This window comes from Gigantopelta aegis, chromosome 9 (genome assembly GCF_016097555.1).
Source record: "Gigantopelta aegis isolate Gae_Host chromosome 9, Gae_host_genome, whole genome shotgun sequence".
Taxonomy (NCBI): Eukaryota; Metazoa; Mollusca; class Gastropoda; order Neomphalida; family Peltospiridae; genus Gigantopelta; species Gigantopelta aegis.
In genome coordinates this window covers 25,765,882-25,837,970 of record NC_054707.1, presented here as the reverse complement: position 1 = coordinate 25,837,970, position 72,089 = coordinate 25,765,882, and the positions used below count along the sequence as shown (strand labels likewise).

The window sequence follows — 72,089 nt, the reverse complement described above, 5'->3', positions numbered from 1 at the left end:
CAGTGGTGTCGTTAAACAAAACACATTTTAATTAGGTAAATGACGTTCCATTTGTACTTCTTTTTACAATAAACTGAAATATTCATATTTATGTACTTATACCTCTTTATACATGTATATACTCTTCAAAAACAGTAGGGGAACCTGAAATATTAATGTTAATACCAACTATTAGACCGAACATACATTTTGGCCACAGACATCCTAGCAAAGAACGTTCAGGTCTATTTATCAACACACCGAAACACATTCCATAGTTGCCCCGTACACGTGCCTTGGGTGTCATTCTCGATTTTGACAATTTCCAGGAAGGTCGATTAACCACTGTGGAACATTATTTCCGTCAATCTTTTTCATTCTGTTGTTCATACAGATGCTATTGTTTTGTTTTTAGTCATTTTTAGTGTTTGAATTTGCGATTTACTGATAAAAAAAACGTCAACTTTTCACTTCTGACCCCAATCATCCTTCAAGATTTTTGGTGGTCATAAAACCTCCTGTAATGCTGAACTACCCGTTGTAATGTTTGCCCAATTATTATACTTTTAATACATAAACTATTCAGTGGATTTTTATTTATTTAAAAAACATTAAAACTTATGTAGTTTTTGCACGTTTCGGGTTCCATTTAGGTTGTTTCTATATTTTCTGCCAACAGATCCAGTGTCTTCTCAGAAACATCAAAAATACTATTGAGAGCGAAATGGGATACTTCTAGAGAGAATGTCTTAGATGGATCGTCAGAATGCTAAGAAAAGTACATGACCATCAATAAATGACCAACAAAGAACTATCTGAAAGCAGCACCAATAATGTTACCATGGAATAAACCTGGCTAATGCATGGACTAGCCAGACTATATTTAGTGAGGTATAACAATGTGAGGGAAGAAGACTGGTAATAACCTAACAAGGACATGGTCATTAAGTATTAAGCATATCGTCTCATCAGTTTGATTTATTTATGAAAATACCTAGTAGGTGTAAAATGTATATTTCTAAATGCTTCATATGGATTATTATGCCAGGAGTATCCTATGTTTTTAGGTCAGTGCCCACAGTTTAAAAACCCAACTGGCAACTTCCCCTCTAATCCAGAACTAACGTAACGTTTTGCCGTGGGATTATACTACATTTAAAATGGTTGGTTCATCAGCATATCAGCGTATTATGAGGCTCTTTGACATTTACTTCGTTATGCAAATGGTTTTGGGATACAATTGTCTGTATTAAGATTTAAAAAAGGATTAATTTTTAGCCAAAATGCAAAATACTACGGCTTTTAATATGCTAGTCGTGAAGCATTGTTCGAAAAAAATAAAACCCTAGTACTGATGGCAGAAATGAGGGCACTTTATTGCATAAACTGTCAGATTTTTAACCCATTATGTTCTGTCAATAATAACTCATAAACACGTGGGTTAAAGCAATAATGAATTCAGGATCGTTAATTTAAACATAGAGCAAACGTATGGTAGAATCATTAGATGAACCCATCCATAGTACATGTATTTGAAGGAAAGGTAATGTTTAGCGACACCTCGGTACAATTAGAACTACTTATATTAGATGTTAAAGGGACATAGCCTAGTTTTTAAACACTAACACATATGTTTGACTATTATAACCGTTTTTGATAACTTAAATCATACTTTACTTAGATTTGATTGTTTAGATTATCAATTCCGTACATTCGAAGTGTTATTGGTGATCCTGGTGTTTTTAATATCACAAAATGCATTTCTCATATTTTTAAAAATGCACGTGCGTCTGAGAAGTAACACTTATGGAGTCAAGTTTTAGTCTATTTTTAGAGGGTATTTCACCATTTCAAAGTCACAGACTCATGTTTCACTCTATTGTAACTTTATCCAAATGTGTTATAGGTTTGTAGATTAACTAAACTTAGTGTTAATTTTCACGGCTTGAAACTGGGGTATGTCCTTTAAGCGTGTAACTAAAATGCTTTCTTTGCAAAGTAAAGGAATAAATCCGCATCAGGTACATCAGTTTATTGTTATCAATTCGAATCTAAGGATCAAACGTTTGTTTATATGCATTTTACCCCATGGACTTAGCACATGGTCTCTAATATACCAATTGTAGAGCATTGGTTTTGAGAAAGCATGCCTGGTCTGTTTGGCACATCACCATGGAGTTGGAAGGACGAGGGTTTATTTAAGATTCCTTTGGTTTTGTAATAATTAAACACGTTCTAATGCTGATTCACAGCAGTTTCACCTGACTAGCAGGTTGAGCAAAAATGGTTTTGCTTCATTTGAGAATAAATATTTGTGCAAACTTTAACGTTTTAAAAGCCTTATTAGTGTAGTCTTTTATTTAAAATATGGGTACGTTTTGCTTGTTGGTTTCGGGAGAACAAAACCGAATTCCTCTTGTATTGGATGTTGTGGTCTTATTATTGCTAGTTTACGGAGTGTTCACTAGTTAAATATTAGTACTAAACAATTATTAAGTCAATTATAATGTCCTACGTGCGTACCTCTGAACAAAAACCTGCATTTTGAAAAGTGAACTAGGGACATGTTTCTGTTTAACACACACCAAAAAAAAAGACAATAACACCACTGCTACAATCAAAATTTTATCCCTGAAATATTTTCAAATGTAAATTCGTAGGTCTTTCTGTAGGAGGTTTGGGTGTTTTTGTACACTTTTGTTTTAGTCTAGCTTGCATGTATAGACCGATGTGAAAGCTCAAAAGAAGGGGAAGGCTTGTATCCAATACAGTACAAAAGTTTGATTCGGTTTAAAAATCAATAATGAGACTTAAGGTGTGTTTTAATATTTCAAATAAATATTGTGTTTGAAATATGTCAAATTTGTAGCTTAGTGCAATCAATTTAATATAAATATTAATAAATATCAATGCAATCACAAAATAAGATATTCATTATGTAGTTAAATTCCAATTTTAGTTTAATAACAGAAATAATGTTTCAATGATTAGAGTGTGGATTTTTATCTTATGACTATATAGTTAATTGAAGTATTAGTAACTAGTGAACGAGATGTATTATCAGTAAAAACCGATAGAAAGCTGCCTCTCCATGGTAGGGCCCAACGTGGAGCGCCAGCTGTATAACGGCATTTAGGTATAATGATAATTCCAAGGGTTACTTTACATTCATTTTCAAAATATCTTTCCTTTGGCAAACACTCATAAAATATCTTATTTAGTCATTACATCATATTTAATTATACTTATTAAATAGACAGTACGGAATTACGAATTTGACATACCCAAAACAAAAATAATTTTATGTAATAATCACTAGGTGATATGAATTATTAAATGTAGATATCATATTTTTTTAGCAGATCAGAAATCAATGAAATCACATTAGAAAAGAGAGAACATGTGTTAATTAAAGGTGACAGGAAACCATTAAAGTAAAGATCGGATGGACTAACATAGAAAAAACTATCAGGATCTTATTAAATATGCATTCTTTATGAAACTTGCATTCTTGATTAGTTTGTACCTACAACAAGCTAGTTTGAACCTTAATTGAATGTAAGCACGTTAAACCATATTGTCATACACTGGTATACACTGACAACCGCAGTGTATCCAAACGTAATATACCGCAGTGTATCCAAACGTTATATACGGTCATACGCTAGCTGGTATACACTGACAACTGCAGTGTATCCAAATGTGATATACAGTCATACGCTAGCTGGTATACACTGACAACCGCAGTGCATCCAAACGCGATATACGGTCATACGCTAGCTGGTATACACTGACAACCGCAGTGCATCCAAACGCGATATACGGTCATACGCTAGCTGGTATACACTGAAAACCGCAGTGCATCCAAACGCGATATACAGTCATACGCTTGCTTGTATACACTGACAACCGCAGTGTAATATCGAAACGCGATATACGCGGTCATACGCCAGCTGGTATACACTGACAACCGCAGTGTAATATCGAAACGCGATATACGCGGCCATACGCCAGCTGGTATACACTGACAACTGCAGTGTAATATCCAAACGCGATATACGGTTATATACTAGCTGGTATACGCTGACAACCGCAGTGTATCCAAACGCGGTATACTATCATACTCTAGCTGGTATACGCTAACAAGCACAGTGTATTCAAACACGATATAGTCGTACGCTAGCTGGTATACGCTGCCATCCGCAGTGTATCGAAACGGGATATACGGTCATATGCTAGCTGGTATACACTGACAACCGCAGTGTATCCAAACGCGATATACGGTCATACGCTAGCTGGTATACACTGACAACCGCAGTGTATCCAAACGTAATATACTGTTATATGCTAGCTGGTATACACTGACAACCTCAGTGTATCTAAACGCGATATATGGTCATACACTAGCTGGTATACGCTAACAACCGCAGTGTAATATCCAAACGTGATATACGGTCATACGCTAGCTGGTATACGCTGACAACCGCAGTGCAATATCCAAACGCGATATACGGTCATACGCTAGTTGGTATATGCTAACAACTGCAGTGTAATATCCAAACGCGATATACGGTCATACACTAGCTGGTATACGCTGACAACCGCAGTGTATCCAAACGCGATATAGGGTCATACGCTAGCTGGTATACGCTGACAACCACAGTGCATCCAAACGCGATATAGGGTCATACGCTAGCTGGTATACGCTGACAACCACAGTGCATCCAAACGCGAAATACGGTCATACACTAGCTGGTATACGCTGGCAACTGCAGTGTATCCAAACGTGATATACGGTCGTATACTAGCTGGTATATGCTGACAACCGCAGTGTATCCAAACGCGATATACGGTCATACGCTAGCTGGTATACACTGACAACCGCAGTGTATCTAAACGCGATAATACGGTCATACGCTACCTGGTATACGCTGACAACCGCAGTGTATCCAAACGCAATATACCGCAGTGCATCCACACGTTATATACTGTCATACACTGGTATACACTGACAACCGAAGTGTATCCAAACGCGATATACGGTCATACACTGGTATACACTGACAACCGCAGTGCATCCAAACGTGATATACGGTCATACGCTAGCTGGTATACACTGACAACCGCAGTGCATCCAAACGCGATATACAGTCATACGCTAGCTGGTATACACTGACAGCCGCAGTGTATCCAAACGCGATATTAGGTCATACGCTAGCTGATCTACACTGACAACCGCAGTGTATCCAAGCACGATATACAGTCATACGCTAGTTGGTATACACTGACAACCGCAGTGCATCCAAATGCGATATATACAGTCATACGCTTGCTGGTACACACTGACAACCGCACTGTATCCAAATGCGATATAGGTTCATACGCTAGCTGGTATATGCTTACAACCGCAGTGTAATATCTAAACGCGATATACAGTCATACACTAGCTGGTATACGCTGACAACCGCAGTGTATCCAAACGCGATGTAGGGTCGTACGCTAGCTGGTATACGCTGACAACCCGCAGTGCATCCAAACGTAATATACAGTCGTACGCTAGCTGGTATACGCTGACAACCGCAGTGTATCCAAACACGATATAGGGTCATATGCTAGTTAGTATACTCTGACAACCGCAGTGTATCTAAACGCGATATACGGTCATACGCTAGCTGGTATATGCTGAGAACCGCAGTGTATCCAAACGCAATATACGGTCATACGCTAGCTGGTATACGCTGACAACCGCAGTGTATCTAAACGCAATATACGGTCATACACTGGTATATACTGACCACGTCAATGTATACTACTCAAAAGAATTTAATGGTCAGACGATATTTTCGACATTATTTTCTGAATGTCAATTATATTAGCTAGACCATAATGTCACGCATGGTATTGTTCCATTTTGACGAAAGTGGGTCTAAGCAACCCATAAATAAATTAAAATCCACTGTCATTGACACTGTCGACTAGTTCTAATGGTGAAAACATGCTTACATTTGCACGTAAATTAGGGCGAAAGCGAAAGGTCTGCTAAGTGCCCATAACTTGCTTTTTCACAAAGCGCTTCATTTGCACGCTTTGCATGTGTATTCCATGTTCCCAATGCTGAATTTCCGTATAATTGGAGCTTGCGTTCGTGTACGGTGCACACTCCAAATTCGACAATGGTACGACGTCAACTGACTATCGAAGATCGAGGTAGGACTATTGCTTGGCTTCAGGATGGCATTACGCAAAGAAATGTTGCTCTGAGACTTGGTGTCAGTCAGAGTGTCGTTGGCCGACTGTGGCAACGGTACCAAGCAACGAATTCTGTTCGAAATCGTCCACGTTCGGGAAGACCCCGAAGCACTACAAATAGAGAGGACCGCTACATCACCAATATGGCTCTACGTCAACGCACAACCACTGCACGCCGATTACGTGACAATCTGCGGACTGCGACTGGAACTCGAGTGTCTGATCAAACCATATGCAATCGTCTGAGAGCCAATAATCTACGCTGCCGTCGCCAGGCTGTTCGACCACCACTCCTACCACGTCACAGAACGGCCAGACGTCACTGATACACACTTCATCTGCGGTGGCAACGTGTTCAGTGGGGTCGAGTGATGTTCACTGATGAGTCCAGGTTTAGTCTCCAGTTCAACGACGGTCGGGTTCGTGTCTACAGACGTCATGGGGAGCGCTTCGCTGACGTTAACGTTAGACAACGTCACCGGTTCGGTGGTGGCAGCGTCATGGTGTGGGGCGGCATCTCTTTCCACCACAGGACCCCCCTCTATGTGGTGGATGGCAATCTGAATGGAATTCGCTATCTGAATGAGATTATCCGGCCGTTGGTTCTCCCAGGCCTTCAGCAGATTGGCGGCGGGGCAGTTCTGCAGGATGAGAATGCCAGACCCCACCGCGCCAGGGTGGTAACGGACTTTCTCAGACAACAAGGTATCGCCAGGATGGATTGGCCAGCATATTCGCCTGACTTGGCCCCAACAGAGAACGCCTGGGACGAATTAGGAAGGAGAGTTCGGGATAACCATGCCCCCCCGGCAACCTTCATGATCTGGGTCAACTTCTTATGGCAGAGTGGCAGGCCATTCCCCAAGAGTTCTTCAGACGTCTGATCAACAGCATGAGGCAACGATGTGTCGAGTGTATTCGCGCCAGGGGTGGATTCACTCACTATTAAACGAATGTTTTAATGTGTAAAATCCATGTTTGACAACCTTCAACTTTGACAGCATGTCATGTGACTTTCTTGTATACAGTGACGTTTATTTGTGGTTTTTTGTAAATATGGAACAATAAATTAAATTTTTGGTGTAGTTTACATCATCAATCTAATACACTCTGAAACTTATTTGGTTATAAATTTTTGACCCTTAAATTCTTTTGAGTAGTATATTTAAACGTAATATACTCTGTTAAAAAAGAAACGCATAGGTGATAGGGGAAGAAGATATGTGTTTGATTTTACAAAATATCGTTTTTTGTACGATGTTGCTGAATTACCATGTTTGTTAATGTTCCTGGAATGGCACAGCATGCCCAAATGGACCGTAAAACAAATTTAACGCTCGTTGTGGCACGTTGTGCAATAATTGCAGGAAATCGGCTTGAAATTGTCAGATTTTGGCGAATGCACGTGAAACTCGGGGAAAAGATTGGGGTAGTGATGGGTATTTAAAGCTGCAATGCTTGTAATGATGCTCATTCCCATTTCGATGGAGACGAGTTACAAGATGCCAAGATTAAACCTGCCGAATCGAAACATTGCAGTAGGCCGCCTCCAGTTAGATGAATCGCAGTCAGCAGTCGCACGCCACACGAACATCCGGGTTCTGCACTAGCGTCACAGAACTGCCACAGCAACGACACTGCTGGACGCATACCTGGTTTGAGAAGGGTGTCTGCACAAACCATTCGGAACCGACTTCGAGAAGCTGGTTTACGGGCTAGGAGACCATATCTTGGCCCCGTCCTGCGACGTCAACATCGACATTTACGTGTTCGCTGGTGCACGAATGTACAGGGGTGGAACTTGGGAAACACACGGCGAGTATGGTTCCGCGACGCGTCACGTTTCCTTCTACAGCGACGTGATAGATGACAACGTGTTTACAGACGCCGCAATGAACGTTTTGCCAATAACTGCGTCGCCCAAGTTGACAGATTCGGTGGAGGGAGTGTCATGATGTGGGGAACCATCTCATACATCGGCAGAAGTGAACTTGTGTTCGTACAAGGCAACCTGACAGCTGTACGCTACAGGGATGAAATTCTTCGCCGTCATATGCTTTCCATTTTGGATCGACAGAGAGAACTCTTTCAGCAGGATAATGCGAGGACGTATACGGCACGTGTAACAATGGATTTCCTACAGAATGAGGACATTAATGTGCTGCCATGGCCATCAAGATCACCAGATCTCAACCCCATTGAACATCTATGGGACGAACTGGACAGACGTGTACGCCAGCGTGACCCGGATCCTCAGACGCTTCCGCAACTGTCACATGCACTGCAGGAAGAATGGGCTAGGATTCTACGTTCCCGGTCTCATTCAGTCTATGCCAAGGAGATGTCGCGTAGTGATTGCTGCTGGTGGTGGCCACACAAGGTACTGATTTCAGCACCCTCATGCGACACTGTTTGGTGGCGAAAACGCCTCCACTGCCGTCAGTCCATAGCAAGAACATTGTCACATACTCATGTCAAATTTGACTGTGATACAATCATAAATAACGAAATTATGCCACTTTGTATCAAAGAGATAATTCCATGAATATTTCGCCTATGCGTTTCTTTTTTGACAGTATATATTTAAAAACACAAAATGTCATTTGGCATGACTGTCAATTGATAGTAATGAATGGGGAGTGTATATTATATGTATAATAATGAATGGGGAGTGCAGATTATATGTATGGTAATAAACGGAGAGTGTATATGGTGTATAAAAATGAATGGGGAGTTAGATTTTATGTATAATAATGAATGGAAAGTATAGTATGTATAGCATTAAATGGAGAGAGTAGATTTTGCGTATAATAAGGAATGGGGCGTGTGTAGATTAGGTGTATAATAAGGAATGTTGAAGGTAGGTTATATGTATAATAATCCATGTGTATATTATTGTCTAATACGTCGATATCCACATATGTTACTAACATGCACCAAAATTAAGTTACCTTTATTTGATTTTTAACGGAAAATCGTTTGCAAGGTCGTCTAAAATTCGCTTTTCTTCCATTGTCTTTTAGATCGTCCATCTAACTTCCTTTAGTTAAAACATCGTCGTGTATTAACATTTATTGACGGCTGTATTTCTAAACGTAAAATTCTTGTTCCAGCTATCAGTGGGGCAGTAATTTAATTTAATTATTTACTAGTACTTTAACCATTTATTTTTATAATATACTTTATTTCTACAAATATAATACAAACTTTGTTTCTCCGTCTGGCATGTACATTAACATTATTATTATTAATTGTTGTTGTTATAGATGTTGTATATATGCTTGTTTTTTTTATCTTTTTGCTGACACAAGCTTGTTTGGTAATTTGCAATAAATTGAATTGAATTGAATTGAATTGAATTGTCGTTAAACAAACAATGGTTGTTCATGTCGAACCTTTAAGCATACACGGTGGCACTTGACTGAGGTGGGGTGGGTCTGGTGTAATTATTTTGTGATTATACAATATGAACCTGTTTAAGACCAAGCTTTGCAATGTTATTTCCACATAATTTCTGTCATATTAATCGGAAGTAAGGGAAGCCAGTGATGGGTGAAGAGATTCTGGGATCCGTCCGATCACCACATATGATGAGTTATTAGTTTTATTCTGCAAATTTGCAAGGGCGGATCCCGAAACGTTTTAGCCTCTTTGGGTCCGCCCCTGATTCATATACCCAACACCCTCGTTTAGATTCGCCACTGAGATTTATACCAACTTTTTCAAAGTGCACTGGCTATTCAAACGTCAAAAACACTAAAAATATATAATTATGTGACTGCTTAAAAAATATTATACCCTACGTGTAATGGGGGAGTGTTTATTCTACGTATAATGTTGACTGGTGAGTGCAAATCCAGGGGAGTGCAAATTATATGTGACACCTGCATCACCTGTAGCCACATTCTGGGACACTATTACAAATATGTGGTAATTAATATTACCGGGACTGCAAAACAATCGCACCAAAATCCCGTGCAATATGTGCACTCTATTACATGTCATGTCATGTCATAGGGTTTTACGTGCACATTCAGAACAAGCTGTTGTAGCGCACGCCTGTCGTGGGCACAAGAGCCGGCCTTGGCCGGCTCCTCCGTCCATGACTGGAAAGGTGGGGGGAGGGGAGAGGAGGGACCGCCTGCACTGGCAGGTGCAAGGGAGCACCAGCAGCCCGATCAAATCGGTAGCAGGCGGGTGGGGGTGGTGGTAGTGCTATGGAATTTGAATGGAGCAGTTAAATGCCAAAGAGAAAAGGGTGCGCAATTTTGATTAAGGGAATTTGGCGCAATTTTGAACGGTCGGTCGAAAGGTAAATGGCCGAGCTAATATAGGTTCTGATATTAGTGAATCGAGAGTAGCTCGTTAATTTTAGACCTTTACGATGCTGTGGTGTCTTCCTAGGTTGCCCATAGGGCCCTGACTCTATTACACTTAAGCTCCAAACAAACCCAGTCGATCAGATGATGTTTTCAGCTGTGTGTGTGTGTGTGTGTGTTTTATGTTTTTTTTGGTTGTTTTTTGGTTGTTGTTGTGTTGTTTTTTTTTTTGTTTTTTTTTGTTGTTGTTGTTTTTTTTTTTTTTTTTTTTTTGGGGGGGGGGGGTGTTGTTCCTTTTTAATAGGGGGAGGGATATAGCCCAGTAGTAAAGTTGTCGTCTGATGCGCGGTTGGTCTGAGATCGATACCCGTCGGTGGCTCATTTGGGCTATTTCGCGTTCCAGGCAGTGCATCACGACTGGTATATCAAAGGCCGTGGTATGTGCTATCATGTCTGTGTCTGCTTGTACAAAGGTCAATCAGATGACAAGCTGGATTTTCTTAAAATACTATATACTATATATACTTTATTAGTCGTAAACGTACAGTTCATTGGCATTACAAACATTAAAATATAATACATAAATCATTAAAAGGGGAAAACAATTTGCATTGTATGGAAAGTGATGAAAATATTCAATATAAAATGTAATGATAATTATCAATATAATAAAGAGAATATATATACTCCACTTACATATTACCATGTCTCTGCGTGGTTGTAAATATTTACAGAGTCATATCCTGATCAAAATATGTATCACGGTCATAGCCTGATCAAAATCCTAGGGGGGGGGGGGGGGGGCACTACTTCTTTTATAAACAAATGAAACACTATACAAATTAAGCCCTGAGATGTGTATGCTATTTTTTGGAGTAAAAAAAAAAGAAGAAAAAAATGTGAGATTTACTGCCCTGCCCCCCCCACCCCACCCCACCCCCACACCCCGGAGGGTACGGCACTGGTTATTAGTTGCATTCGTATTACAAAGTTTACATACTTTATCCTTTCTCTCAGTATAGTTATAAATTCTAGTTTCTATTGCAAGACTATGCGCAGATAGTTTGACTTACATAATACTTGTTTATATTTTGAGGAAATTGCTTTTTGTGGGGTGGGGGAGGGTGTGTGGTGGTGGTGGTATGGAATTTTGAATGGAGCAATTAATTAAGGACTTTTTACATGGGCCTTTGTGTGCCTTTCTGAGATGAATGGTGAACAAATTATTTCTGTTGCAATTTGTTGTGGGTTATTTCATAAATTGACTGGACTATAAAAAGTAAGATAATATACCGGTATGCTAATTTCTGGCTTACTGGGATAGATATTAACTTGTACAGAACATTGTGACACGCGCCTGTTTTGTCATTTCGCAAAAATTCAGCAGACCGATATGTTCGTTTTTATTCCGTTCTAATACCGTGTTCGAGTGTGCTCGTAATTGCCGTTTTGACAACTTCCGACTTGATAATAGCGTCCAAAAAAGTCCGGAGCTCGCATTCCGACTTGTAAAGTCAGTAAAAAGCTAATTGTGACATCTTCATCTTTTGAATTAAAAAAAAAAAAAAAAAAATAATAATAATAATAATAAAAAAAGGAAGACGAAATCATTCTCTGAACTTCATTTTGAAGGTAAAAAAAACCCCCCAAAACCCCCAGACGAGTAGTAGAAATTACTTTATGTAGGCATATTACGTAACCACCGGCGAATTCTGTGGGATGGAGCAAAATGCCTACGCACGTTAGATATAATAGGCATCACATTTTTATTAATTAAATGTACAAATATACACTTGTTGATATTACGCAATAAAGTGCATTAAATATCGTTGAATGTGATAACCAGTCCAAAAAGCCTTGCCTAATCGTCCCTTTAACGAAGGTTTAAATTAGCGCTCATGTGACGGAAGTAAGTACTTGGGTCACATGCGTACACTGACCAATGACTTTGCTAAAAAGTTCTATCATGGCGGTCATAGAAATCACTGGTTTCCTGTCACCTGTAAACTTTTTCTGACAGGACAACTAGCTCCTTGTGAAAATAAATTAACAGTGGGAGTTATTATGAAGTTGGGTACGCTAGTAGTTCAACAGTTAGACGAAGAGGTATGTGCATTTAAACGCATAACTAATTTGAAAAATAAACATTTACACGTCCACACTTGTCCCATTGATATTTATGTCCTATGTATTATCGGTATAACATTATATCGGATTGCTACATGATATAAATGCTTCAGAACGTTGGTTATGTGTATATCTTGGATAGTATCAACATCATATGTAACTGACATTACAACAGACGACCGAACATGTCATTCAAGACTGCATAAACCTACTGCAGCTGAGGGAGGCTACCTGGACAACTCAACTGCAACTGTTACTCTCCAGAAGAAGCTGTACGGCACAAGAAATGATTTACAGAGAACAGTATCGTTCATAGTCACTGCTGGCCTTGTATAAATAGCAAGTGAAGGAAAAGAAGAAGACTGACATTACAACATTATAATTTTATAATTCGAAGCTACAGTGGTACAAGAGTTCTTGTTTCAGATTGGCTACTAAATTTGGCACATTTAGTGGTCATTACCCACATAATGATAATGGAATATAAGTTCAGAAAAAATATGCACGTTTGTGCTGTTATTATCATTTACATATATATTTGAATGTAGCTACTATCAGAATGAGAAATACTAATATGTTCTGTTCTGTAAAAACTTTTTTGTTTTATTATTTGTAATTGCTATACAATGGATATAATTATATATATATATATGTAGAACTTTTGACATGTACATCCAGAACAACTTTTTGAAAATAAATGATTTCAATACATTTATTATAATACAACTTTAAAAAATATATCAAGTATATATATAATCAAACAATCCAAAATATAGATTCACACGCATTATTCGGAAAAATATCCGCCCGGTCCCCCCTTCCCCTAACCCTAACCCTAACCTTAACTCCAACCCTAACCCCAACCCTAGCCCTAACCCCAGCCATAACCCCAACCCTAACCTTAACCCTAACCCTAACCCTAACCCTCAACCCTAACCCTAACCCTCAACCCTAACTAAAAATAATAATGGAGGGGACCGGGCGGATATTATACCCATTATTCATACACATTATTCATACATTGTTCAGTAGTTTATACATTTAACTTAAACACTGTCTTCGCCATCTACAGCTTCAGGCATAGAAGGTGCGTACATGTTCCACACACATCTTATGACAAATAAAATAATAATTGGGATATAAGCTGCAGCATGTTAATACCTACTAAAAATATTTCTTTTTGAATTTGTAATGTATTAAAATGGCCTGCTAATATGAATTGTTTGCTTTTTACACTTAAACACATGCAAGAGCACACACACACACACACACACACGTATTTTAGCATACAAGTGATCACCTAAATGTAGGTTAGGTGTAGCTCATATAGACCATGTGTATGTTTGAAACAACAATCACTGTATTATGTGGTGGAGTGGTGTTAAACAAACATTCCTTTTGAAGATATGTGTATGTATAACGTAATTTAAAAAACAACAACATTTTCCTCTTTACTTAATTGGGGGACACTTTTGTTGACTAGAATAGATTCCTTAAATTTAGTTTAGGTTGATTACTTTTTATGCAAATGATTGAAATAAATTTAATTCCACGTACTGTAACTGCAGAATGTAAAATATTCTTTATGTATACACATACATGTAGATTTGATCTTATTTGCATTTTTATCATTAACCAAACAGAGGTATTAGTGGTACATGTATGATTATTGTAATTAAAAGTAATAAAAGCAGCATTTTTAAATTGGTTTATTTGGAAATTTGTTAAATACAATTTCACTTTATGATTTATGATTGGTTTTACAGGCTCCACTGGTCCAGGCATGTTTCCATGGAGACCCTGATGAAGTCCGTGCCCTGTTGTATAAGAAAGAAGATGTGAACTATCAGGTATCTAGAATTTGTGTATTTAAAGTCCACGTATGCCTGTGTATCCTGCATGGGTATTGCTATCTGGATTAACACTAATAATTGATTCAGCTTGCATACAATATGATGAAATATATTAAGCACAGTAAAGTTTCTCAAATGTCATGCTATCTCGAAGAAAGAAGTAAGGTACCGAACATTTCTCTGTATAAATATGAAAGCATTTGTATACTTTGTAACTCTATGTTTGTAAAGTTGAAGCATATTTTACAATAAAAAACATAATTTACACATTCAATAAATTAATTTTGAGAAGCAATAGACAACTTGGACATATTATAATTTTATTATTTTTATCTTTAATCATTAAATACACATTACAGTGTTCTCCCTAGGTGAAAATTAAAGGAGAGTGGCCGCGTGGCACCACACCGTTAAAAAACTACAAAAAGTAAAAAAAAACCGAATGAAAAGCAAAAAAGAAAAGGTAAAAGCTTGCTGCTTGGTTACCATATATCATTGTGTGTTGGTTGGTCGACTTTGTGGAAAGACATACTCCTTATTTTTCCTCTCAGTATTTGGTACAAAAACGTTGATACGAAATATAAGCGGACTCATGTTGTCTGTCTGACATTCATGGTCAATTCCAGATTTTGCTGAACCGATCAGTTTTAATATTATTATTTTAATAAAGTTTTCAAGATAATAAAAATCTAATTAAATCTGCAACTGAGGGCAAAATATCAAATGGTATTTAGTGGAAACAAAAGACGGAATGACAGGTCTGATCACGTGACAAATTTGGCGCCAAATAAGTGTTTTTTCAATTGGAGATTGCCAAATCGATAACAAATAAAATGTTTTAATTGCTCAAATATAACTTTTATTGTGTGTATCAAACATACAAATGGATACAGGTATTGGACAAAATAGAGGCTTTTTAAAAATATTGTTGAGTTACCTTATGGTAACTGTCATAAGCTACTGAAGTTTTTCGTTAGGTGATTTTGTTTGTACACACAACGCGGCTTGTTTCCTTTGATGTCCAGTGTGCAGACTGATGATTTTTTTTATATGAAAAAAACTGTGCAGTTGGAAATAGCGGAGATAGGTGCGGGATAAGAAAGAGAAGCGCAAAAAAATAAACGAGGGCGGCAAAATGCAAGCAGCAAGAACACTGCACATTATCTAACAATATATGCAATGCATTGGTTCATTTAATTCAGTAATTCACTTATTGGTTGCTATAACTGGTATCGCCAAGTATTAAATATATTTTATATATTAAATATATTATATATATTTTAATTGGCTTAAAAGTCATGGTCTCCGAAATTGCAGCTCTTGTCAGAACACCATATTAGGTTTGGTTACAATGATCAATAGATGAGTAACTGGAGGGACGAAGATAATATAGTATTTAATCTTGTTAGCTTGAATGTAGAATGATCCAGAATACTACCGGGACAACACTTGAACCAAGGCCAGGGAGATCTTTCATGTGGATAAATTTCACAGGCAAAAATTCTAAAGTAAAAATATTGTTAAGAAACTGGCTTTAAAATATAACATTGACTAATATTGTGGAAGAGAACCTGGATAGACTGAATACATAAATTAGTAACTGTTGTTTTAATAGTTTATTCTTGAATTAACCACCTGTGCTAAATTGCATACAAAAAGTCATTGAATATTAATTTTGATTTGAATGAGTTTTATAACATATATATATCTAATTAAGAATGATTACAATAATTTAGTCAAAATTTACCAGTGCTTCTAGGTTATGGTAGTTCCATGGCTAGTGATATTCAATGTTGGCTTAGTAAATAACTACTATTGCCATGCCCGATGGCTAGTGAAAAAAATTGGTCAAATGTTGCAGTTTAGTCTATTTTGTAAATATGAATATCCTGCATCCACCCCCACCCCCCAATGTTAGTGTTTTTAAGCTCGATCTCCTTCTTTAGGTGACATATCTGATTATTACTATTGTTTAGTAAAATTGTATCAACTTAAAGTTGGGCTAGTGAATATTTAATCACTGATCCCATGGCTAGTGGATTTTATTAAAATTGTAGAAGCCCTTTTTACTATTCGGTGTTTTATCCATATTCATTCGAATATATCTTGTAAAAAGTATCACAAAATTTTTACTTGCCTGTGATATCAATATTTTTGAACAGCTCTTACGTTTACACTGTGTTTTCAATTAACTTTTGAATTTTTATATTGATATTGATCGTTACTTCAATAGCACCCAATAGCTGATGTATTTTTTATGCTGGTGTGTTGTTAAATTATTCATCATCATTCATTCATTCATTCATTCATTCATTCATTCATTCATTCATTCATTCCCTACTCAGTTGTAACCTTTCCATCCTGAGCTAGACTTTCTGCCAGAAAATATTTTGAGGGTACATAATAAAAACAAAACAGATTGTAAGTGCACCTACTAGGTGGTTATAGGTCTGAAATCTTTTAAAACTGGGCAGTGCATTCACATACATTGACAGATTTTAAAGAGCAATTCTTTAGCTACAATTTATCTAAAAATTAAATAAATGTATCCCATTAATTTCCAAGAATTTACGGAACATAACTGTACCTTTTGAACCTTCTGTCAGAAACCGTGTATGCTTTGTGACTAATATACTATGAAACTGTATGTGCTGTCCTGTCTGTGGTAAAGTGCTTATTACTCAGAATGAGACAATGTGGTGGTTGTGGTTTCTTAACTCATTCTTCAGACAAAGTTTTTAAAATACCATCCATGATTGTCATGTCTGTTTCTTAGATATTATCTTTTCTGTGATTACAGGCCTGTGGATATAATTTGGTTTACTTATTTCTTTCAGGACATAGAAAAGAGGAGCCCACTACATGCAGCGGCGTATTGTGGAGAAGCTGAAATCGCCGACTTGTTAATTCTTAGTGGCGCTCGAGTTAACACAAAAGATAACAAATGGTTAACTCCCCTTCACCGAGCCTGTTGTGCAAAAAGTGATGTACGAATGTTTTTTGATATTAATTTTCCTAAATTAATTTAAAATGAAATTTAAAACTTTCTTCCTCTTTAAATTGAAATATCCAGAGGTGAAAAGTTTCCAGATTTTTTTTGCGCAGTTCCAGATTTTAGTGCTTCTCCGAAACTGTTTCTTTTAGTACCCTACTTTACTGAGCTCTTCAAAGGTTTCCACATTGTTGTCTCACCTTTACATAGTAAATAGGCAAGTTAATATCCATAACATAAAATAAAATAAATATTTTTAAAAAGAACATGTTGAGGAGGGGGTGGGGAAATGGGTGGAACTCTTGCCTATTTGTTTATTATAATTGGATTTGGCATATGAGCCTGGTAAACTACAATAGTGACATTTCTACTTGGGTTTTGTTTGTTTGTGTAAATAAAGTTGTTATACCTTGTACAACAATTGACAGCATTAAACAAATGCATGCTATGTCACATGTAAAGTTGTACATAATATTTGTTTGCATGTGAATAGTAACTTCCCCCTCAAATTTTTTTTTTTTTTTTTAAATTAAACAAATAATAATAGAAAACAGAAAACAACAACTGTATCAGCAAAAATTTTTATTACAGTTTAAGTCTCATACAAATTGGTAATAAAGTGACAATATGTACTATTTCATCATATACATGTAGTGGGGGCCAGCTGACTTGGGGCAAACTGGCATGGGGACAAAATGGCTGGTACCAACATTAAAAGACTGTTTATTGTTTTGTATTACCCTTGTACAATATTACACATATTAAGAGTAACAACTCTTGGGATGCCAATGTAAAGAAAAAAATAGCTGCATGTTTTGTGTTTACAGTCTTTATAGTTTAACTTGAATAAAATAACCTCAGTAAGTATATTAATGTCATGGATGGATCACACAATACTTGTAGTGAAATGTAGGACACAAAAGAAAATTGAAAGAAGTGACTTGTAGATTAGTTTCTTTTGTTTTCATATGATTGACATCTTTGACTTTTATTTAAAAAAATTAATTTTATTACTTGCCGTCAGGCTCACCCAAAGTCTTATAATCACTGGCCTTTGGCATTGGGCCTGGTAACCACGGGCATCGGGCTATTGTATTCCAAAAGGCCTGGAGTTAGACATACTGTATATCGCTATATATTAGCGAACTTTTCAAGTCTCTAAATGCCATCACAAGAAAAGGGTTCTGCTAGTAGACAGTCATAAGTAAATACAATGAAACATCGGTGTGTATGGAAATGCAATACTAACGAAAACTTGTAGGTCATTCTAGGTTTCAAAAATTTACCGTTGCATTATTTAACCAATATTTTTTAACAGCCTCTATCGAATCCCATGGATATCAATGTACATTTATTTGTTTGATACATACAATAAAAGTTATATTTTATTTGAGAAATGAAAACAAATGTATTTTATTTTTATCTTGTTGACCATTTCTGGCTCCAGACTCTTGTTAGTAGCAGTAGTATTTGGCACCAAATTTGTCCCATGATTAGAACGGTCATCAAGTCTTTTTATGACCGCTGATATTTAGTCCTCAGGTGCAAATTTAATTGGTCAAAACTAATGATTTTTACTTAATGTCATTGTTTATAATTTTAAAAATGTCATTGGCTTAGGACATCCATATCAGAAAAAAATAGCATTAAGAGTTGTGCACATATAAACTTTACATTACTTGGGTGTATTACAAACTTCTTCATTGCATTTCTTGAACAGGAAACGGTTGAAACACTTCTCCGCCATCAAGCTGACGTGAATGCTCGGGACAAAAACTGGCAAACACCGCTGCATGTGGCTGCAGCCAACAATGCAGTGCTGTGTGCCGATTACATCATTCCACTGCTGACCAACGTGAACGTGTCAGACCGAGCGGGGAGAACAAGTCTTCACCATGCAGCCTTTAACGGACACAAGGAGGTAGGGACATATAATGTGGCAAACAGGCCCCAAGCTTATAAACATTAAAGTCTGGACTTTATTAAAGTCTAGACTTTAAATTTTATAAGCACAGGCCCAGGTGAAAATAACAATACTAACATTAAATGATTAATTAAACACATACATTTATATAGAGATAATACGAGCTTGTGTGTTGTACTGATTTTAGGATTTTTGTGTTGCGCGAGCTACAGCGAGGTTAATACATAAACCCTGACACAAGTTTTGTAAAATCAGTACGATACACATTCAAGTTTTTTTTATTATCCATATTATAGTAATTTTTTGATGAATAACAAGTGCTGCCTCAAAATGTTTCAACCACAAAAAACTAGAAGGAGACGACATAATGACGTCATATTTCACATGCACAGTCTGAGCTAGGACTGGGGAAGCAAAGTTACAAATTATATCATTACACTTGTTATGACACGTGTACTTTGTATGATTTTTAATAACTTGGTTATGTTGAATCATATGGATAATATAAAGTGTTATTTGTGTTTGCGTCTATTCACAGTCACAAAGCATTTCCATGATCAACAAACTCTAGTTTGAACCCGTGAAAATGGACACTAAGTGGTTAATATGCAAACCTGTAATACATTTGTATAAAGTTACAAAAGAGTGAAACCGTAATATGCAGGGATGTGAGAGCTACGCGGAAATGCATAACGGCGCTTTTCCATTTCGTTTAAAAAAACCCCAAAAACCGATGTGCCTTTTGGCTGACGGAGACTGCCGTGCACAAGAGTTAGATCGAAAGTAATATCGCACGATCGCAAGTAGTATTCGCGTATAGTACATTCCCTTGGCTGGATTTCGTCTGCTTCGCTGCGATTGGCCAGTTTTGTTCAATCAAGGATATGCTATTTGAAAGCTTTTGTTCGACTTGGGAACAAAGTAAGCTTTTTCGTTCCAGCCCCTCTCACATCCCTGAATATAAATATATGAAAACCAGTTAATATGACAAATGCATTTCGTAGTGTTTGAAACACCAGAATAACAAGAAACACTTTGGATGTATGGAAAGGAATAATCCTATAAAATCTAACTAATGTCTGATTTCACTTATGAAAAATGGCTCTATTACTATTATAGTGTTTAAAAACTAGGGTCTGTCACGTTAATGCCTACCTGTGGGATGGTGCATATAAGAGGTCCCTTGCAGCTAATGGAAAAATGGAGAGCGTTTCCTCTAAGACTATATGTCAGATTTACCCAATGTTACTATACACGCATGTCAGAATTGCCCAATGTTACTATACATGCATGTCAGAATTGTCAATGTTACTATACATGCATGTCAGAATTGCCCAATGTTACTATACATACATGTCAGATTTACCCAATGTTACTATACATGCATGTCAGAATTACCCAATGTTACTATACACGCATGTCAGAATTACCCAATGTTACTATACATGCATGTCAGAATTACCCAATGTTACTATACATGCATGTCAGAATTACCCAATGTTACTATACATGCATGTCAGAATTACCCAATGTTACTATACATGCATGTCAGAATTGCCTAATGTTACTATACATGCATGTCAGAATTGCCCAATGTTACTATACATGCATGTCAGAATTGTCAATGTTACTATACATGCATGTCAGAATTACCCAATGTTACTATACATGCATGTCAGAATTGTCAATGTACGCCAGTTAAACAAAACAAACTTTAACTTTAGTGCCAGTCTGTGCTTTCAAAATTAAATTTAAAACATACTGATAAAAATATTCATCGGAAAAAACTATATTTTTGATGTACACTTTTTGTAGGTGTGGCATTCATTATCAATAAGCTTACAAAGATTCAGGAATGGCAATTATTATGTTTTTGCATGATCAAAACTCAGCCCAAATTCATCCATAAAAATAAATAAAACATACCTGTGAGAAATCTTTCATTAATATGACGTGTTTATAATGTATATTTACCTTTAATAATATTGATTAAATACCCCTCTTGTGAACTCTGATTGGTGCATAAAATTACAGTGATGTGTCTTGATTTGCATACATGTATATACCAGCACTTTACATTGCAACTGATTTCGTTGCAAATGCAACCATTGTTTTTGTTTGGCAACTAAAACATTTCATACAGTCGTTCCATGGTGATTGAACCAAAGTTGATATAAACGATCTGAGTCAACTTTTAACAAGTAAATATTATCAGAGTAAAAGATGTATAATTTGTTACACATTTTGTCATTGTGCACAGTGCACCTTATTAAACACTTACATTGTAGTTTAAAAGGAAAGTAATAATAACAAAACATTACGATTGTATTGGCAACATGTAATGAAAGATGATCATGTGATTTACATAGATTGGGATCTTGGTTGTCATGAGGGTTTTTTAATGTAGCACGTAAACACATCAGTATAAAGTTGGAAACCAGTTAACCATCAGAGAATCCTGAATATATCAGAAGATTCTCAAATGAATAGGTTTTTTCTTTTTCCTGGAAAGTGCTCAGTTCTATTTTTTTTTTTAGCTCCACTATTATTATGATTGTCAGTGGAGCTTTTAATACCAATTTTTCAAAAATATATTTGGGTATGTCACTTTTTTTTTAAAAAGGTTGAATTGTATTAAGTGATGATTTTTATACAAAATTATTTTCTATCACCTCAATGTTGGTTGCTGTAGATAGATTTCCCATTTCCTGGGTTTATCTGTTTTTCTTTTCTTTTTTGAAGGTTGTACAGCTCCTTTTGGACAAAGGTGCGACAATCAATGCATTTGACAAGAAGGAGCGTCGAGCAATCCACTGGGCTGCATACATGGGCCATGTGGATGTGGTTCGTATACTGCTCGACCATGGGGCCGAGCTCAACTGCAGAGATAAGAAGGTCAGTTGTATTGTGAATCAAGGGACTATCACAATGTGTGGGGTTGTTTTTAGATAGGCAACCATATTGGCAAATTTGATTTGTTTATTTAGTCACTGGTTGGGATGGGAAAAAACTATGAACTATGGGTGTACCAAGGTTTCAGTCCTACGACCAAAAAACTTCAGGCAAGGGCTCTACTGAATAAGCTAAATCACTGCCCTTATTAATTAATGATGTCACATCATAATAAATTTTGTAGTAACAGCTGTTTTGCTTGTACTTAAGCTGTTATTTTGATAATTCTAAGACAATAATTGTTAAAAAAGAAAGCCTGGTCTTTGTAATTGGGGATTATTTTTCTGTTGAAATAAGCAAAAAGTAAATTATATGAAAAAACAAGTCATATAGTGAGCTGGGCTATACCAAGTTCTCCAACTTTTATGCGACCAGGTTGGCGGAGTGAACGAAGTCCATGAGGGTGGGTGGGGGGGAGCTTGAGAGGGTTTCGCCCCCTCTTGCACCGGAAAATTTTGTAAATCTTAAGTCACAAAAGGTGCTTTTTTTCTGGCATTTAATAGTTGATTTAAATAAAGTTAACCATAATCTATCTCATGATCTGCCGCACCGGCACCGGTCACGCTGAAGTAGTAGGGCCTAGATGATCATAGGCCTAAATGTGTGCGGCCAGTGGGCTAATCTCACCCGAAAAACTTTGAAAATAAAAGCTCATATAGATGCGATTTCCTGGCATCTGGGGATAGTATTTTGCCGTCTTTCATTGCATAAAATATTATTATCGATTTATGGTTTTCAACATGCCAACAGCCAGCAATAGACAATTCCCCTGCATGAAATTTGCCTGGACTCTTGTCAATTACTCGCAAGGACTAAGATTTACTAAAAATCATAATATGCAAATTGCCAATGATGAAGTGACGGGCGGCTGTGTGTCAAAAATTACCGCTCGCTGATTGGATTAGAGGAACCAAGCTGTTGAGAGGCAATCTACGTTGCACCGTTGAGATTGTGCCGCTTGTATTAGTGTTTCCGTGATGTAAGTGCATCTATCGGCCGACGTCAACATAAAAGAAATGAGGATGAATGTCATTTTTTATGTACATGTATGTATGTATGTATGTATGCCCACAAATGACTGTCAGGTCAGATGTCGGGAATTAACGTGCTTATATCAATTTAATGTTCAAGCATGCTCGTTGCGAGCACGATTTCTGACTAGGGCCAGAAACTGTGCTCACAACAAGAGGGGTGGGGAGAGTGTTAGTAAAAAAAAAAATATAATAATAACGTTTATACATTTGATTAGATAAAAATACTAATTAATGGTTAAATAAACTTTATTTACAAGGAAGTTAAAAAGTGTTTATACAAAGGGTTAAAAAGGGTTTCTACAAATGATTAGGTAAAAAGTAGAATATTGACAATAAAATATGTCTGGTTAATCTGGTATTTATGTCGGAGGAGAGTAGACGGGAAGGTCTGCCCCATTTTAATTCATTTCCCTAGGCCGTCCCGTCCACCACCTCCACCATAATGGAAATGTTAAGAATTGGAAAGTGGAGATTGATGAATGATATCTCCATATTAACCATAACATGAACCCGCATAAAACTATGTGATTGGTGCTGTGACTTAACTTAAGTCAAAAGAGCTACCTAACTTTTAACATCCATTTAAAACAATGAGAAGGATAAAAAAAGTAAATAATAAAATAACAATAAAACATGTCATAGTAGTAGATTAAAAGGTGTTAATGTAAGTAGAAAGGGAAAAGGTGGATTATATTTTAGTGTCCAGTCGTATAATATGTACATGCCCACAATTCACCATTATATGGAACTTATTTTTAAATTCAGTGTGGCCCCGCCTCCATTGATAACCGCATCAGATTGGATGCAGCGAGAAAGGTCGGCAGGTCAGTGGCCATGCGCCAAAATGCTCATGCTGCACGTGGTACTTTGTGGGCTGGGCTTTATTAAACTAGACCTACGTCAAATTTCACATGAAGGGTAGAACCATCACAGAAATCGGTTAAATCGGCGATTAATATTTGTTATAAAATCAATAAATTACGTTTGGTATCGAATTCGAAATAAAAATATTTTAAATAGGGCCTAGGCTACATACCTTCATCACAGCCTTTATAATCTATCCAGGGGTACTTCTTACTGTAGCCATCTGAAAATGTTGTCCGATGTTTGCGGACTGTGGGGTCTTCGACGAAGGTCATTTAGTGCCGGTATTAGGGAGGGGCCTTGAAGCCTTATCATTGGTACATGTAGGCCTACGGATAAATCCGAAAGCGGGCAAATCTTTCTTCCCTGCCATGATTAAATATTACGTTGGTATAAACGATAAGGACGCAATGCGCTAGCCTGTGCAGGATTTTATAGGGAGTGGTCGTGACGTCATATCGCGGTAAACTGCATGCTGACGAAACAAACCAGGGATCATATAGGCCTTGGAGTAATTAGAGGAGGGTGCACGACGCTAATCGCAGTACAAACAGTACACTACAAGCATTCAAACATGAAGCCCAAGCTTTCCTCAGTAGGTCCTTTGGTTTTTTCAATAGGTCCTTTAATGTCTAACTTCATGCAATAAATTTTCTAACGTTATTTAGGGGATAACCCTACTGTGTTTTCCGATTTGCGGACGTATATCGGTGGTTTTACTGTCGCAAATTTAGTTTTATTGGCGACGCGTTAGCAAATCGGAAAACACAGTACGGTTATCCCTATTCTAATTAAACTGTTTGCTGGTTGATTTTAAATAGGAAATTGTCACACTTGTAGTAAGAATATGCCTATAAACGTCACCAGCTGGTGACGTCATTAGGTAGCCCATTAACAGACGATGGGTGGTCGGACAGTTAGTGGCTCGAACATAGATGTGTAATTTTACATATTTAATCTGCTCTCATGATTAGATAACGACTAATAAAGAATAATATGTTAATTTCTGACATAAAAACTTCTCAGTATTTAACGACTTCTGTACGTAATATGAACGCTACAGAAATTGTCTTTATGACGTCATTACAAAACAACCCTGTTCCTCGCTTAACCTATGACGTATTTCTGCCAGAAAATTTGCGACCGGTATATCGGTGATTTTACCACCTGAAATCTTTAGCAGGGATCCAATCAGATTCGTTCTTACAAATGTGTTGAATTAGAATATTAGTATTATATACTACAAGTCCAAGTACAGGCTAAATATAGTGATAGGTGAATAGAACTGACGGAAGTTTTTTTCGTCATAGCGGATTGATTTTCGACTTGGCAGCATTTTTTTATCAGCTTGGCGGACCCGTCTGCGAAAATCGCCAGCTTGGCGGCGCAAATTCTCATCTTGGCGGGTGTACAAGCCGCTTACTGGGGTTGGAGAACACTGCAAGTAAGATGTCTTTAGTGTTGATCTAATGATTCTGTTATTTGACTACAGATGTACACACCGCTTCATGCAGCAGGCGCCTCTGGACAGATCAGTGTTGTCAATCTGCTGTTGGAGCTGGGAGGGGAGGTCGATGCTGTAAATATCTTTGGTAATACGTGTCTACACGTGTCGTGTCTGAATGGGCAGGATGTTGTGGTGGCCAGGTTGCTCAAGTACGGTGCTTCTGTGAATGCTGTCAATCAGAAAGGAATGGTAAGAGATGGCAGTGGAACACAATGTCTTCGTCTCAAGTGGCACACTTGAAACATTCTTAGAATGATAAAGAGAAAAAAAATCATGACTTCATTACATCGTATCTAATAATTTTTATTTTCAATGGAAATAATCCCATTCATGTAGTTACATTTACATTTTACCCTTGTTTGACACCCAATAGCCGATGTGTATTTTTGTGCTAGGGTATCGTAAAAGATTCAGTCAGTCAGTCAGTCAGTCATGCTTACATCATTATAAATGGTAGTCAGACCAGACTACTATCCCTAGGGGAATATGCCATTGTATGAGGTAAGATTAAGTAGTCTTAAAAGAGAAAACACTCTGAAGTTTTGTCCAATCTATATCTAATTTAATTCAATAATTTGTGTGTTTCTTCAAACTCCTGACAGGCATATCATGTATTTGGTGCTCTTGTTAGATCTGCTATGACATTTGTGCATTACATGATTTTGTTCAATGGCTCCAAAGACTGAATAGTGTGTTTTGTTCAGCAAGTCTTTGGGTCTGGACAGTATGATTTCATGAAGGTTGCCAACCCCCACCCATTTGGTGCCATTAAGAGCAAATGTTTTGATTTCATGCAAATTAAAGATTATGAACCAAGACTGGATTTATTTTTCACTATAATGCAACACATTGAGAAGTTGAGTCCAATATTACTTTGACTTTGTATGTACACACACACACGGTATAGTGCTAAACTATTTCCTTGCTGAGTAATAGAATATCCTCTGATGTATTTGTTGTTCAGTTCAAGCCTTTGTTGGAGATAAGGGCAGGATGTAGCCCAGTGGTAAAGCGGTTGGTCTAGCATCGATCACTGTCAGTGGGCCCATTGGGCTATTTCTCATTCCAGCCAGTGCGCTACAACTGGTATATCAAAGGCTGTAGTATGTGTTCTCCTGTCTGTGGGATGGTGCATATAAAAGATCCCTTGCTACTAATGAAAAAATGTAGCAGATTTCCTCTCTAAGGCTATATGTCAGAATTACCAAATGTTTGACATCCAGTTGCTGATGATTAAGAAATCAATCTAGTGGTATCGTTAAACAAAACAAACTTTATTTTAGTTGGAGGATTTTTTTAAAAACTTTCAACAGTGTCCATCAACTTCGTTTTTTACTTTCTGTATTAATAATATTGATATTCGGGTTTGTTTGACAAAGATTTCCTTTTCTCTTCTTGAGATCTGTTTTATTTTCACTAGGAAAACAACCTTTTTTCTTTTAGTCTGTTTTTAATGTCCATCTAAATGTTGCTGTCCTTGTCTTCACTGCATAACATTAATATTTGTTTTAATATAGACTCCACTTCACTATGCAGCAGCCTCAACTCATGGTGGAATTTGCCTCGAGATATTGATGTCAGGGGGAGCCAACCCAAGAGCACAAGTAAGATTTCTGGAAAAGCTTGTTTGTTTGTGTCTTTAAAATAAGGCTTTTTGTGGGGTAATTTATGATTGAAAACATTGAGTTCATTATTATCCTATCATAATGAACAGGTCAAGAACAGAATGCCTTAATTTGACAGTTACATGATTATATATACTGAACAAAATAAGAAACTTCCGCTAACTTTGCTTGAACATAACTTGATGAAAACAAACCGGGGGAATAATTGTTATATATGTGTTTAAAGAGTGTTCCATGATGCATCGTTTGGTGCAAAAATCATGGCCATAGGTTAACAGAAACTGGGAGAAATTTTGACCAAGTGTGGTAGGGGTTAAAAATAAAAACACCCACTTAATAACTGGTATGACCACCTTTGAATTGACCACTGCAGTGCATCGCAGGCACATAGAATTGACTAAAGTGTTAATTTCTGCCTGTGGAATATTGTTCCATTCCTGAATGAGCGCTTGACGAAGTTCGTTGACGTTGGCGGGTGGGTTGGGACGACGCCTCAATCGTCTGTCCAGACTATCCCAGGCATGCTCGATGGGGTTGAGATCAGGACTTTTAGTGGGCCAGTCTTCAATGAAATCAATGTTATTTGTCCTAAGAAAATTTACAGTGTCTCTAGCTGTATGAGAGGTGGCATTATCATGCTGAAAAATCGAGATGTTGGCGTTGTTATGGAACAGAGGAATGACGTGATGAGCGAGAATGTCATCGCGGTAACGTTGAGCATTTAAATTGCCATCAATGACGACTAGTGGTGAACGATAACCTTGGGCAATGGCTGCCCAGACCATGACAGAACCCCCACCCCCGAAACGATCTCGTTCAAGAACACAACAGTCAGCATAGCGTTCATTTCTCCAACAGTAGACGCGCACCCCGCCATCACCACGTTGTAAAGAAAATCGGGATTCATCCGAAAAAAGAACGGTATTCCAGCATCGCCGTATCCAACGAGTGTGTACACGTGCCCAGTTAAGACGATTTAGACGATGACTTTGCGTTAAAACGCATCCGACGTAAGGACGTCGTGCATGTAAACCGTTCTCCCGCAGACGATTACGAACAGTTTGCCCACTGATTCGGTTATTGTGAAGCCCAGGTGTGTTAGCAGCAGTGGCAGTGGCAGTTTGGAATCGATTGCGCAAATGCGTGTTCATTATATAGCAGTCTTGACCATGTGTTGTAATAAGCGGACGTCCACGAGCTGGCAAGTCGTTGGTGCTTCCTGTCGTTCGAAATCTTACGCGAAGATTTCGTATCGCTCGACTAGAACTCCCAACATGCCTTGCAACGTCTTCTGTCGACATGCCAGCATCAAGTATGCCAATCGCCCGTTCGCGTAAATTATTGGGTATTCTTGGCATACTAAAAATGCTACAATGTAAAAAACTTTAATTTTTTTACAAATTTTGAAGCATTTTCGTTCACTTGACAACAATGTCAGTAAGACAAGTAAAACAAATTGACCGAATACTACACGGGACATGTCGAACCATGCATGCATGTGCAAATTGAATTTCACGTTGTCGACGATTAACAGTGCAAAAATAATCGATAAAATTCATGAATCCTGATAATACTGCTCAAGGCTAATACTACCTATATAATTTCATTACACAATGAATTCTTTAACACAACAAATACTATATGTACAAATTGGAAGTTTCTTTTTTTGTTCAGTATATTAACCTTCTGACTACTGGATTAATTTTTGACAAAAACATATTTGAGAGGGTACAAATTTATTGTTTTTACTGACATATTTACACTTAAAGTTTTTAGAATACATAACATAATGTTCATATGTGAATCGGTGAGTATTATTTTCATGGGTTTTTCTAATTTTTATGTTTTAGATCAGTTAATGTTGATTAAAATTAGGCCAAAAATAAATAAAGTTGTGTTTACTTACAAACATTTATGGCCAGATGTCCAGGATTTATGTCCATTATTCCCAATAACTGTGTTTCACTGACCAGAATGTTTTTTGGAAAAGAACTATGATTCATGTCCCAATATTTTGTTTTTGGTAAAATGGTCAAAGTTATTATCAAATTAATAACTATTAACTATCAATTCCTGAAAATGACCCTACATTCCACCATTGTTGTCAAGCAAAAACACTTACCGAAAACCCCCACTTTTTCAACTCAAAATTTCCTGGTATTTCTCATGAAAACCCCCCAAAAAACTGAAGTGGCCATTATCATGATTAGTCTTGATCAGTATTGTTCTATTATTATTTCCAGTCAGTGCCATGTGTAAAACAGCAGGAAATATGTGTGAGTCCATGTACTGTATGCGGTATACAGTGTGTCGGCTTGCATGACATTGGGCGAGATGTCTCGTCTGCACTAGTCAGAAGGTTAAAGTAACCTCAGCCCTCTATGTTAACATTTCTGTGTAGGAGCCAGACGGTGCCTACTTCTATTTTTTAGGTGCAAATTTTTTATTTAGGAGCCATGTTATTTGACTTGTTGGCCTCCCCAAAGAAAACCCCCCAATAACCCTACTGAATATGAAATTGTATAAAAGATATGGGGCATGTAACTTTGATATTTCACACCCATTATTCTATGAATATTTGCCACCGTTGGTGAAAATTTTATGCCCACAGGTCAAATATTATTAAAATAGCCAAAGACTCAACATTGTAAGTAAAAACAAAAGTGACTCCAAAAGCTAAGTGAAACTTTATCTACCTTAAAGTTTGTATATGGCACAGCAGTATTCAGAGAGTGTCACTTTGTGTGTATGTGCATGTGTTGGTGTGTGTGTGTGTGTGCATGTGTCTGTATCTGTGTGTGTTGTCTCTGTATCTGTGTGTGTTGTCTCTGTATCTGTGTGTGTTGTCTCTGTATCTGTGTGTGTTGTCTCTGTGTGTGTGTGTGTGTGTAAACAAATGGCCATGTTTAGCAGTGGTATAGAGACAATTTCGCCAGAATCGTCCCCTAGTGTGATCCTTGCTGATCTGTTTATATCAACTTTGGATCGATCAACAGGCCAGACAAAAAACATAGTCGCATATGCAACCAAATTGGTGGTAACATAGAGGGCTGAACCTATATGATATGTATTGAATGACATAATATTACTGAATGATGGTTTCAGCTTTCCATTTATCTATTCGGTGAACTTTCTTGTTTGGACCTTGTTTTCTAGGTAGTTTGATGGAGAATCGTACAGTGTATGTCATCAGTGTTTTATAGTGAAAATTGATGTACTGACCATGGCACAAACATTATAAAATTTGAACTCTTTGACTTTTGAAAGATAAAATGTGATAACTTTTTAAAAATAATATTTGACTCACTTTGTACACCATTTGTACACCATTTTAACAAGATGTAATACCAAATAATGGATGACATAAACACCCAGCAATGAAAATACTTACAATTAATTTAGTTTCAAAGATACAACTTTCTTTTTTTTTTTTAATTGTGATGTTCATATTGAAAACTAAACAGAAATATTGGTAGCTTTATTTTTAGCTTTGACAATGCTGCTGGGTTTTTTTTTTTTTTAAATGGTTCGCTTTAATCCAATCCTAGAGGTTTTGTTATGAGTGTAAGTTGGATAGAAACACTTTTTGGAACAAAACTCTAAACATTTTTCAAAAATTAAAAATGTCATACCTGTATGTAGCTAACATATTTCATATGTGATTTAGACATGTAATGATACAGAAGAGTAAGGCTTGCTTTTTTAAGTTTGTTCACTTTGTTTTTGTGGTTTTTGCTCTATTGTTCGTACAGAATGAATTTAAAAAATGTGTTTGTTTCCTTGGCCCCAGGATGGTTCTGTTATGAATATGAATACCGAAGGAACAGTTAAACACTGTAGGTGGACATTTGCATGTTTGCTTGTTTTGTAGAAAGTAATGGCTGAATGCATTTTCTTAGCAGCTTGTGATGTTTGCCAAAATAATACACTGATCCAGTGAGAAAGTTGCCCAGGAAAACATTTCAGACATAGTGTATTAAAATAATAAAAACCTGCAATTTTGTTTTACGGCTAGTGGCATGCATATATAATTTAATATCTTCAAATACATGGACTACTGTTATATGTAAGTAACTATTGTCAAAAGATAATTGCATGAAATATATTACTTTTCTAACTGCTCCAGCCAGCTTTGCATGTCTAAGTTTAAATTGTTGAAATAATATTTTGTAAGTTTAATTAGTGTGCTAAATGAAAAACATATAAGTATAATTAATTTATACTTGTACAGCCAAGGCTTTTCTCTCATCTGAGCATTGTTAATGATTATACAGAAAACACAATATTTATGTGAAGGTTTCTACACATACTTGTGTATAGCATAGCTTCTGAAATACACATCATTTACACTAATATACATCTCAGATTTATAATGGAAGGCAAGTGTAGTGGACTAATGAGATCCCATTTCAGTCATATTTAAAAGACCATGCCATATTGTTAGGGTTTGAGCTAGTGCTGCATAAGAGTATTGGGTATCCTAGGCAAATGTTCAGACTTGTGTCCCCGAGACAAATGTTCAGACTTGTGTCCCCTTGGCAAATGTTCAGACTTGTGTCCCTTAGACAAATGTTCAGACTTGTGTCCCCTTGGCAAATGTTCAGACTTGTGTCCCCTTGGCAAATGTTCAGACTTGTGTCCCCTTGGCAAATGTTCAGACTTGTGTCCCCTTGGCAAATGTTCAGACTTGTGTCCCCGAGACAAATGTTCAGACTTGTGTCCCCTTGGCAAATGTTCAGACTTGTGTCCCCGAGACAAATGTTCAGACTTGTGTCCCCGAGACAAATGTTCAGACTTGTGTCCCCTTGGCAAATGTTCAGACTTGTGTCCCCTTGGCAAATGTTCAGACTTGTGTCCCCGAGACAAATGTTCAGACTTGTGTCCCCTTGGCAAATGTTCAGACTTGTGTCCCTTAGACAAATGTTCAGACTTGTGTTCCCTAGTAACTTTTGTGGAACTAACATGGCCAAGTGTGAAATTGATGTCTTTATTACACTGACATACATGTAGTATTATAAGTGGGCATCGACAGTATGATCAGCAGCAACAGTGCTGGATGGAATTCAGTTTCAGTCACTTGAATCCTCAGCCAAATAAATGTAGTTATTTCCAGTTTAATTTTTTTTTTCTGTATGCTTTGTTGCTTTTGTTTTCTCTTTAAATTATATTTTATTTCTCTTGTTTCACCCAATTTAAATTAGTATCACTATAAAGTGAACAACAATTGTAATAAAAAAGCAGACTCAACATGTTTTGATTTAACTGGATGCTCTTTGAGTGAAGTTTGTAGTACAGCAGTTTTGTGCCTATTGGTTGATGGATTAGTTGAAATTCTGGCGGAATAGTACATTTTAGTTGATACTGGTCCGGCGGACTGGTAAGACATTTTTCATTTCTGCACCCCAGAATTAATGTGTGCTGCATGCAGTTTTTGTCTCAATTTCAGAGCGAGGATGGTCGTACGCCGTTACACTTGACAGCCCTGCATGGTAGATTTACTCGGGCTCAGACTCTCTTAGAGCATGGTGAGGTTGTCAGCTATCTTAGTGTACTTGTCAGCTATCTTAGTGTACTTGTCAGCTATCTTAGTGTACTTGTCAGCTATCTTAGTGTTCTTGTCAGCTATATTAGTGTACTTGTCAGACACTAGATAGCCAAGTCAGTGAAGTTAACTTAATTAATCTGATTTAATATTGCTTAGAAAACTTAATCTTTTATAGTTTATGGTACCTGTACAGCTTACTTATAAAATATTTAAAGGGACAGTCAGGCAAGTCTTTGAGGCTGTTATGCATATTCTGCAAGATTTAATCTGTATTATTGCTTAATATGAAGAACCATATTTGGTATATATTAATTTAATAGAATAGTTAAATGATGATGGTTATTGTATGTAATGGATGCAGCCATTTTGCTTCATTCCACTAAATCTGCCCTCTTGTGAGCAGGTAGCTAAGTAATACTTAACACATCACTTGAGGTCTTAGAACTGAAGAACATTCATTCATTAATTCATTTCAACTTATTTTCATGTGTATATCCAATTAAGGTTCAAGCACGCTGTACTGGGCACACACTGTGGCTATTTGGGCCATCTGTCCAAGACCGTGGGTTAGTTGTTAGTGGTTAGTGAAAGAGAAGAGGGTGTAATGGTCTTACACCTACTCATTGAGTTGTTAAAACTCTCTCTGGGTGCGAACCCAGTACCTACCAGCCTTATGTCCGATGGTTTAACCATGACACCACCAAGGCCGGTACTGAAGAACAAGCATACCAGTCTGTGAATTGGTTTGTTCTTTCAGTTGCTTTCACGTGTTATTTGTGATTGGCAGGTGTGTGTTTGGTAAATAAGATTACCAGTCATTGTGTGATAGGGGCACAGCCGTCTGGACATGGAGAGAATAAATATTATCAGTATTGTAGGGTATTGTGATGCTTTTTTAATCAATCATGTATGTTATGACATGTCCTATTATTAGTTTTTGTTCAATGGTATGGAACAAATATAGGCATTTACAAGACATAATGACCTGTACACCTTATTGCTGCCAGGAAATTAAATCATTCTCCACGTAACCTCCTAAAATGTTAACTATTTTGAATTAGATCATGAGGTTGTTTTATTGTTTTGTATTTTTTTCCAAATCTTTATTGGCAATGTCAATATCAAGATCATCAGGTTAATGTTTTCTGTAATTTCATGATATATAAAATTAATGTTTTAACTCCTGTCCAAATGTTGCGAACTGTTAAGCTATTGAATCTAGTAAATGAATTGCATTCATATTTAGCCTAATATACCAGTAATAAACAACTGACAGCAGCGTTTCTTCTGTAAATAATTTATTAAAATAACTACCAGTATTAACTACATGTACAGTTAAAACAGTTGATACTTCTTTTTTATATATATTATACAAACCTGAAAATTTTATGAATGAATCACAGTATGTCGAGGTGTTACTTTAAATCAAAACAAGTTTAGTATTTTACTTGTGCGTAGTTGCATTATTTAGACAGTAGTAGATGTATTTTTTTTTACAGGTTTTAATTTAAATGCATGCTCTCTTATGCATGTTGTGTTTTTGTGACATTAATATATAATTTTTAAGATTAGCTTACAGGTCATATAATAAGTACATGTATATTCCAGCAATGCTTTTTATTTTCTGGCTTTGTTTTAATTTTGCACTTTTACTTAATCATTTAGTTTTATTTTATCGCATGTACATGTATAAACAATTGTTTAGTTTTATTTTATCACATGTACATGTATGAACAAAATAAAGACAGAAAATACGGTGAAACCCGTCTAACCTGTCACTCAGTAAACTGGAATTGCCTCAAAATTGTATGTTTTTCAGTCCCTTTTTAAATATCGGTACAGAAAAGAACCTCTCTAAACTGGACTTTTACTTTGTCCCATGGGTGTCCAGTTTAGAGAGGTTACACTGTGCATATCTTTCTTTCTCTTTTTTGTTTTATTGGTATAAGTTTTAGGTAGTTTTGTTTACGGTAATAGCAGTTATTTTTGACAGTTAATTTAGAATCATTAATACCATAAATAAATTAATGTAATGTCATTTATACCACACATAAATCAAAATCTTAAAGGTGCAACCCTTTCATTATTGTGCTATGAAGTACCAGGGCTACTGATGCCTGGTGCATTAATTACATGTACTTGTAGGTAACACTGCTATCAGTGACATCAAAGGTGGCAAAACATATAAAATTACAAATTGGATGAGAATGCATTTTATCTTTAAAACAGATTGTAGGTTGATTGTCTATTTTGTCTGTCTTAGTCAATTGGCATTAGCGTGTAAGGGCCGTTAAACAATTATGCTCGGGGGGAGGGAGGGGTATCATTGGATAACATTACAAAATGTTACGGGTTAGGGTGTTTTGAGTTACATAACATTTTCAAAACAGTTTCATTTTTATACGCCTGTCTTTTGACAGATTGTATTGTGATATGACAGTGTCCATATCTATCTGTCCATAAACATTTTGTTTCTGAGGCATATTTACTTATCAATTCATATAGGATCATGCAAGTACAATTTGTGATGACAGTCAGTGTGTTGTGTACCATAACTACATGTGTAGGTCACTGCGACCTTCTTTTCACATACATGTATTACTGCACATTAAACGAAATCCTTGTTCTGGCCAAACATTGTATAGATTTCTTATCAATTCATATAGGATCATCGGACGGACGTTGCATGCTGGTGAAACTTGGGATGGTTAAATTTGGTGTGTCATAACTTGATCATTAAAAGAAATCCTTGTCCTAGCCATATCTATGTTAACAGTTCATATACTGTAGCATTATCGAACATAGTATGCAAGTAATGCATTGGTGATTTGTTGTGTCACTGACCTACTTTTCATGCATTACTGCATATTATTTTTAAAGGAAATCCTTGTTGGCCATATCTTTTTTATGAAATAATTTGTGTGCTTTTCCATCAAGCTTCAGATGGGCATATCATGTACCACTGGTACTCTTGTTATTTATGAACTTAAGTAAAATGCAGCCAGTCATTGATATTTAGTTTTTTAACAGATGATTTTCTGTCTAGTATTTATTACCAAAACAAAACATTACTTGTATGTGATGATGAGAAAGAAAGCAGGGAGGGGGTATTGATAAGCATTATGTAATATTGATAAGCATTATGTAATTTAGAGGGGCAAGTAGTCTTAGTGTAACAAAACATTACATGGGGTTATGTGAAAAGGTCTAATTTTACTTGAAGTAATTGTTAAACGGCACCTAAAAGCTGTAACTAGTTGCTGTCAGTATTTTGTATTGTTAAGTTAATGATGTCTTCTACAAGCTACCATGACAATGTTAATATGTATGTTAAATTTATCGTACATATATTTTCTCTATACCTCAATGTTTTCCCCAAAAGCCAATACATGTACCGGGTAGATCAGAATAGATTTAATATTCTTTGCGCAAAAATCTAATATGTATTATTAATTTCAACCCTACCCCTTTCCTTAAACAACAGCAAAGAACCCAACATTTAATGAGTTATTACATACATGTATAATAGATACTAGTTATACAGTAAACTATTAGTTTCGTAAAAAATCCTTCATAAATTTGTAATTTTCTATCTGTTTGTCAGTATATATATATATATTTTATGACACCACTGACGTTCTGTCTGTTTGTGTTATCAGGTGCTGAAGTGAATGCCTGTGATAAAGCTGGCAACACCGCACTTCACATAGCCGCTCGACATGGCCATGAGCTACTTATTAGCACGCTTCTAGATAACGGAGCAGATGCCATGAGGTATGGGTATTAACCTTCTGGCTGCTAGATTCAATTTTGACAAAAAACATGTTGAAGGGTACAAATTTATAACTTTTACTCACATATTTTTACTTAAAATATTTATAAATACATAAATTAATATAATGTTCATATGTGAATCGGTAAGTATTATTTTCATGAGTTTTCTAATTTTTATGATATTTTAGATCAGTTAATGTTGCTTAAAATTAGGCCAAAAATCAATAAAGTTGCATTTACTTAGGCACAATTGTGGCTAGATGTCCAGTGTTTATGGCCATTAGTCCCAATAACTGTTTTTCTTACCAGAATTATTTTTTTATTTGTGATTTTTGTTATTGGAAAAACTGTCAAATTTATTATCAAATTAGTTGTCATTACTAGCTATCAGTTCCTGAAAATGACCACAACATTCTGCCATTGTTGTCAAGTGAAAATACCACTTTTTCAGCTTAAAATTCCAACGTATTTCTCATGCAAAACTAAAAAACTAAAGAGGAGTTTATATTGATTGGTCTCGAACAGTGTTCTATTATTATTTCTAAACAGTACCATGTGCAAAACAGCAGGAAAGATAAATGAGTGCATGCACTGCATGTGGTATACAGTGTGTCAGTTTGTGTGACATTGGGTGAGATACATGTATTGTGCCAGCATTAGTCAGAACGTTCATGTCCTCAATTGATTGACCATCATCGTAACAATTCTTACTAAATATATATTGGATTTTTTAAAAACTAACTGGTAAAGTTTGGTCTTCCATTTTCCTCCATGCTAAAGTTTCTGAGCACTGCCTTTGTTTTATGCTACATTTATAATTAATCTTCTTTTTTTGTGTGATGCATAACATTTTATTTCACTGCAGAATGCACAGTATAACTGATACAATATTACAAATATACACTGATTCCACAAATGTACATTGTAAAACTTCTGCATATGATACAATATAAATTATGTTAATCTGAATTGAGACTACAAAGAACGACAAACTACGAAAACAGGAAACAATTGCAATTTTATACAAAACATGTTGGGCTGGAGAGTAGCTCATCCTTCTCTTCTCCCGTTGTCCAGTATTAGATGTTTAATCTTGATGTTTGTTTTGATCTCTTCTCCCGTTGTCCAGTATTAGATGTTTAATCTTGATGTTTGTTTTGATCTCTTCTCCCGTTGTCCAGTATTAGATGTTTAATCTTGATGTTTGTTGTGATCTCTTCTCCCGTTGTCCAGTATTAGATGTTTAATCTTGATGTTTGTTTTGATCTCTTCTCCCGTTGTCCAGTATTAGATGTTTAATCTGGATGTTTGTTGTGATCTCTTCTCCCGTTGTCCAGTATTAGATGTTTAATCTTGATGTTTGTTTTGATCTCTTCTCCCGTTGTCCAGTATTAGATGTTTAATCTGGATGTTTGTTGTGATCTCTTCTCCCGTTGTCCAGTATTAGATGTTTAATCTTGATGTTTGTTTTGATCTCTTCTCCATTGTCCAGTATTAGATGTTTAATCTGGATGTTTGTTCTGATCTCTTCTCCCGTTGTCCAGTATTAGATGTTTAATCTGGATGTTTGTTCTGATCTCTTCTCCCATTGTCCAGTATTAGATGTTTAATCTTGATGTTTGTTTTGATCTCTTCTACCGTTGTCCAGTATTAGATGTTTAATCTTGATGTTTGTTTTGCTTTCAGACGAGGCTGCAGTGGCATGTTGCCCATTCATGTAGCGGCCTTGAATGGCTTTGTCGACTGTGTGCGGAAGTTGAGAGCGGCAATGCCAGTCACTGATATAAACATTCCAGATGATGCAGGCAGGACCTGTCTACATGGGGCAGCCTGCAGTGGGTAGGTACCAGCTTCCAAATCATTGGCATGTGCTGTCCTGCTCTTCACATAGTAAATATCAAAGAAGCCATGTATCGTTCTTAGCATCAAAGATGATACGAGTTGACCTGTCATGATTATTCAGTTTGTTGTATAAAATTTTCAAAGTAATAGTAAAGCTTGCATACTTTTAAGCAGATGCTTTCAGATTTGGAAAACATTTTTATTTTGATATTTAAGTTTAATTTTTATATGACGAGTCATATTATGGTAGGGGTTTAGGTCTCACTAATTTGGGCGCAACAGGATTTTTTTGTCTTTTCTGAGTGTAGGAAGGTCGTTTTAGTTCAGTACTGTCATTAACAGCTGCTGTAGAGTTATTTTACTCTAATTAAACTTAATATTTCAGTGGTTTTAAGGTGAAATATTTTGAGGTGAGCATGTTTGAACTTTTGGGGGTTTGATTATTTTGGGCATATGTATTTTGGACATGTTTATTGCCATGACTGATGCAATCTAAAGCCCTGTGTGGTATGGTGTGGTTTGTTCATACGTCCATCTGTTAACTTTACATGATGGTACAGAGTGACTATGGTACATAGTGACTATGGTACAAAATGAATATGGTACAAAACAACCAAATTAGGTTTGAATTGAATATGGTATGAAATGACCAGAATACAAATTGACCAGCAGCCCATTGTCATCAGTGGTTTGTCCAAATGATGCAGTCAGGACATGGGGCATAAAACTTTTGTAATTATAGTCTTGTCATACACGTAACACTTTCATTAATGTGTGTGCTTCTCCATCCAACTCCTAGCGGCTATATTATGTACTCTGGTTATCTTTAGTTTTATTTTAGTCTTATTCCTAAAAACATTAAGTGACAAATAACATCTCCATTCAGTAGCAAATATTTAGCATAATATTAAAAATTTGCTGTTTTGGATATTGTTGTTCACTCGCTTACTGAGTGGTCAGTTTGGGATCGATCCCCGTCGGTGGACCCATTGGGCTATTTTTTTTCCCAGCCAGTGCACCACGACTGGTATATCAAAGGCCGTGGTATGTGCTATCCTGTCTATGAGATGGTGCATATAAAAGATCCCTTGCTATTAATGGAAAAATGTAGCAGGTTTCCTCTGAGACTATATGTCAAAATGACCAAATATTTGACATCCAATAGCTGATGATTAATAAATCAATGTGCTCTAGTGGTGTTGTTAAACAAAACAAACTTTAACTTTTGTTTAATTGCAGGAAAGTTGAATGTATCGAGTATTTGCTGACGGAAGGTGGTAATCTCGCACATCTTGATTTGGAAGAAAGGTTAGCATGCTTGTTTTGAGAATTAGGTTTTCTTTATTATGCTTACCTAATGTGTCAGTTGGGAATTGTGGTTCTTGCTAATAAAACATATTGTGCGCTAGGTTTCTTTTTTCTTTTTAGAGTAGTCAAAATTGTTTTAGGATACATCATCCATCAGTTCATCCAATCCATCCCATCTATCCCATCAATCCCATCTATCCCATCCATCCCATCAATCCCATCCATCCCATCCATCCCATCTATCCAATCCATCCCATCAATCCGCACCATCCCATCTATCCCATCCATCCTATCAATCTCATCTATCCCATCAATCCCATCCATCCAATCCATCCCATCAATCCCATCTATCCCATCCCATCCCATCCATCCATTTATTCCATCTTGTCCTGTCCAGTCCCAGGGTTCACCCTGTCCATTGCCAAATTAGCCAATTGTTAATTATTGTACACTGTGACTACAACATATTTGGGTAATAAAATATTCTTTAAATTAACCACATTTTAATAATTTTCAAGGAAATGAACTAAATATCTGAAAATTGGCTAAACCAAAATTTGTTCCAATATGAACCCTGCATCCATCCAGTATCTTCTCTTCACAGCCAGTGCACCACAACTGGTATAATCAAAGGCACTGGTATGTGCTATCCTGTCTGTGGGATGGTGCATATAAATGATCCCTTGTTGCTAATCAGAAAGAGTAGTCCATGAAGTGGCGACAGCGGGTTTCCTCTCTCCGTATCTGTGTGGTCCTTAACCATATGTCTGGCACCATATAACCTAATTAAAATATGTTGAGTGCCTCGTTAAATAAAAACATTTCCTTTCCATCCAGTATCAGTAAAAATTGTTCTCCAGGGCCTAGTTTGGAAGCTATCTTAGCACGACAATATTGTAAAACAGTCGTAGACTATGAAATGCGTCATAATGATGTCATAGCATATAACAGTTGTACTGAATGTCTGTATGTGGTGTATATTCAGAATTAACACGTTTTGAATAATACTGAAGCAGATTTTGTTTGAAGTGGAATTATTTAGTTTTATTTGTTGTACTGCAGAACACCATTACACTATGCAGCAGCCAGTGTCCATCAGCAGTGTGTGCTCATCCTCCTAGTGGCTGGCAGTGTGGTCAACATCACCGACAGGCATGGATGCACGCCACTGCACTATGCCGCGGCCAGTGACATCGATGCAAAGTAAGTACTCAACTGAAACGTTTGGTTCCAACTACACAAAGTTCTTCATTAGCTTTTAATTTTGAATTGAAACTTAGTCAGCTACTGTGGATAAGCAGCCTGAACATAAACACACTAATTACAGTGAAACCTCTCAACACCGGACACTCTCTTAACCAGAATTCTTTTAAAACCAGATGTATTCCACTGTCGATTAATTTACATATCTTATAACACTAAAAGTTTACCTCTCTAAATTGGAAACCTCTAAACTGGACACCGGATGAATAATTCAGTCTCAAAACGTTTATTTAATGTAAATTGCACCTCTGATAACTGATAACCGGATGATTAGATCATTATTGCAGTTCAGATCGCTTTGTATGTTATCACTTCACTGTCTTCCATGGGATTTTTTCAGATTGCAAACTCCGCTAATGCAATATACACATTAGAATTGTTATCAGCATTACAAGTGACTACGTACGGTTGGCACAACTATCACTCGAGATAAATTTAAAATCATTAAAAGTTTCAAAAGTATATATTAAGCAAACTTAAAATCTCTTGTGTACGGCAGAGTACAAATAGTATGCAAGTGGAATTAAATGACAAAGTACAACAAAGGTATTTGCATCAATGCAAACCCCTGAAAACCAGACACCTCTGAACACTGGACAATTTACATGGTCCCATGAATATTTGGTGTATAGGGGTTTTACTGTACCTTTTGAGCATTTAAAGATTTAAATGTGTTTGTTTATTTCAGAGTTATTGAACACTTACTGCGAAATGATGCCAAGCCAGGAATCCGAGACAATGATGGGTATAATTCTGTGCATTATGCTGCATTGAGGGGCCACAAACTTTCTTTGGAAATGGTAAGAAAAAAATGCAGGATAGGATGAAGACGATTTTAGAGTATTGAACAAGTTAAAAGTATTGACAAGAATAATAATGAATTCACAAAATGTTTCAAGTCGGTGTTTAAATCAAGGATAGACATATAGTAATTAATAATCATTGATGCTAATGACTAATACTGAACAGCTTTTTAACAAAACATTGTCGCCAAAATTGTCAGTTTTTCAAATCCAATGTTTCTGGCCCTACTGGTGTCTGTAGTAGCACCAAGTGTATGTTATGCAAAACTGAAGACATTTTAAGGTATGTACCCCAGAAACTAAGGTAACTGACTTTAAAGAGAGATTTTAAGGTGATCAAAACATTCTTTGTTTGTTTTAATTCGGATTGTATTATATATTTTGTTCCTGTTGATCTTCTTTATAGGGGAATGGGGTTTTGGGACATAGCCCAGTGGTAAAGCGCTCGCTTGATGCGCAGTCGGTTTAGGATCGATCCCAATCGTTGGGTCCATTGGGCTATTTCTCGTTCCTGCCATGGTATGTGCTGTCCTATCTGTGGGATGCTGCATATAAAAAATCCCTTGCTACTAATGTCAAAATTACCAAATGTTTGACATCCAATAGCCAATGATGTTTGACATCCAACAGCCGATGATTACTAAATCAATGTGCTCTAACTTTAACTTTTTTTCTTTATAGCTTCTGGATGCAGCAGCAATAGATTTATTAAGAGGTGGAGCGCCATATTCACCAGGTCATCTTTCTGTAAGCATCTAAAAAAAATACCCAACATTAAGTAAATCATGTACTCACTGATGTCTGGATAGTGGGCTTAGTCTGTGAGTCTGGATTTCAACACTGTAACTTATCACCATTCAGTTTAGATGCAACATTGATAGAGCTTGCCGTATCAATGGTTAATCCTTATTGCTTGAATCGGGATACTTAAATCTGATTTGCAGTTATGTCTTGGAATGCCTTAGTTCATCAAGATTAACTTTGGCTACAAGTGCAAGCACTACCAAAGTTAATCCTGTGTGTGTGTGTGTGTGTGTGTAAATCATAATTTTTATTTCATTTCTATTAATGTTATTTTATTTTTTTTATTAACTTTAATTTCATTTCTTTTATTTTATTTTATTAACTTTAATTTATTTTTACTTTTAAGTTATTTTATTAACTTTAATTAATTTTTAGTTTTATGGTTTTTATTTTATTCATTATGGAATGAGAAATGACTTCACCGATCCTTTTCCACATACAAGATTGTTCAGAGTTTCATTTTCCTCCCATAATGCACCGTGTGTTTTAAACACAAGTCATACAGTCGGTCGTTTTTTCTTTAATTCAAAGTGAAGATCGTTTCAAAGTAAGTATTTCTTAGTGTCCATATGCTCGAAATAGATCACAGTACACGATTTGGGTGGAAAAACGTGATGACAGTCATTTTTCTTTTAGTTTGACAGCAATTCGGATTGAATTCCATTCCGAACAAAACTGCTCGGAGCTCTGCTAATGGCATTGATAGTCCCCAGGATTAACTTTGGTAGTGCTTGCACTTGTAGCCAAAGTTAATCTTGATGAACTAGGAATGCCTAAGATTTGATTGAATAGTAGTATTTTTTCAGGCCTCTGAATTTCATGAAAACAATCATTTTTGGTCACATGTTGGCAAATGAACGGAATTTAAAGTTCATTATGCATTACTATGTAACATAGTGCACCATTACCATGTGACATAGTACACCATTACCATGTGACATAGTGCACCATTACCATGTGACATAGTGCACCATTACCATGTGACATAGTGCACCATCACCATGTGACATAGTACACCATCACCATGTGACATAGTGCACCATTACCATGTGACATAGTACATCATTACCATATGTGACACAGTGCACCATTACCATGTGACATAGTGCACCATTACCATGTGACATAGTGCACCATTACCATGTGACATAATACACCGTTACCATGTGACATAATGCGCCATTACCATATGTGACTGCACCATTACCATGTGACATAGTGCATCATTACCATGTGACATAATGCACCATTACTATGTAACATAATACACCATTACCATGTGACATAGTGCATCATTACCATGGTTACAGAAAAAACAGTCCACTGGGTTCTGATGATCACTGGGCACAGCACTGAAAAAGTGTTCCCATATAATTTGAAGTCCTGAGGCCTGTATTTTCTGATGACTTTAATTGCCATTTTGTATCATATGTTTTATATATACTGAGATAATAAAACAAGGGAACACTTGGTACTGTAGACCCAGCTTCAGTCACCATTAGTCTCCTAATATCTGTGTAAAGTACAAAGATGTAATGTGGGATTGAACATTCATGAGAAATATGTCAGGAAATTGGTTAGGTTTTTGACACTATTGGTGAAGACCGGCCTCGGTGGCGTCGTGGTTAGGCCATCGGTCTACAGGATGGTAGGTACTGGGTTCGGATCCCAGTTGAGGTATGGGATTTTTAATCCAGATACCGACTCCAAACCCTGAGTGAGTGCTCAGCAAGGCTCAATGGGTAGGTGTAAACCACTTGCACCGATCAGTGTTCCATAACTGGTTCAACAAAGGCCATGGTTTGTGCTATCCTGCCTGTGGGAAGTGCAAATAAAAGATCCCTTGCTGCTAATCGGAAAGAGTAGCCCATGTAGTGGCCAGATGTCCAATGTTTTATGGCCATTATTCCCAGTAACTGTTTTTCTTACCAGAGTGTTTTTGGAAACAAGCTACGATTCATATCCCGATATTTCATGATTTTCATGAAAACAGTATTTCCACATTGTGACATAAAGTTTGTTGTTAGACTGACAAATGTGTAATACTTCTTGCTTATTTTCAGGCTTATAACGGGCATAACGAAGCTATGCAAGTATTACTGGGTTACATGATGAATCTTGACGTCACTGATATTCATGGTTCGTTTCTAAATGTTTAACTTACGAAATAACTAAAATATTCAGTATTGGTTGCCTAGATTCAGACAGATAAACATATTCGCTATGGTTTAGATCTAGCATTGCTGAATTAATATTGGGGCTAGAATTTACAGAAATCTATAAGCTATCAGGCCAGATATGTAAAACTTTCAGGCCCCTTGCAGAGAAATAGAAAACTTTTGGATTAACTTGGTATCAGCAAGAGGATTTCTTCCAGTTGGGAAAGGAATGGGATCTGGCACAGTTGGTACAGTGCTCGCCTGAGGTGCTTGGGTTGAAGGATTAATCCCCATGGTGGACATATTCTATTATTGGGTTTTCCCCATCCTGATCAGTGCCCCACGACTAGTGTATCAAAGACTATGGTATGTGTTGTCCTTCCTGTGGGAAAGTGCATATAAAAGATTGCTTGCACTTGCTGCTAATGGTAAAATGTTGCAGGTTTATTCTGACCATGACCAACTGTTTAACATTCAATAGCCGTTGATTAAGAAATCAGTGTGAGGGAGGGAGAAATACAGAGAGAGACCAAGACAAAGACAGTCGTGTTGATTTTTCCCTGACAAGCTGATTTTCTATTAGCATTTATTACTGGTGTTGTTCATAAGTATGCTCTCATGGCATCCTTTGATGTGAACATGTCTAAACATTTGGCAAACTAGCAAAAAGATAAACAGAAAATTCAGTTATGATCAAATTTAGTCACAGTGACAGAAAAACAAAGTGTGGCTAAGTGTTAAGTAACTTTAAAGGGGGGTAGTCTCATTGTTGCAAAAACGGTCCTTGGGGTTAGGGTGTGGAGTCAGATTTTGTGTTATTTGATTGCTGAACAGGTCCATGATTGGACAAACTTACTTTTGCCACTTTATTCTTGATGTCTCTTAATATTTAAAAAAGAACACCCCAAAATATACAACTCGTAAGGTTATTTCAGGCATTAAAATATTGAGTCTGGTAAACCAGGTACATCTTAGCATATACTTTAATATTACTTAGCATAAGATTTAAAAAAAATCTTTTGACTGAAATTCCGGAATGTTGGCAAAATAAATTGAAGATTGTTTAATTTTTGGACGAACAAACGTAATGAACCCAGGGCTAGCTCTGACCAATAATATTGGCATATTTAGTATTAAGAAAAGAATCAAACCATGTTTGTCTTATTATACAACTAGTGCTTATTAAACATACTTTCAAGGGTCAATGTAAAGGTTCACAGTCATTCTTGGGTGATTTTGTCTTGTAAAAATGTATCTTTAAACAGTAATATTAGAATATTGTGTAGGAAATAGTTTATTTCAAAATGTCTTGGAAAGGTAACACAACCCTGTACGTCGAGACCGAGTTTGTTCATTTGGCGACTAAAACATTTCATACTATCCATATAGCAATACAAGTAGGTACCAACTGCCTCCTAGGTGGAAAAGTTACTGTAGAGGGCTATAACATCAGAATATTTTGTGTAGAAAATAGTTTATTTTTTGCACATTTTGCTTACTTACTTACTTAGTAACTGGTTTAACGTGTCCATATACCACTAGGGTTTCAAACACGCCTATCCCGAGTCCGGCCTCCGATAGGATCGGGGTTCTGACTCGGGACAGGGATAACCTAACAAATAGGGTCAATTTTGAATATTAATGCCAAAAGTATAAAAAGGGGAAAATTGGTGTTGATAAGTTTTGGATGTGCGCTTAAAGAAAAATATCAACATTCCTAACCTATATAAATTATTAATATAATATAATTTCGACACAAATTTAGATGAGCTGGTCTAAAATTAATAATAATTCTTAAACAATATTCATTAAGCCCATGGGAGGTTAAGAGGAAAGGGGCTGCCAATCATATTTTAAACATTGGTGTGACCAGGTGAGGGTCGGGAGGGAGGGGAGGCCGGCCCTACACAAAACCTAAGGCCGAACCGCCTACGCATATAGCCCCAAAGAATGCCCTAACTCCCGGCATCCCATCACCCCCACCCCCCACCATGTCCAACTGCAGTTCAGTCCAATCCTGGCAGCCTTCTAGTTGTTTAGGAAGTTATTATAACTTCCTAAACCGGCGTCACTTGAAGAGTGATGCCAAAGGGTTTTAAGAGTTTAATCGCTGGTGCCACTAGGGGAGTGGCGCAAAAAAATCCAGCAGTGGTTAAGTTAGTATTTCGTTTTGGGTACCAAGCCTGCCAGAAGGAGAGAGGTGAACCCGGCCGATCCATGGAAAAACAGGTGACTCCTCAGTTGTCCTCTAAAACAACACGATTAAGTCATTTAGAAGACGTGGCGAACACTTTAATCTATAATACCTAGGGCATTAGACAAGCTAATATTAACCAAGCCACTACCAAAGGCACAGACCAGACACCTGCCCTGTTAAATTTATTAATTTTTATTTTTTTTATTAAAAATATAAAATAATGATTAAAATATGGATAAAATATACATAAATATGAAACAGCAGGCATGCCGTAAACCTATCAAATTTATTTTAAAAAAAAACTATAAAAAAAAAACGAATAAATAAATAAATAAAAATAAAAACAAAATACTAAAAAAAATAAAAGGAGAGAAAAAAAAACAAAAACACACAACCAAAGCCAAAATTAAAAGACACATATTTATAACATGCAATTTTCTGGAAGGGGGAGGGGATTACTGCCAGATAAGCCCCCACCCAATACTAATACACTCACACACTTGCATACCACAAACATATAACATATATACACAACGAAAAGAAATGTCCCCATCCAGCCACCATAAATGTTTGGTAGAGCTGGTAGAGACATATAAATTGATTAAAAAGAATAAATACGTTAAATAATATCTTTAATTATTAAAAAGCGATTAACCTTGCCCCGGAGAAATGCAGCCACGTATGACCAACCAGCTACCAAACAAATTTTGACATACATGTAGCCGGCAGAATAATATTTACTGCCCAGCCCCGGGGACATAGACAAACACTTATACAAACAAAGATAATCAAAGATTAAATGCACATTTTACATTTTGTTGATTGATTGCAGGTCGGACAATGCTTGATTTAGCATGTTTCCAAGGCAGAACAGATTGTGTGGAGACACTGCTCATTCAAGGAGCTAAGATTTTAGTTCATGACAACCGAACGGGCCGGACTCCGCTCCATTCAGCAGGTGAGTTATCAACAGCAGCTTTGAGAGGCTGTCATTACATTCCTTTGTAGGTTGTATTCATATCAATATGTCTTCTTTGTATCCCATACTACTTTTTATAATAAGTTGCCAACATACGTATGACACCTTATGATTGCTGATCAAACATTTTATTTTGGTAAAAAGCTTTTGTAGTCACTTGGCTAACAATGTGGTTTACATATAAATATTGAAATAAAGAGAATGTACTGTATATAGTAGTGTTGATATAAAGTGGGAACTGCAAGTAGCTAGTGGGAATTTCCCTATTAGCTCAGTTGATAGAGCGCTGGACTTTTATACGGAGAGTCCGTAATTCGAATCCCCTCAGTGGATTTTTCTGTTACATTTGGAGCCAACGTACACTGAATATAGATTATGATATTTACAAAAATATGCCATATTTTAGTCTCACCTCGACAAAGACAAAATTTCAGATGTAGGTATCACTTTTGCTCTACCATATGTTTTTATACTGGCTCTTGTTTGTCACAAACTTCTAGATCAGTGAAACTTCGGTCATAGTTATACTTATGATGTTCATCTTCATACATTAAAAATTAATTGATATTTTAAAAAATTAAGAATTGGCTGCAATTACTTTTCAGTTCATGTAAGTATGAAGCAGAAAAATTATGAACACATTGTATGACTGCATATAAAAATAATCGTATAAAAATGTGTGCATTAAAAATTACAACCAGCAAGAGGAAGTAATTAAATTGTATTAGATTTCAATTTGCCAACCAGATTACCATAAAGTGTAGAGATGCAAAGAAAATTGAATTATGTTAGATTAATCTTAATTTTACATCATGAATTAAAATTATAATTCTTGTAACTTGAGACTTACCTGGTTACATATTTGATTACATAATACATTACTTTGCTTTGTTTCTATACTTTTCAGCAATGAATGGCCACACCAAGAGCCTACATCTTTTATTGGAAACAGCGGATGACAGCAACATTGTTGACTGCACGGATGCTCAAGATAGGTAAAGCCATTTTACAACAGAAGTTTAGTTAATTAAATTATATTTTAATTTATATGTAGGAGAAGGTTACATGAGTGGCCGTTAGATACCATTTATCTCATGAGATGTTTCGAAATGTATAAAACAAGCGAAACTGACTGGTATCAAACAGACATGAATGTAGTATACTGTTGCTTACATATTATCCAAAACTAGGTTTATAATAATTTAAATGTCTTTTCTAACTAAAACTTACTTTACCTACAGCATTTACACTTGCTATTAAGTTATGCAGCACGGGGTAATCTGTTTCAGGTTAACTTTTATGTCACAGAGCAATCAATTGCAATCATGCAATCAAGCCAGTCGTATGTCTTTAAATTGATAAAATACATGTGTGTTAATGTTGTGTGATATAAATAACTTATGATGTGATGTTCTTACCAATGGATGTGTAAGAAATTCTTATTTTATAAAATACTGATTGAAATTTTTTATGAAAAGTGATTTCCATTAGTTAATATACTGTAGAACCATAGTGAAAGTATTGCGAGATGCAAGCAGTAGCCAAAAACTGCATATAGAAAATATTGTGATGTCAACCATAGTGTACACAAAATATATTGCGATGTTAGCTGTTACTAAAAAAACCTAAACATAACTGAATTCGAACACATTGACCTTGTTTCAGCATTGAATGGTTAAAACGGTTAATCAAGTTCTTACTAAAAATGTAACTTATTCAAATAAATCAATCAATTCCATTTCTGAACGGTTGAAAATACACATTATCGATTTTTCTCACCTCCAGTGATGTAAAGTTTTGAAATCTGTTTCAGGACTCCGCTGATGATGTCTGTTGCTAATGGTCATCTGGATTGCTCAATCTACCTCATTCGTAACGGTGCCATTGTGAATGCTACAGATGTCAATAGCCGTTCAGCACTTCATCGAGGGGTATTCTTACTTTTCACGGATATTTTTCCATTAAATTTGAAACCAGATGAGTAAAAAGTTCTAAAATAATCCATGATGCATTTTTATTAAACCTTTGGAGCCATTAAATGACTTCTCTGGCTTGTTTTAGTATATTTTATCCATTTGTAGTTTCAACAAAAGCCTAATATTATATTTTTTAAAGGCTCTTACCCTGTTTTATTTCCACATATCCACACACACATTTGATCTTTCTTTATTCTGTGTATGACATACGAAAACATGGTCAACGAGCAGTTTTTAATGAAAATTATTCAGCCTTGAAATACTGTAAGGTAGCGAGATAACAGAGGTTGAGATAATATTTGACACATTTTTACTATAGACAGTGTGAAATACTTGGGACCATTACAGCTTTTTTTAACTGTTACGTCTTGCTTTCATTATTACTTGTATCAAATCCAAAGTGTGTCTGGTAATCAAAGTACTCCAGTCCTGGGCCTGTGCTTATAAAATGTTAGTCTAGACTCAAATGACGTCACAAGCATGTAGTTTGTATGACATTGCCATGACATTAAAGTCTCAGACTCTGTTAGAGTCTTGGGTTCAGACTCTAAAAGTTTTATAAGTGCCAGGCCTGGTGCTTGTAAAACTGTTTGAGTCTAGACTCAAGGCTCTGATAGTCTGAAACGCTTAATGCCATGCCAACACCAAACAAGCTGTATGTGTGTGACGTTGTTTAGTTTTATAAGCATGGGGCCCAGATACATTTTATGACCGATGGAAAATGTATTTAACTCAGGAACTAGGGCTATTGACTTTAACCAAATTTCTTACATTTGTGATTTGAAGTTTGCTACTGTGTTTTATGCTTTCTGTTTCAGGCGGCCAATGGGCACGAGGAGTGTGTGGATGCATTACTTCAGCACGGCAGTGACATGTCGTTACGTGACTGCCGGGGACGCAATGCCATTCACATGGCTGCTATATGTGGGCATGCCGGGCTGCTGGGCTCACTCTTGCTTGTATGTAACATTCATTATGGAATGAACTTAATCATCATCTCTTAAAGCATCTTATAAAATATAGTTTTTGACAGGTTTCAAAGAGAGTTATTGTTTTCTGCTTGTGATTTAGAGTTCTGAAAATTAATTGTGGTAAAATATCTTCTTTTTTTAAACTTTTTTTTTACTTCTTTTTTTATTCTACTGGTATAAAAAAAATCTCATGGTATAAAAAAATTAAATCATAAAAACAAGTAAATTTTTATATACCATGAGTCTTAGACAAGTGTATGGCTTTCTGAAGTGCTTTATTTCTAAATTTCAGTGTTGTGAGTATGGTTTTCTGCTTTGGAGTCGATCAATTTGTATTACAAGTTGTTTACTAAAGGATATGTCAAGTTCTTGAAAACCATCCTAACTTGAAAATTGTCCTATTTTAAAATGGAGCTTTAAAAACAAAACCTCACATTGTAGACAGTTGATTAACAACACATTTGTTTAGGGAGCATTTTTGAACAAATAATAAAATATATATTTAAAAAAAAGAAGGTTACAATCATTTTTGTGGGCAATGTAATGTATCATTACAGTTACACTGCATTCTACCATGACACTGCACACCACTTCAATGCATACATGAAAAATAAAACTTGTACTTGATAAACAAGTCATCCACACCATAGACAAAGTATCCCAGTCATGTCTGCTAATAGACTGGTATGATGAATTCAGTTAAAAATCAATAACAAGTTAGTGTGACTATATTGAGCATGGGCATCAGCCATTTCCTGTCAGTAGGACGGTTTTCGAGTAAAGCAGGACACTTGATGTATTGTGTGTATTTCAGATGGGTCCAATACACAATCAAGAAGACAACAAAGGATACTCACCCTTGCATTACAGTTGTTACAACGGTTAGTATTTGTATATATTATTCATGTTGTTACAATGGTCAGTATTTGTATATATTATTCATGTTGTTAAACGGTCAGTATCTGTATATATTGTTACAGTTGTTACAACGGTCAGTATTTGTATATATTGTTACAACGGTCAGTATCTGTATATATTGTTAATGTTACAACGGTCAGTATTTGTATATATTGTTACAGTTGATACAACGGTCAGTATTTGTATATATTGTTACAGTTGTTACAACGGTCAGTATTTGTGTATATTCTTCATGTTGTTAGAATGGTCAGTATTTGTATATATTATTCATGTTCTTTGGAATCAGCTGCATGTACCTAATCTTATAAACTGAATCTGTTTCAGAATTTAAAAAAAAAGAGTTAATTATTCCTCTAGCATTTCAAATTGTGTTGCATAGCACTTACAGAATAAATCCAAAATAGAAAACAATGATATTCAATTTCAAATTTGTGAAATAGGTAAATGCTCTTGAGTAAAAATTTGATCTTATACATTTAGAGCCGAATTAACGCAGGCTGTTTTTCGCAGGTGTTTAAGCATTGTAAATGTATGTAGTTACATGTGTGTAAGACATAAACAGGTGTTTAAACATTGTAAATGTATGTAGTTACACATGTGTAAGACATAAACAGGTGTTTAAACATTGTAAATGTATGTAGTTACACGTGTGTAAGACAAACAGGTGTTTAAGCATTGTAAATGTATGTAGTTACACGGTGTGTAAGACATAAACAGGTGTTTAAGCATTGTAAATGTATGTAGTTACACGTGTGTAAGACAAACAGGTGTTTAAGCATTGTAAATGTATGTAGTTACACGTGTGTAAGACATAAACAGGTGTTTAAGCATTGTAAATGTCTGTAGTTACACGTGTGTAAGACATAAACAGGTGTTTAAGCATTATAAATGTGTGTAGTTACACGCATGTAAGACAAACAGGTGTTTAAGCATTGTAAATGTATGTAGTTACACACGTGTAAGACAAACAGGTGTTTAAGCATTATAAATGTATGTAGTTACAAGCGTGTAAGACATAAACAGGTGTTTAAGCATTGTAAACGTATGTAGTTACACGCGTGTAAGACATAAACAGGTGTTTAAGCATTGTAAACGTATGTAGTTACACGCGTGTAAGACATAAACAGGTGTTTAAGCATTGTAAACGTATGTAGTTACACGCGTGTAAAAGACATTGTAAACAGGTGTTTAAGCATTGTAAACGTATGTAGTTACACGCGTGTAAGACATAAACAGGTGTTTAAGCATTGTAAACGTATGTAGTTACACGCGTGTGTAAGACATAAACACGCGTGTAAGACATAAACAGGTGTTTAAGCATTGTAAACGTATGTAGTTACACGCGTGTAAGACATAAACAGGTGTTTAAGCATTGTAAACGTATGTAGTTACACGCGTGTAAGACATAAACAGGTGTTTAAGCATTGTAAACGTATGTAGTTACACGCGTGTAAGACATAAACAGGTGTCCAAGCATTGTAAATGTATGTAGTTACACGTGTGTAAGACATACACAGGTGTGTAAGCATTGTAAATGTATGTAGTTACACGTGTGTAAGACATAAACAGGTGTTTAAGCATTTTAAATGTATGTAGTTACATGTGTGTAAGACATAAACAGGTGTTTAAGCATTGTAAATGTATGTAGTTAAATGCGTGTAAGACATAAACAGGCTTTGTAAATGTGTGTAGTTACACGTGTGTAAGACATAGACAGGCTTTGTAAATGTGTGTAGTTACACGTGTGTAAGACATAGACAGGCTTTGTAAATGTGTGTAGTTACACGTGTGTAAGACATAAACAGGCTTTGTAAATGTGTGTAGTAACACGCGTGTAAGACATAAACAGGCTTTGTAAATGTGTGTAGTTACACGTGTGTAAGACATAAACAGGCTCTGTAACTTCGGCCCATTATTATTACATGTACTTGTGGATATAAAACATTAACAGCAGGGCTCGAACTTAAGAATTTGTTGTCTGTGAGTGAAACCATCCCACTGACAGCAATTTTGCAAGGGGAAATAAAACTGAAAAAAACAAAATAACATCAACATTTTTTTTTTCTGAAGTAATGCTAAGACCACTCGTGGGCCCCCCTCTAAACATTTGTAATATTTCCATTATATCTCCCTCAACATGATTTCACCAACATCATTATTATTAATTTTTGTTGTTTCTTTGGAAATAAATACAAGATTAACACAAACTAATTTTGTTATGCAATATGTAGACATGCAATAATAAAAGGGGGCTATCTTAACAAATGTAACAATCAAGTAAAAGCTGAAAGTTAGTAGTACCATAATTTTTATCCATCAGCACGAAAGTGCCATCGGTGACGGCAATTGCTGTTGGTGTTGTTGTTAAGTTCGAGCCCTGTAACACTTATGAATCTATAAACTAATATATCTGAGGTATTGTGCTCTTCTTTTTAAGGTCATGATGGCTGTGTTGAATTATTTTTTGAACATGACCAGTATAAAAGATTAACAGGAAACCTCTTTTCGCCTTTACATTGTTCTGTGTAAGTATATTAGTTTCAGTATTAATAATAATAATGTGATTCCCACCTTGTAATCAGGTAGGATATAAAGGCTATGCCCACAGGGGTTTTGAAATCAATTAAAAACCTTCAGCAAGCCTCCGGTGTTACCTGATTTAATGACCACTTGGGTGGAATTACCCTGTCTACTCACGACCAATGTAAAAGTCTTATTATCGGTCACAGTTCAAAACATGATTTATTTATCTAATGGGCAAAGGAATATTTGTAAAAAGAACATGTATGTTGGTTAAATACATTGTTACATATAAATCATGGTTCAGGATATCAAAGATCACTAATATATATTCAACCTGATTCTTTGATATTTTTAAACCTTACTGTAACTTTTCATTTTCTTTTTAACTTTCTCAGTGTTCTACCCAGAATTTTCACAGGGCAGGGTCCTAGTTTAATTATATGGCATTTATATCATTGCTAGAATTATTTGTACTTATAGCATATACTGTTTTCTTTTTAATTACCTGACTATTTGTTGACTTTTGGAGGAGATGGGGGAGTTTATTTATATAGTAATTTGATTATTATGTCAATGTACTAAATATAAAAACGATTAAGCCATAAGTTGCAAACTGCATTTAATTTTTGATACTTTAGTTTAATTTAAATATGGCTACTATTAGATGTGAAAGTTGTTAACAATATTATTAACACACTTTTGCAGTCGGGCTGTTTTTAAAATACAGATTTATATCTACATACATAGTGTTGCTAACTTGCTTCCTTCCATGTAATGGTGCAATTAATGTTACATTTATAATTACCGACTATACACAGTAAAAACTATGTATGTAGATCTGAGTGTTTTCTCCAATCACCTAATATCGTAATTATCATTATGTCAACATTGCTATGTAGAAATTCTTTTCTACTTCACATTTAATTATTTAAGTGGTGTGTGAGGCTGATTGCCCAGTTAAGCTTTTTAAGACTTGACTTCTGCTATTGAAAGCGGTATAATGCTTTGCATGTCTAGTCATTATGATTAAAAAAAAAACACACCCATATTTCATTGTATTGTTGGTGGACTTTCATACCTATGATGTATTGTCAAACATTTCTTAGTTGAGAACTCAGACCCATAACAACACTACATGTGAGGAAAACATGTAATTATTTACTTTTTTATGCGGCAAGGAATTAGAGCAGGGCAGTAATAATTGGAGGCAACCATCTCGGAAGGGAAGCACTGAATGGGGAGGGGCGCATTGTCTTTTATTTATTGCTAACTAGAACATTGTTTCTTTAATTTATTTTTCACTTGGCATCAGTAGGGTGTCAGATTATCACTGAGAAAATGGAATCCAAAGTACCTAACTCCAAAGAGACTAGAAGTGGTTATGATCAAGTTGATTAAAAACTACAAATTTAAAGAAGTATCGTTGAAAAAAACCCCCATGGTATTGAGGGAATTTCTTGCATTTCTATCATTGGAGTGTTTAATGTTGTATTTCAGGATAAATGGAAATGATCCATGCACCGAGTTACTGGTAGACTGTCTTAGTGATGATATAGTGAATCTTCAGGACTCCAAGGGAAGGTCAGTTGCTGTTGTTTGTTTCACTGTTACCAAGTACAAAAGGAACGATATAAGTATTTTCTGATGGCGACAGCATCAAGTTTTGTGTTTAAATCAACATAATGTTTTGCGTTTAGCTCCATTTATTACCAAGTAGAAATTGATAAAACTTGGTTTATAGTTGCACTTGTGGATGTTCATTGTAATGCATGTTAAAAACCATAACCCAACACATAAATTAATTCAGTTTTATACCAGAAAAGTGGTGGATATCTAGATATTGAATACCCCCAATTCAAAGCAAATTTTTTTTTTTTTTTTAAAAGAGAAAAAGTTCTGTTGGAACGTGACCTGGAAACCCTACAAAGTTTGTTCACCACAATCTGATCACGCGTCTTACCTAGACATCAGTTGGAACATTTGTAAAATTAATTGCAGTAATTAATTTCCATTTCACACTTCTTGTTTAACTCAGTTTTTCACAAAGTCCTATATTAATGAAACCTGGTTTATAGTTGCATCTATGGATGTTCAGTTTAAAAAATGTATTAGTCTCTATGAATGTTCATCTTAATGCTTGCCAAAAGTTTATTAAAATTGTTTTGTGTTTATCTCAAAGTATAAGTCCTATATCAATGAAACTTGGTTTATAGTTGCACCTATTGATGTTCAGTTGAATGCATGTTTTAAAAAATTAAAATTTTAAAACTAATTTCTTTAATTAAGAATATTTTAAGAACTACATTAATCATGAATTGTGCAAAAATAGTTACAAAAACTAAAATGTAAATAATAATATTGATTAATCTTAAATGAACATTAATCTTGAATTTTACATCATGAATTACCTCAGCTAAGAGGTATTTTTCAAAGCTCCAACCACTGTCTATATTAATGTTTTAGGATGTATGACACCCAAATCAAATCCCATAGATGACAGTATTTACATATGTATTTAGAGCTGCTAGACGTAACAGGGAAAATGGTGTGTGTGTGTGTAATGTTAAGCTGGATAAGATAGTGTGATTGCCATGATGGATATGATTATCTTTAGGTTTATACAGAAAATAACAAACAGTGGCAAAAGACAGTTTGTCACTGTAAATTGTAATAGCAAAGTAGAAATATTATCATTGTATTATAGATTTAAAGAATGATATTTGTAGAATTTACAAGACATGTCTTATTTTTGCAGAACACCCCTCCATGCAGCGGCGTACACTGACCAAGGAGAATCTATGCAAATTTTATTAAATCATAAAGCTGACATTAATATATTAGACTTTTCTGGTAGGACGCCAATAATGTATGCAGCCGCCAATGGCAACATTGGAGCTGTGGGTAAGACTGGGTTTTTTTTATATCAGTATATTAATATTGATGTTTAGAATTAATACATTGCCAGGGGTTGAAATTTAATTTGTTTACCACTATCCCAAAGGAATAGAGAATTTCAAAAAACACTATTCCATCTTAAAATGTACTATCCTTTCAATTATTAATGTACCACTAGTTTTTTTGACTGTGCTATGTCACCCTGTACAACATTGCGTAAGGAACAATTGTTTATATACCAGTCTATGCATTACTGCGTACTAGCTGGAATTACAAACAGTCTCACTCCAAACATTAGTCTTGATCAAAAAGACGTTTATTTTGTACCTGTAAGTGCATGAGAAAGGTCTTAGTAGCGCGAGGATTTGTTCTGCAGAAAAATATAGCTAAAGAAAAAGCATAAGCAGAATAGTCGCAGGCAATTTTCAGTATTCCGTGCTTTATTTTCACTTTCATGACGGAATATTGGAAGAATTGTTTTACTATTCCGTTTCGAAATTTACTATTTGCGAAATAGCGTAAAATTCGACCCCTGATTGCACATATTGTTACAGATCTGGTTTACCTTCTTTTACTTGTCCTTTGTGATCTGCATTATAACTTGTATTTAAATATGATTAAAAAGATATAGTGTATAACATGAAATTAATGTGAGCAAGATATTAATACAAAAAATGTGCCTGATGTATCGGTGCAATACTTAGTTGATGTATTATATTTTTAACCTATGTCACCACCTTGAAAAACCCCAGCAACCAAATATGTGTATCTGTTAGAATCGAAGTGCTGTTTTATGTTATTAGAAAGTAATCGTATATGGAACAAGATAACAAAAACGTAAAAGAAATGTATTCTGGACAAGTGAAACAAATGTTGTTGTTGTTGTTACTAGGTAGATGTACAATGTTAGCTCCACTCCTTGTCATTTCCATGGTTTTTTGTATAAGAGGTACACGGAATTGCTAGCGACTAACACAAATGGCTAGCTTCCACTGGTTTGAACTGTAAAAAAATAAAGAAAAAATAACTGCTACCGGTATTGTTTAATTCATGTGAGCTAAAACTAAAGGAAATTCTGTTAAAACAACTCATCATTTTTAAAAATTTTGTGCAGTCTGATCTATAAAAGTTGCATTTGCCAGACGCATTAATAAAGGTACACACATTTTAGTGTGTACCTGTCACAATACAATAACATGATGACACATTTTCTGTTATTGCTAAATGTCTGCACTAACTAATGGACAAAGCTTGTATACACACCTTTTTTCCTATACATTGCAATTGGAAATAGTATTAAGTAATGGTACTAGTTAATTCACTTTTGATTTTGTACAGGACTCCTCCTTGATAGCGGTGCCGATTTGACCGTAACTGATGAAGATAAAAATACAGCATTACACCATGCTTGCTTCCATGTAAGTAACATGTTTAGCTGTTGATATCAATCCTCTGTGAGAGAATGAGCTTTCCTTGATGGCTAAACTTCATTCTGCATGTTTTAAGTAAATTGTAAACATATTTTATCATAATTTTAACTTTCTTTAAAAATTGCAAATCAAAAATGACGTCTCAAGTATAGGTTACATAATTCTACGTTTTAAAAACCTAGCTACTAATAATATTTGGTATTTTTGTAAGGGATGGTCACATTTATTAAAACTGAGTATCTGTGTAAATGTTTTTTTCCTTCTTCAGCATCGAGAAGATGTGTCCCTTCTTCTGTTGGATAAAATACACGATTCAACGACAATCAACATAGCTAATTCTGAATTAAAAACGTAAGTTGTGACAAACTACGAGATTCAACGACAATCAACATAGCTAATTCTGAATTAAAAACTTAAGTTGTGACTAACTACAAGATTCAACAACAATCAACATAGCTCATTCTGAATTAAAAACTTAAAGTTGTGACAAAATATGTGATTCAACGACAATCAACATAGCTAATTCTGAATTAAAAACATAAGTTGTGACTAACTACAAGATTCAACGACAATCAACATAGCTCATTCTGAATTAAAAACTTAAAGTTGTGACAAAATATGTGATTCAACGACAATCAACATAGCTAATTCTGAATTAAAAACATAAGTGTCACAAAATACATGATTCAATGACAATCAACATAGCTAATTCTGAATTAAAAACGTAAGTTGTGACAAAATACACTATTTGACAAAAATCAACATAACTAATTGTGAATTAAGAATGGAAGCAGTGACTGAATGTTCCTACCTCCCATGAAAGTATCTGTGATCTAGCAGACTCACATTTTATTGTTCTGTAGCAGGTAGGTTTTGTATTTTGTTAACACAAACTGAAGGTTCGTTAATATTCTTGAATTTTATTATTCCCATAACAATAAAAAATAGCTCTAAAATGTAAAAATATAACAGTGATAATAATATTTTATGTTCTACATAGTTACAAATCTATATGTTGAAATGTATAAATATACTTGGTCATAAAAGAGAGTATCATTATTATTATTTATCCATGACATGCTTACAATTGACAGAGGATGAATATTTTTACATCACACAATAATAATATCAAGTATCATAATCAACATTATATAAGATATATATTTTATATACATGTAGCTATTAGTCAAACACATTAAACACACAAATATTAATTTACTGTATTTTACTGTGTATTAGCTGACTCTGTGGATAGGCTGACACCTTAGTTTGCCCCTCAGTATCTGGTATAAAAAGGTTGGTATGATGTATAAGCCAATTCAACTTTTATGTCTTTGAACTGGACAAAAATATAGATATATTGAGATACTGTTGGTCTCTTGCAACAGTCGATAGCAAACATTTGTTTTGGTGAACAAATACTATTTTAACAAAGATTTCAAGATGGTGAAAAAGAATAAAATTAAAAAAAAATGTAATCCACTAATGTAGGATAACATTGTTCTGTTCTTTTATTTCTATCTTTCTCAAATGAATCAATCACATGGACATCGCTAGCTGGTAAATGTAGATTCACTTTTATAAAGGCAGTGTAAATATTGTTTGTATTGTGTGTATCAAACAAACTAATGAACACTGGTATGGGAATTGATAGGCTGTTAAAAATACTGGTTTTGAAGCCTAGAATGACCGACGAGTTTTCATTAGTATCACATTTCCGTACACACCAATATTTCATTGTATTTTTTAATAAACTGGTGGTTATTAACTCTGTGTATTGGCCGACATCTTTTCTTATGATGGCATTTCGAGACTTGAAAAGTCTGCTAATACTCTGTGATATACTTTAAGTGACGTTAAGTCTGATCATGATATCTTGAACGGGATCATGTTTTACCTGTCTGTATCAAAGGTCAAGGTCACTGTTGCAAAAAATAGAAGTGGACGTTAATAGTAAAAATAATGTCAATTGTAAACTTGATAAATTTACCATAACCTATGTTATGTGCTGGTAACCTGTACTACACTATTCTTATTTCAATGCATGGATGTGTACTGTAACTGTTACAATATTGATTTGGTTTCAGACCTCTTCACATGGCAGCTAAATATGGACTGGTTCCAGTGGTACAGGATCTTATATCTAAAGGTGCTAGCCTCGTTGCCTTGGATGAAAGTGGTGAGTTCACACTTCGTATTGTTAAAGAAAGGAAATTAGGAAAGACATACTTATTTAGTGACACCCCAGCTCATTTCAAACTACACCTAGTGTACGTTGGTATCCCATGTTTGATATGTTAGTGGTGATTGGTTTAGACAATATAACATCTCCTAATACACAAACAAGAACAACACAACCGGTTCACAAATATATTTAACACATACAAGACTAACAAGACTAACACATGTCGATAAAACCAAGTTAACAAGTGACCTTCACCAAGTGTCATTCCGTTCTATAAGGGAAGGGAGAAGCTAATTGTATCTGATGAACAAGGGAGTTTCCATTATTTGTTAATTACATTACCAAAATATAACAGAGAATTAGAGAAGAATCTTGTTCAGTGGCATTGAAAGCAGTATGACCGGTAAGACCATGGCCGTACCACTTTTGGGCCCTGAGCGTTTTTCCTTTTCCTATGGTACTCGCATAGTATAGATCTCATCATATACATTGCTTTCATCGCCGTACCAACTTTTAATTGCTTCCGACACTCCTGTTGTTTCAGTATAGGCTACTATTACCTGTTAACATTAGGGGCCTTTGTTCTCAGAAAATTGTCCTGCTAAGAAAAAATAAGGCCTGCTGGAAATATGACGGCATGTGGTTTGGGATTGTTATATTAATTAGGACCTGAGGTATATTGTAGAATATTATGGAATTAAAATATAACAGAATATAGCATGTGAGAATAATTGTACATAAATCTGTGTCTTAAATAATTTGGGTGGTTTCAGCTGGTGAATTTCTGTTCCATCTGCTAGGTTTAAAAAATAGATAGCTTTTTGCAGGCCGCTATTTCAGGACGCGCAATGTATCAGGCTAGTGACATGTACACTAACAGTAGACTGCTGTAGTTTGTCTAAGACAAATGTATCAGGCTAGTGACATGTACACTAACAGTAGACTGCTGTAGTTTGTTTAAGATGAATGTATCAGGCTAGTGACATGTACACTAACAGTAGACTGCTGTAGTTTGTTTAAGATGAATGTATCAGGCTAGTGACATGTACACTAACAGTAGACTGCTGTAGTTTGTTTAAGATGAATGTATCAGGTTAGTGACATGTACACTAACAGTAGACTGCTGTAGTTTGTTTAAGATGAATGTATCAGGCTAGTGACATGTACACTAACAGTAGACTGCTGTAGTTTGTCTAAGACGAATGTATCAGGCTAGTGACATGTACACTGTAGTTTGTCTAAGATGAATGTATCAGGCCAGTGACATGTACACTAACAGTAGACTGCTGTAGTTTGTCTAAGATGAATGTATCAGGCTAGTGACATGTACACTAACAGTAGACTGCTGTAGTTTGTCTAAGACGAATGTATCAGGCTAGTGACATGTACACGACCAGTAGACTGCTGTAGTTTGTCTAAGACGAATGTATCAGACTAGTGACATGTACACTTAACAGTAGATTGCTGTAGTTTGTCTAAGACAAATGTATCAGGCTAGTGACATGTACACTAACAGTAGATTGCTGTAGTTTGTTTAAGACTAGTGACATGTACACTAACAGTAGACTGCTGTAGTTTGTTTAAGATGAATGTATCAGGCTAGTGACATGTACACGACCAGTAGACTGCTGTAGTTTGTCTAAGACGAATGTATCAGACTAGTGACATGTACACTAACAGTAGATTGCTGTAGTTTGTCTAAGACGAATGTATCAGGCTAATGACATGTACACTAACAGTAGACTGCTGTAATTTGTCTAAGACAAATGTATCAGGCTAATGACATGTACACTAACAGTAGACTGCTGTAGTTTGTCTAAGACGAATGTATTAGGTCAGTGAAATGTACACTAACAGTAGACTGCTGTAGTTTGTCTAAGATGAATGTATTAGGTCAGTGAAATGTACACTAACAGTAGACTGCTGTAGTTTGTTTATCAGGCCAGTGAAATGTACACTAACAGTAGACTGCTGTAATTTGTTTAAGATGAATGTATCAGGCTAATGACATGTACACTAACAGTAGACTGCTGTAGTTTGTTTAAGATGAATGTATCGGGCTAGTGACATGTACACTAACAGTAGACTGCTGTAGTTTGTCTAAGATGAATGTATCGGGCCAGTGAAATGTACACTAACAGTAGACTGCTGTAATTTGTCTAAAAGATGAATGTATCGGGCCAGTGACATGTACACTAACAGTAGACTGCTGTAGTTTGTCTAAGACGAATGTATCAGGCCAGTGACATGTACACTAACAGTAGACTGCTGTAGTTTGTTTAAGATGAATGTATCAGGCTAGTGACATGTACACTGAACAGTAGACTGCTGTAGTTTGTCTAAGACGACTGTTTGTCTAAGACGAATGTATTAGGTCAGTGACATGTACACCAACAGTAGACTGCTGTAGTTTGTCTAAGACATTGTTTATGTTTCAGGTCACACGCCGGCACTGTCCTGTGCACCCAACCACCGAGTGGCTGACTGTCTAGCCATCATTCTGGCTCACATGCCATACAGCATTACACCCAACAACACGCTGAACCGCTCGGTCAGACTTGATCACATCCATCCATGTTTCGGTAAGAATATAAACCATAACACACAACAACACACTGAACAGTGAGACTCGATCACATCCATCCATGTTTCGTTAAGAATATAAACCATAACACACAACAACACACTGAACTGTCAGACTCGATCACATCCATCCGTGTTTCAGTAACAATATAAACCATAACACCCATATGCTAAGTTGACGTCATTACCATTCAAAAAGACATAATGTCACATACATGAGTAGGCTGACTGGAATTAAAATTGTCTATACAGTTTGAAAAAACATGTATTAAGCTTGACATTATATGATAAAGAGATTATTACCCTTGTATGTTTTAGTATCGTCAATATCATATATTAGAAATAAAAATAATGTTTTATGTAATAGAGACTTTTTACTGTTAACATATACATGCTATTTGTTTGTTTTCAGGCAACCGTAACCTGGACTTGAGTGACCAGATATCGGGAGGCAGTCCGGCGGGTAGTATACATGAAAAGGATTATTCCGGCTCTGTGCAGAGTTCTGATTCAGAGTTCTACTAAATCATGTCTGCAGTGACTGTCAGTAAAATAGGCATGCGCAGTGTGTACATTGGCTGCATGAACTGTGTGTGATATATCGGTTGTACGGTGAACGGAGAAACAGAGTGTACCTAGGGTGTGAAAGACAGTGCTGTGAAGAAAATATAAAAGTAATAATCTACCTATGGCAGTGCTCTCGTGCTGAAAATTAAAGAAGGGCAACCCCAGACAAAAGGACATAACTTCGACCTTCATATTTGTTGCTTACTCCTCTTGAGCTAGTGGACTAAAATAATTCACTCGACACATTAAATGTTGATAGCCACATCTCAGTTTATTTTTTCAGTGTTCTGCATAATACTAACAACTATTTATGCAACTCACAAGTGCTGTGGTCAATTTAACACAACATATCTAATATCTAATTCAAAAAGTAACTTCAGAACTACACCTTTCGTTGCATACATGCATATATTATAATTACTCGCAAATCGATAGGCAGTCTCGTCAAAATGTGTTTGATTTTAATTTAACATTTGCTGCCTTCAAAATTTATTTTTTTAACTACATGTGCATTTTATTGTATTTTTAAAATATGTATCGGGGCTCAAAGTTTGAAAAATGTTTTAGGAGCACTGTGCTCCTAACATTCTAATTTTAGGCGCACAGTTACATATTTTAGGAACACTGAGGAATAAGTTTGGAGCACTGATGAATATTCATAGGTCCACAAAGTACATAATTTGTACGTTCCTGGAAGGGGGACGTTGGTCATCATGTACAAAATGCAGACAGGGGCACTGGCATAGGAAGCGGAGGGGAAGGGGGCATGTGCCCCTCACTTTTCAGATATTTTGCTTTATGTTTGCTTTATAATAGTGTAAAAGTGTGCCCCCCCCCCCCCACACACACACACTTTTTGGTATCTTCCTACGCCACTGAGGGAGGAGTGTTTCCGAGAGAGATTTTTCAAACTGGTAAAGAGAGCAATTCTGAGTAGAAATTAAACATATAATCCGTAATAAAGATGAAAAAAACAACCTATTTGTAAACAAATTATGGGGGGACCAAAACATGTCCCAACTCTGACTCCCCAGATTATCAATGAATACTATAGTAGTTAATTGTAAACTATAGCAGAATGTAATGATTATAGTTCTACCAGTACTTCTTAATAGCTAATTTATTCTTTGATATTAATGATATAAAACATCACAATTGAAACAATAGAGTAAATACAAGTTTATTAACAACAAAGCTTCCACGACCATCAGAATGACGGTAACTGTAACAGTTCTCTCCTTCATCTTCTACGACGGTCACATGATGCCGAATTATAAATATTGGCCAATCATCAGTCGCTAATCGATGAAAAGTACACGTATCTGGGTCAGAACTTTCCAGACATTGACGTGAGGATCAGATCGTATATAGACATTACAATTCAGGTTTTGCGTTAAAATTAAAGTAAATGTAACAATGCCACGTGCATTGTGTTACACTTGCTTTTAAACTAAAGGTCTTTAAAATCGTGAACGTGTTTAAAAGTCGACTTGCAAATGGAGCCACGTAGAAAATACAGCCTATTTGTAAGAAACGTCTTGATGACGTCACCAGACCAAGCATTATGATTCTGTTGTGAATCACGTGCAGATTAACAAAACGTTGGGTCACTTGGCTATAACTTAAGACTACGAATTTCATAGTATGCGTCAATGCAGTGGCCACTTTCCAACCAGTAAAACTAGTTATTTTGTTTGGTCGCACTCGTGCGACTTGGTAGTAATTTTTGGTCGCACTCGTGAAAAATTCAGTTGCATATGCGACCAGTTGGTCGAGAACTTTATGCACTGTGTATCAATTGTAGACCTCGGTTAAACCGGTTTGCACAGTGATGCAGCAGAAACCAACTCGGTGGTCTTTACCCAATTGTTCACAGTGAAATATAGTTCACTTAGCACTGAGCTTGTACAGTGTGGACCGGAGCTGCATTTGATTTCACTGAGTGTAGCAACATCCATCACTTGGACTCTTTAGCCAGGTTCTCGTTCTAACCAGTGCACCACAACTGGTCTAAGGCCATGGTATGTGCTTTCCTGTCTGTGGGAAAGTGCATATAAGAGATCCATTGCTGCAGTAGGAAAAATGTAGTGGGTTTCCACTGATGACTACGAGTCAGAATTACCAAATGTTTGACATCCAATAGCCGATGATTAATTAATCAGTATGCTCTAGTGGTGTCACAGTTGGGGTTTGCCGTTCAGCAGAGGCGTAAACCCAGCTGATCTTACAAGATGTGCAGGACTGAATCATGTGTTGAGTGTTCTTGGTGTTAGTCACCAGACAGCAGTGATGATACATTCAGGCAGTACGTGTCAGTATTTTGGTCTGTATGCTGCCCTTTCCCTTATATATACATTTTAATCTATCTTATCTACAATTATTGACATTTAAGTGCTAGCATAATTTCTTTCAATATGAATTGTTTTTAATCTCTTTAAGCTAAATATTTTTATCTCATATACATGTATGTACTAAAACATGAATTCTTCCTGTGGAACTTGTATTCTTTTGTCTGATGTTTTCTAAGTTTCTAACTACCAACAGCTGAACTAAATTGCTCATTTATATGGAAAAAATATGATAGAAAATTGTAATATCATAGCAGCATGCCCTCCTTAAATGGGTAATGAGAACACTGCCTAGGTTATAGTTATGAGATCTATGGTATATAAATATGGTTTCATCTGATATCTGGTATATAAATGTGGTGTCATGTGCTATACTGTGTATAAATATGGTGTCATATGTTATACGGTATATAAATATGGTGTACCTGGAGAAAAAAAGAATAATTGTGCTGTATTGTAAATAAAAGAATACATAGATTGTACCCAGGATGTTAAAGGGTCACTTCCATGCATAAAGAATATGCTATACCTGGGTATGTAATGGTCACTCTGCCATATATTTTGTATATTTGTATGGGATAGGAGTATACTGGCTATGCATTATTATGTACATGTATGTGTAAGACCGGTGCGTACAATCATTGTACATACCAATGTATGCATGGTGTATGTAGTATCTGTGATGGGATTATACCTGTTTTAAATATATATACCTATATATACATAGGAAATCCTTACAGGATAAAAGAAATCGTAAGGTGATTTTTTAAAAAGAGATGGCTGCTAAATACAGTTTGATTTGTGCTATTGATTTAAACAATATTTCTTGCTTTAAAAACAATTAGCTGTCAATCAAATAAAACAATAATTATAACTTGTTCCAAATTTACCAATCAAGTGGGGAAGTTTGTACATTTTGCACACTTCATGACATTTTCTTTTCTGATAAAGTTAAGAAGCCAGTTTTCTTATTTAGTAACTGATGGGATGTTCCCCGGACAGCACTGCAAATTGTATGAAGAGCATCTAATCGGCTATCTTGGATAATGTCTACTTAATCGAATATTGGGAGAATAAATGAACTATATACATTTCTAATGACCTTCTAGATAATCTATATTTAAAGGAATGGAGACAGTGTATCATTTTACAGGCTTTTGCAACAGTACTTTTTATATGAAAATCCCATTCTCCAGATTTCTGGATTGTGTTTGTAAAGTTCACATTGTCTAGAAATAAATTTGGGTTATTTCTGAGCTGAATTTTTCGGCTAAACATCTTAGTTTAGGTTTTATGGGAACTAAATTTAACAAGCCGCTTTTTAGCCCTCCTTTTAGTATGCTCGAAATCAGAATTTAAATTATTACCATATACATTATGATTTTCAAGTTGTATATAACTTATCAGGAAAGAATCGTATATTTGTATGTAATGAAAACAAGACAGGGTCTAGAACAGAACCTTGTGAAACACCAGCTGGAACAGTTTCTGAGAACCTCAATGTTGATCAGGCATGAGAATTTGCCCCGTTTTAGGGGCTGCCAAAACCATTCCTGCAATTTGTGCAAATCTTAGATCTTAAAATGCCATTACAGGGTGGTAGGGATAGGATGATTAATGGTGGTTTTAGGCCCATGGTCCGATGCACTGTTTTTCAATTTTCTTTTTCATCAAGAAACAATTTCAATAATACTTTTTTTTTTATTCAGGACCCCCTCTCTCTCTCTCTCTCTCTCTCTCTCCTCCCCCCCCCACGCTATGCTTAATGCACACACACAAACTAAACGGAAAATTATTTATAACCCAATTACATTTATTTACTGTCTGCAGTTCGTTTCATGGGCTGGTCAAATAAATGTTTACAAAACAAAAAAACCCCATAATTTTAAAAATCCTTCAAAAGCAGCAAAAACATAACAGGATAGTGCTAAATAGGGGTAAATATTCTTAATTTTTCTGGGAGAGGACCACCATACCCCCCTCCCCTATCATGGGGCCGTTCCTTCAGTACTCTTCTCTTCAGGTTACGCCCTCCACACAAATTCCTCGAATTGCGTCGATCTTCCATTTGAACACAGATTTGCAATTTACAATGATTCAAATAGACTCTTGATTATCTCATTTTATGATATGACTGAGCCATACAACTATGATTAAAATGGCTTTAGTACATGCAGGTCTTTAAATAAAACATTCCTTCCTTCCTTTTTTCTCATAAAAAGTAAACAAATATAATAATAATAAATAACTATTTATAACAAGAATAGATCATTTGAATAAGATTTTTTATTTTTTATTTTTTTTGGTTTTAGATATTTTAGGCAATCAGGCAGTTGATAAATGTGGACCTACTATTCTTGAAAATGTGAAATAAAACAGTACATTTAATTTATTTTTCATGTTATGTAGAATTTCAGGATCAATTGAATACACATAACTGGTTTGCTGTCTTAAGATATCGATTTTATTCTGCTCTGTAGAATGTGTATGGTAGGATATACTACAATCATGATACATTAATTTAGCAAATATTTAAATTCCTGTATAAATATAGGATAATAAAAACAGTTTCCAGTTATTATCAAATTTATGTCCCAAGTAAAATAATTTTTACTTGTCATGAGCTTTAACAACATAAATTTGATAATAACTGGTACCGAGTTAGTTATTACTTTGGCTAGTTTGTTTTTTCTAAAAGATTTCATTTTCAATACAGGCCTACATACAGGTTTAGGCCTGTAGAAATGATATCAACCACTTTACATACTGTTCTGAGTATTACTATAACTTTGTATTTTATTCACATCTGGAGATATATATTTTTTTAAAGTTATATTTATTCTCTTAAACATTTTTTTTAATGATTTATACTGAAATAACATTTTATCACAAATTTAACAAAACTGTAAGGTTTAAAGGCAAACTCTTTAAATTATGTGATGTCATTGTGTATATTTGCCAAATTGTCCAGGAGAAATTATGATTTTTATTTCTCTGGTTGTAAGTGCCCACTGGGGTAACAATACATGTTAGGACCCCCCCCCCCCCCCCCCCCCCACACACACACACACACCACACCACACCTACTTCAGTATCAGATGTCTTTATATAGAAACCAATAATATATTTATTCTTTACTGTTATTTCAAACTGTTTAAACATAAGTTCGGTCTGTTAACATCAATTCTTGAAACAAGACATCAAAGGGTTTTTTAAATAAAAGAAGAAAAATACTATTAATACAGGTAGTCAGAAAGTCCAAATTAAAAAAAAAAAATTGTAAATTTTTTTATGTGTTATATTTTTTATTGTTATTTTTTTTTTTTGTGGTGTGCAAGTCCGATTTCAGATTTGGGTGGACCAATAACATGAGTTAATTATGCATGTCGTTAATATCATTCATTGAAGTATTAAATGACATATTGATACTGTTTGCTAACGACAGCATAGTAAGGTACCATCAGTTAACAAAAGCTTAGTACCATTAGTTAAAGGTGATGATAGCTTTGTACCATTAGTTGAATTGCTAATGACAGCTTAGTACACCAGCCTAATTGTTAGTGATACTTTCGTACCATTAGTTGAAATGTTAACGAAAGCTTTTTACCATTAGTTGAAATGTTAATGAAAGCTTAGTACCATTAGTTGAATTGTTAGTGACAGTTTATTAACATTAGCAGAATTGTTAGTGACAGTTTAGTAACATTAGCAGAATTGTTAACGACAGCTTTGAAACATTGGTTGAATTGTTAATGACAGTGTAGAACCATTAGTTAAAGAATCAACAGTAATTTCAAACTGTTAAAGTGTTCTGACAGCTTAATACAGTTCTGCTAGTTGGAAACACCTTAGTAGATTCAGGCACGGTGGAGCATGGGGGAGGGGCTAGACCCCCCAATAATTCTGAATCAAAAATATTATTGGCAGTAAATCTTAAGGCAGAGATGAATTTTACTTGTAGAATGCAGGAAATTGCATTTCAGCACATCTAGTTTTTAAAATTTTACTGGGGAGCACATCCCCGCACCCACTAAACCTTTCTTTGCATCCTGGATCTCAGTCAGCCCCATCCCCCCAAAAAAATGTCTACTTACTTCTGCAGTGCTTGAGATTTAATATTGACCATTTTATGCCATAGGTTATTTTTAAAAATGAAATTAGTTTAATGTTTAGCTTGCATGGGATGGCTTTGTATAATAAGGTGCCATTGGTTAGTAAATATATTTACAAGAGTCATTATACTGTACATGAATATGTATTGGATATGTTATTTTATATTGTTATTGCACGCATGAAAACATCTCTTGAATGACTAATGTATATTTTGGTATTTGGTTCAATGGATGAAAGTGTATTTTTTTATATAACGTTATAATCAAAACAAGCAAGTGTAACATAATTTGTATAACATAGCATGACTTGAATAATTTGAGCATAACACTATGCAGTATAAACATGTTATTAGAACCTATTTGACTGTAGATGTATATACATGTACCTCTGTATATGTATATGAATGTGTATGTGTGTACATGTGCATGTTTGTTCATGTGCATGTGTATGTCCATTTGTCCGTCCATCCATCGAGGATAGTTTTACTAATTTTTTGTAAAGCGCATGCTTTATGCACAGTCGGTTTAGGATTGATCCCCATCAATAGGCCCATTGGGCTATTTTTTGTTCTAGCCTGTGCTCCACGACAGGTATATCAAAGGTTATGGTGTAAAAGATCCCTTGCTACTAATGGAAAAATGTAGCAGGTTTCCTCTGACTATATGTCAAATTTATCAAATATTTGACATACAGTAACCGATGATTACTAAATCAATGTGCTCTAGTGGTGTCATTAAACAAAACAAACATTTTACTTATGTTTGGTTAACCGAGAGGTGTCGGTTAAGCAAACAGTGTAGGCCAGGTTTGTTTGTATATAAGAACCAAATTAAGGTAGATTTCCAGTTTACACATACAAATAGCAGACAGGTAAAGATTTTACAAACACAGATTTCAATACAAAAAAAATCATGGTATTTGGTATTCTACACTTAGATACAAGAAGTAATTTGTTCTAATATTTATGAATACCAAAGAGTCCCCCCAAAAAAGAATGAAAAGAAAAGAATCCCCACCACACCAAAAAAAAAGAAGAAAAAAAGTGACAAAAACTCAATGATGGACTTGAGCTTGTATTTTGCAGTAGTAAACGATGTTATAATGTTAATCATTACAGTCATAACTCTGAATGATATATGATGGGGTTTTTTTTCTTCTATAATTTTTTATTGGAGGCTATCTAATATGCACAGGAATGGACACATTTGTATAATCTAAATTTCTGTGTGAATCAGCAAAATCTTGCAGTCTTGTCAAATGGCAGTTCATTTATCATGTGTTAAGCTCTGCCTAATATGGATTGTGTTCTTCAGATTCCAGATGTATATTCAAGAACATAGGAGTCATTTCTGTGGTAATTAGCTCTGTGAACACCAGCACCATCTTCATAAATCAAGGCTAATATTCGTTCCTCGTATTCAGCCTTGATACATGTAGTCAAGATTACTGATATCCATTACATTGGAAGAAAATTTGTAACA

The 72,089-nt window shown here is 35.7% G+C and overlaps 1 protein-coding gene across 1 annotated transcript; it reads left to right on the top strand.

Moving 5' to 3' along the window:
- Positions 1–12,522: 12,522 nt before the first annotated feature.
- LOC121380940 (serine/threonine-protein phosphatase 6 regulatory ankyrin repeat subunit A-like) lies at positions 12,523–71,247 on the top strand. Its single transcript, XM_041509982.1, has 28 exons — positions 12,523–12,653; positions 14,441–14,524; positions 17,365–17,514; positions 19,240–19,440; positions 22,186–22,338; positions 25,786–25,989; positions 27,318–27,404; positions 32,872–32,950; positions 36,630–36,744; positions 38,431–38,583; positions 39,826–39,894; positions 40,957–41,097; positions 41,846–41,957; positions 42,642–42,707; positions 44,828–44,903; positions 47,953–48,078; positions 49,007–49,094; positions 49,913–50,030; positions 50,894–51,034; positions 51,861–51,927; positions 54,402–54,489; positions 55,985–56,068; positions 57,243–57,388; positions 58,721–58,800; positions 59,081–59,163; positions 60,900–60,991; positions 63,436–63,579; positions 63,993–71,247. The coding sequence occupies exons 1-28, from the start codon at positions 12,612–12,614 to the stop codon at positions 64,103–64,105; spliced, it is 3,102 nt and encodes a 1,033-aa protein (XP_041365916.1). The 5' UTR covers positions 12,523–12,611; the 3' UTR covers positions 64,106–71,247.
- Positions 71,248–72,089: the final 842 nt, after the last annotated feature.

Excerpts from the sequence above, each read along its gene's own strand:
- LOC121380940 (XM_041509982.1), top strand. The coding sequence starts at position 12,612 with ATGAAGTTGGGTACGCTAGTAGTTCAACAGTTAGACGAAGAG. Across the intron at positions 22,339-25,785 it reads TCAACTGCAGAGATAAGAAG|ATGTACACACCGCTTCATGC; the intron begins GTCAGTTGTATT and ends ATTTGACTACAG. Across the intron at positions 54,490-55,984 it reads TCGCCTTTACATTGTTCTGT|GATAAATGGAAATGATCCAT; the intron begins GTAAGTATATTA and ends GTTGTATTTCAG.